This window comes from Eulemur rufifrons, chromosome 30 (genome assembly GCF_041146395.1).
Source record: "Eulemur rufifrons isolate Redbay chromosome 30, OSU_ERuf_1, whole genome shotgun sequence".
NCBI lineage: Eukaryota > Metazoa > Chordata > Mammalia > Primates > Lemuridae > Eulemur > Eulemur rufifrons.
In genome coordinates this window covers 118,738,953-118,811,041 of record NC_091012.1, presented here as the reverse complement: position 1 = coordinate 118,811,041, position 72,089 = coordinate 118,738,953, and the positions used below count along the sequence as shown (strand labels likewise).

The 72,089-nt window shown below is 37.7% G+C and overlaps 1 protein-coding gene across 2 annotated transcripts; it reads right to left on the bottom strand.

The window, feature by feature from the left end:
* Positions 1 to 31,275: 31,275 nt before the first annotated feature.
* Positions 31,276 to 65,317, bottom strand: TASL (TLR adaptor interacting with endolysosomal SLC15A4). 2 transcript variants are annotated; one of them, XM_069463847.1, is made up of 2 exons: positions 65,262 to 65,317; positions 31,276 to 32,382 (listed from the first exon to the last, which is right to left on the bottom strand). In XM_069463847.1, the coding sequence occupies exon 2, from the start codon at positions 32,379 to 32,381 to the stop codon at positions 31,485 to 31,487; it is 897 nt and encodes a 298-aa protein (XP_069319948.1). In that variant the 5' UTR covers position 32,382; positions 65,262 to 65,317; the 3' UTR covers positions 31,276 to 31,484. The 2 variants fall into 2 exon arrangements, with proteins under 2 accessions (XP_069319948.1, XP_069319947.1); XM_069463846.1 differs by lacking the exon at positions 65,262 to 65,317 and adding an exon at positions 46,839 to 46,893.
* Between the last annotated feature and the right edge of the window lie 6,772 nt (positions 65,318 to 72,089).

The window sequence follows — 72,089 nt, the reverse complement described above, 5'->3', positions numbered from 1 at the left end:
CCCTCCTCTCTCCCTCTCCTTGGGCATTCCTATTAGCTGAGAAACAACAGTATCAAAATAAGGCCAATTAATAACCCTACAATGGCCTCTAGTGTTCAAGTGAAAGGAAGAGTTGCACATCCCTCACTTTAAATCAAAAGCTAGAAATGATTAAGCTTAGTGAGGAAGGCATGTCAAAAGCCCAGACAGGCTGAAAGCTCGGCCTCTTATGCCTGTTAGCTAAATTGTGAATGCAAAGGAAAAGTTCTTGAAGGAAATTAAAAGTGATACTCCAGTGAACACATGAATGATAAGAAAGTGAAACAGCCTTATTACTGATATGGAGAAGGTTTTAGTGGTCTGTATAGAAAATCAAAACAGCCACAACATTCCCTTAATCCAAACCCTAATCCAGAGTAGGGCCCTAACTCTCTTCAATTCTGTGAAGGCTGAGAGAGGTGAGAAAGCTGTAGAAGAAAAGCTGGAAGCTAGCAGAGGTTGGTTCGTGAGGTTTAAGGAAAAGAGTCATCTCCATAACATAAAAGTGCAAGGTGAAGTATCAAGTGCTGACGAAGAAGCTTCAGCAAGTTATTCAGAAGATCTAACTAGGATCATTGATAAAGGTGGTTACACTAAACAACAGATTTTCAGTGCAGATAAAACAGCCTTCTATTGGAAGAAGATGCCATCTAGGACTTGTATAGCTAGAGAGGAGAAATCAGTGCCTGGCATCAAAGCATCAAAGGATAGGCTGACTCTTATTAAGGGCTAATGCAGCTGATGACTTCAAGTTGAAGGCAATGTGCATTTACCATTCTGAAAATCCTAGGGCCCTTAAGAACTATGCTAAATCTATCTGCCTGTGCTCTATAAATGGAACAACAAAGCCTGGATGACAGCACATCTGTTTACAAAGTGGTTTACTGAACTTTTAAGCTCACTGTTGGGACTAACTGCTCAGGAAAAAAAAAAAGATTCCTTTCGAAATGTTACTGCTTATTGACGGTGCACCTGGTCACCCAACAGCTCTGATGGAGATGTACAAAGAAATTAATGTTATTCTTATGTCTGCTAACACAACATCCATACATGCATTCTGCATCAAGGGGTAATTTTATAAGGCTATAGCTGCCATAGATAGTGATGCCTCTGATAGATCTGGGCAAAGTAAATTGAAAACCTTCTGGAAAAAATTCACCATTTTAGATGCCTTTAAGAACATTCATGATTCATGGGAGGAGGTCAAAATATCAATATTAAGATATTAATGTTGATATTATATAGATAGATATAGGTATAGATATAGATAGATCATAAGGGTTGCACAATTATAAAGGCTGAGAAGTCCCGTGATCTGCCATCTGCAACCTGGAGACCCAGAAAAGCCAGTGGTGTGGTTCCAGTCCACATTCAAAGGCCTGAGAATCAGGAGTGCCAAATATGTAAGACCCAGTTTGAGGATAGGCAAACACTAATGTTCCAGCTCAAGAAGTCAGGCACAGAGAGCAAATTTTCCCTTCATCTCCTTTTTGTTCTATTCAGGCCCTCAAAAGATTAGATGAGGCCCAGCCACATTAGGAAGAGCAATATGCTCTGTTCAGTCTACTGATTCAAACACTAATTTCAAAAATATGTACAACTATAATATACTGATAAAAAATATTTAAAAAAAAACCCGAAATGATCTATTTAGAACTCAGGAAAATCAGCAAGAAAAAATCAAGCAACCCTATCAAAAAGTGGGCAAAGGACATGAATAGAAATTTTTCAAAAGAAGATATAAAAATGGCTAACAAACATATGAAAAAGTGTTCAACATCTCTAATCATCAGGGAAATGCAAATCAAAACCACAATGAGATATCACTTAACCCCAGTGAGAGTGGCCTTTATCAAAAAAACCCAAAACAACACATGTTGGCGTGGGTGTGGAGAGACAGGAACACTAATACACTGCTGGTGGGACTGCAAACTAGTGCAACCCCTGTGGAAAGCATTATGGAGGTATCTTAAACAGATTCAAGTAGACCTGCCATTTGACCCAGCAATCCCATTACTGGGCTTATACCCAAAGGAAAAAAGGTCATTCTGTAACAAAGACACATGTACCCGAATGTTTATAGCAGCACAATTCACAATAGCAAAGATGTGGAAACAACCCAAATGCCCATCAATACATGATTGGATTAGTAAACTGTGGTATATGTATACCATGGAATATTACTCAGCTATAAGGAATGATGAAGATACGACATCTCTATGGTTCTCCTGGAGAGAGTTGGAACCCATTATATTAAGTGAAGTATCCCAAGAATGGAAAAACAAGCATCACATGTACTCACCAGAAAATTGGTTTCCCTGATCATCACCTAAATACAAATCTGGGAACGACACCAATTGGACATCAGACTGAGGTGGGGGGTGGGGGAGGGGATGGGGGTATGCCTACACAATGAGTGCATTGCGCACTGTTTGGGGAGTGGTAACACTTGAAGGTGCTGACTCGGGAAAGGGGGGGTGGGGAAAAAATATGAAACTATTGTTTTTAACTTGCACTGTTCACTTAATAATTTATCATGAATAAAAAAAAAAAAGAAAAAAAAAACCGAAATGCTAATTTCATCCAAAACATTCTCACAACCAGACTCAGAAATAATGTTTAACCAAATATTTGGGCACCCTATGGCCCTGTCAAGGTAACACACAAAATTACCCATCATGGAGTTGGACAAAACAATCTGTGTCTCTCTCAACTAGAAGATGCTCTCATTATTTGAAAATCAGTGCCTTCCTTATTTCCATCTTTTAAAGAATATATTATAATCTTATTTTTTATTTATGTCTTATAAACCTTATATCAAAACTTTTGAAAATAGAGAAGAGAAAACTACATAATCCTACTGCCACAACACAACCATTATTATCTTTTTGACACATTTCCTTCTAGCCTTTTTTCCAAATGCATGTTTTCATAGTGGATTGCACTTTTACAGCCCGTACCATTTTATACAACTACTTTCACTCGATAATATTTTCTCCATAGTCATCATAATTTTTTTGAAAATTTTAACTTGTTATTTTGTTTTTTTAACTTGTTATTTTGAAATAATTATAGATTCACAGGAAGTTACAAAAATGTACAAGGAGGTTCTGTGTACTCTTCATCCATTTTTCCCCCATAGTAACATATTGCATAACTATAGACCAGAAAATTGACAATCTATAGAGCTTACTCGGATTTCATCAGTTTACATACACTCATTTGTGTGTGTATGTAGCTCTATGTAATTTTTATCACATGTACAAAATTGTGTATCCACCACCACAGTCAAAATACAGATCTATTCCATCACCACAACTCTTCTTTTTTTACCTCTTTGTGGTCACATCTACCCTCTTCCCCTCCTCATTCCTAATCCCTGACAACCACTAATCTGTTATTAATCTCCATATATTTTGTTACTTCAAGGATGTTATATGATGTAATCACACAGTATTTGACATTTTAAGATTGGATTTTTTCATTCAGCATAATTCCCCTAAGATTCATACAAGTTATTGTGTGTATCATTAGTTCATTCATTTTTATTATTGAGTAGTATTCCATTGTCTGGATGAACCAGAGTTTGTTTACATTTACCCATTGAAGGACATTTGAATTGTCTTTAGTGTTGGCCTATTACAAATAAAGCTACTATGAACATTTGTGTACAGGTTTTTTTTTTCCAGCATATTATGAGGGTAAAAAAGTTTAGGTTACGTATATTGCCCTTGCCCCCCACCTCACCCCCGAGTCAGAGCTTCAAGCATGTCCATCCCCTAGATGGTGCGCATGGCACTCATTATGTAGGTATACACCCATCCCATCCCCTCCCCCACCACATCTGCCCGACACCCGATTAGTGTTATTCCCAAATGTGCTCTTAGGTGATGATCAGTGAAACCAATTTGATGGTGAGTACATGTGGTGCTTATTTTTCCGTTCTTGGGATACGTCACTTAGTAGAATGGGTTCCAGCTCTATCCAGGAAAATACAAGAGGTACTATATCACCATTGTTTCTTATAGCTGAGTAATACTCAGTATACATATACCACCTTTTATTAATCCACTTATGTATTGATGGGCACTTGGGTTGTTTCCACATCTTTGCAATTGTGAATTGTGCTGCTATAAACATTCGAGTGCACATGTCTTTTTTATAGAATGACTTTTGTTCTTTTGGGTAGATGCCCAATAATGGGATTGCTGGATCAAATGGTAGCTCTACTTGTATCTGTTTATGGTATCTCCATATTGCTTTCCACAGAGATTGCACTAGTTTGCAGTCCCACCAGCAGTGTATGAGGGTTCCTGTCTCTCCGCATCCATGCCAACATTTATTGTTATGGGACTTTTTGATAAAGGCCATTCTCACTGGAGTTAAGTGATATCTCATTGTGGTTTTGATTTGCATTTCCCTGATGATGAGAGATGCTGAGCATTTTTTCATATGTTTCTTGGCCATTTTTCTATCTCCTTTTGAAAAATTTCTATTCATGTCCTTTGCCCACTTTTTGATAGGGTTGTTTGATTTTTTTTCTTGCTGATTTTTCTGAGTTCTAAATAGATTCTAGTTATCAGTCCTTTATCAAATGTGTAGCATGCAAAAAATTTTCCCCATTCTGTAGGTTGTCTGTTTGCTCTCGTGACTGTACAGGTTTTTATGTGAACATAAGTTTTCATTTCTACAGGATAAATTACCAGCTCATATGGTGTTAGAAACTGAATGTTTGTGCACCCTCCCTCTAAAATCCATATGTTTGTGGTCTAAGCCCCAGTGTGGCTGTATTTGGAGTAAGGGAGTGATTAAGTTTAATGAGGTCATTAGGTGGGGCCCTGTTTCCATAGGATTAGTGTCCTTATAAGAAGAGATGCCTGAGAGCCCCCCCACCACCTCTTTCCTCACATACACGCACAAAGAAAATCCCTGTGAAGGCATAATGAGAAGGCAAGCCAGAAAGAGAGCCCTCACCAAAAACCAATCAGCAAGAACCTTGATCTTGGACTTCTAGCCTTTCCATCAGTGTGAAAAAATAAATTTTTGTTGTTTAAGCCATCCAGCCTGCAGTATTTTGTTATGGCAGACTAACACATATGTAAGTGCAGTTTTAGTTATATAAGAAACTCTCAAACTGTTGTCCAGAGTGGCTGTACCACTTTACATTTCTGTCAGCAAGGTGTGAGTGATCAGGTTCCTTCACATCTTTGTCAACATTTGGTATTGCCACTAATTTTTTATTTTAGCCATTCTGAAAGGTATATGGTGATATCTTATTGTGGCTTTATTTGCATTTACCAAATGGCTAATAATGCTGAGCATCTTTTCCTGAGCCATATTTCCTTTTATTTCCCCAACACTTTGAAATGTCAGGTATAAATCCCAGTCTGCAAAAAATCATATTTGCTAAAAATTTAACCTTATTTTTCTAAAACTGAACACGGTTTCTACTCTACACTCTGGTATCAGTCAGCTATTGCCAAAATAATTTAGCATATTAAACAAACTCAAAGTATCAGTTGAATATAATGATAAGCATTGTTTCATAGGCTGGTCTACGTAGGGCTTGGCTGAGTGTCTTTACTTGAAGCTGCAGGTCTGACTTGGCATTGCTGGGGTGGCTATATCCTATGGGTGTTCATTTTGGAGTCCAAGTAGAAGAGGTAGCAGCTTCCTTGATGAAGCTCTTTTCATAGGGATGGTAGAGGCTTAAGAGGGTACATGGAAGCATGAAGGTCTCTTAAGGCCTAGGCTGGAAACTGGCAAACTGTAATTTCTGCCCACATGCCATTGGTCAAAGCAAGTCACATTTCCAAGTCCAAAGTCAAAGAATGGAGAAATACACAGCTGCCAGCCTCCTGTATGAGCAATTTCAAATTATATGGCATAAGGCATGGATGATAGATGGAGGGTGAATAATTAGGGCCAATAATTTCAATCACAACCCAACAACCCACAGGATGGCTAAAGGTAGTTCTTAGATACATCAAAGTGTCCCTCTGGGATTATATCTACATATTAAAAAGTGGGTTTCATAGTTCTAAAGCGTGAGGGATAAGGAGCATCCTCTATGGGGAGTCATCACTTATCCATTATGACATCTTATAATTCCCCTCTTCATCCCCCTCTGCTCTTCAGTAATCAGTCTACACAAGTCACTACTACATCTTCTTGTGCCAATGTCAAGGCCTGCTCAAATGGATTGGTTCTATATCAAATCTTCTTGCCCTCTAGTGAGTCCTGTGGGGTCATACTTTAATGCTATAGAAATGTCTCGGGTACGTCTGCCTATATACTATTACAAGGTAGATTATAATAGTTCCCCATCTCAAGGGCACTTGAGGATTTGACCCTTGGTCTACATTCTTGAAACGCTAACTCATGAACTGTATAGAAGTATACCACAGCCAAGGTAAACAAAGGTCCTATTGAGTTTGCTCTGTGTAATATGGGCAAGCTACACATGGTGATTGAGTTTGTTTATTGTATGATTGTGTAATTTATGAGTAATCTGAGACTGATGAGATGTAGGTGCACTAAAGAATGGAATCTAGTCATGTACACCTGAAAAGTTCACAATACTACAAAAATATAAATGCTGATCATCCTTGAGTGCAGGTGGCCCGCATATACTCAGCCTCATTTCTTGTGACCTTGCAAGTCCCTGTATAGAGTAATTAGGGACACTGGAAGCCACACATAGGAGTTGTAAGGTCTCTGTTGTGCTGTCCCTGTGCATACTGTTTCTCTTTTCCTATGTTCTTCATTAAAGCTAAGTAAACTTGGTGCTATGTGTTGGTATCTTTTGAATGTAATGATCCATCTGAACCTAAGACCTTTTTAGTGGTTTTGCAGGTTTCATATCTCCGTCTCCCATGAGGACTTGATCCAGTTTTGGCAAGGATAGGCAGGGCAAAGGGCCTCTTTTCAAGAACCTCATTGATATTCAACCTCTTTCCTGTTTTCTGAACTTGTCTCTCTATTCGTTGATCTAGGAGTCTCTATCTAGGCTTAGGAATGAGAAAAAAAACTGTCTCTTACTAATGATATAACCTTCCAAATCTTTTGTCTTAAGCCATAAACTTAGTTTTGTTTTTCAACTCAAATGCCAAAACTATGATGCTACTGTCTGTGTGTTTTGGAATGTCAGCCCTTCTATGTGGAAGGAAAGGTAAAATGCCTTAGCTATATTAATGTTAATGTCTCTAAATATTATCCTGCCACACGTGTCAGATGAGGCAGAGTATTATATTGTAGGATGAAGACCAGCTTTGATACTCAACCTTCCTTGGTTCACATCTCAGCTTCAGCTCTTAGTAGCTGTATGACTTGCAGCAAATCAATTATACTCTCTGAGTCATTTAATAAAAGCTGTAAGTTTTAATTACTCTTTGGTCATGCCCATTCTTATTTCAGCTCCTCTCAATTCTTTTTCTCCAGTGCCACAAGGATTTTGCTTTCCTCATGCTTTGCATTAGAGTAAGGGGTCATATTTAAGTATCAGTTTTTTCCTTCACCAGTTTTAAAAGTGAAATATCATATTTATACCTCATCACCTCCACTCCTAGTGCCACATTTTTTTTAGAAAACTAAACATCCAAAGAGATGTAGCAAGGGAAGAAAATCCACATCTGTGTGACTGAAACAATTTCTGCCTCACCTTAGTAAACCTCTCCAATGTCTAACAATGTCAGAGCTCAGGTATTCTACCAGAATACCTTTCCCTTAATCCCATTCTTATTTCCTCAACTGTCACATTGTGCTTATCAGAATCAATATCTCTCTCCCACTGTGTGTATGTGTATGTGTGTGCGTCTCTTCCTCTCACCTTACACATCTTTTCTTTATACCAATGATCATCGCAATAGCCTTGAAAGAGTACACCAAAAATTCTCATAAAAGTGATGATAATACCTCCCTCACAGGTTTTAGAGAACATCAGGTGAGCTCATTGATTGGAAATTTCTTTGTAATTCATAAAACACTATACACATAGGTATATTAATTTACCAACAGTAGCCATGGCAGCAACAGTAGAAGCACTAGCTGTATTCCTGGCACCAGATAAAAACCAATCAGGGAAACATACCTGTATGGCTAATTGTTGGAACAGGTGGTCAGAAGTTTATTTGCATAAGAGACTAAGGAGCTCCTGGGAAATACCACATATTAAAGAGAAAAAGAAGCACAGTGAATCTGACACAGTAGCAAAACTACTGAAGATGACTAATTAATGTTGCAGCAGCTGGAGACTGTGGAAATCTAATATCAGTCATAAAGATCTGAAACTGATACAAAAAGCCTTGGTTGCTAAGAGACAGTAGTGATTCTGAGTACAGTGAGATGACAGTCATTTGAACTCACCACTCCATCTGAAGGATTCGTAGGTCTTCAGGAGAAAAAGTAGCTATAATGAAAATATAGATGACTAAAAAAAGAAAAAAGTCTAGAAAACATTGGGCACCCACACCTTGCTTTGGTATTCTTCTAACAAAAGGCAACAAAGTAAGTCACAAAGCACCAAGAAATATTGATACTTTAAAGGCTCCAGGAGCATTTGGGGAGTAGTTGGGGAGTATACAAATATACAAGAAGGCCCCTAAATTAACAAGTGGATATTTCAGCTTGGAAGATAATATAAGAACCAATGAGAACAAATAAACAAAACAAATTAAAGCAAATCTATTCCAAGTGCCTGTGTATGAACGATTTATATAATAACTATTTTGGACAAAAAATAATTCACAGATCAGCAAAGGTTTGTGGACCACAATTTGAGCAGCACTGAATTAGAGAATAAGTGATCCTGCTCTTTCAAAAACACACACAAAAGTACATTCCCATTCTATGAACTTTTCAGTGTTGCTACAATGAAGTTTCTAGGTATTTATATTTAAGAGATCTAGGTTTTCCAAACCTTCTATCCTTGGTGACATAAGGGAAGGAACTTGCTTCTTCCATTACTCCACTTCCTTTTAGAGTCTTCCTAAATTTCATAGCTAACAGGAAAGAGTCTATGATTCTAAAAAATAAAAGTAAGCAAGTCAATACTGATAGTATCACAGTGCTTTTCAGAATTCTCTTGCACAAAAACTTCCATAAAGTCTACATAAAATTAATTAAATGTATATCTTTGTTTCTTAGAAACCTGAAGTGTGTCTTCTATGGCTTGGATACCTAGAAGACACTTTTTCTTCCCCCTAGACATAAATATCCCCATTGTGGGTCTACATATGTTTAACAAGAGGGAGACATGAAAATTGCTATGCTTCCATTTTGTCTTGAGGTTTTTCAATTTTCACCTGTATCCCAGCATGCCAAACAGGAAATAATCATTATTATTTATTACTCACAAACGAAAGAGTAATGGTAATAATGTGTATTCTTCTAGCTAACAATTACTTTTTATTTGACTGCAAAAGAACCACTCATATTTATTAGACTGACTATAATAAACAAAATAATTAAAATTATTGCACAAGCATCATGTCGTTAAACCATCTTTCCATGAACAGCTTTGAGTTCTTAGAATCATTGAATCTTAGACTTAGAAGATAGTTTAAAAATCCTATACCCCAATGTAAATTTTTCAAAATCAACACTATTAACACAGTTCATCATTAAAGATAATTAGAAAATATAGAAAAATAAAAAAATACCTCTAATGCCATTACCTAAATACAATCACTTTGATTATTACATGTCTCTACTTCCAGCCTACTTTCTATGCAAAGGTGACTTGTTTTTAAAAAACATAACAGTAAGTCATACTGTATATACGACAATATTATGTCATGATTTTTCACATATTACAACATAAGTGTTTTCTACACTGTTACATAACCTTAACAAATGGCATTTACATAATTTTGCAAAATAATTTATCTAATGCTATACCATAGGTTACTTAAACATTCTTTTTTATTTAACATTTAGTGATACATTAATTTTCATGATTAAAATTACATTGAAATTAATAAATTATGCAAAACATGATCTTGCCTATGCAATGTCACTTACACTAACTTCTTCATTTTGTATAACTGGTATATTCTTCTTCACCTCACAAGTGGAATAAAAGTTAAATTTTAGTTCAACCTGGTAAGCTCAATTAAGTCTTAATTTAAACTGAATTGTATTTGAATGAGCCCAGATTTCAGATTTTCTTTGCATCTATTGTTGTTTCTAAGAAGTCCATAGGGTTTATGGCACTGGAAAAAGATGATGGTGTCCATAACATGGTACTGATCTGGTCCCATCCCTGGGTGTTCTGCTGACACCTGCTGCTGAAGATTGTGGCTGATGCAATTTGCAGACTGTTCTTCCTGACAACTTGGCCACATATTCATTCTCAGTGGCACCTAAGAAAACCCTCAAGAAGTCTCCATATATGTCAGATAGCTTTAGCAGCATAATAAACTATTCTATTATAAAATTGAGTGGTTTGAAACAACAATTTAGCTCATAATTCTGCTTGGCAGTTCACTGTCTGAACCAGGCAAGGAATTTCTTCAGCTGGACTTGTTCATGCACTTATGGTCAGTTGGCAGGGGACTGGTTGGCCACACCATTCAAATGTCTTGTGATTGACAGGTACAGTGGAGGTTACTAGCCCATATATCCTTTTCTATATGGCAGGCTAGGTGGACTTTTTCATGTAGCAGCCAAACAAATAAAACCAGCTATTCCAAAAGCAGATAGAGGGAAACCTCCACTGTACAATTGCTTCTTCAGCCACTTGTCAAGTTTGTATAATGTTTTCTAATGTCCCATTGGTCAAAGTAAATTTAGGAGTGCACTACCAAAGGGCGTGGATAAAGGCAAAGAAATCATTTGTGGCCATTTTCACAATCTACAACATGCTGTGATTGCCATTCAATTATAGACCCCAATGATACAGCAACTCACTCTGGTATACTACCCAATCAGACTCTAGGCAACCTGTTGGTGGCATATAGAAATTTCCTAGTGCTATTTAAGACCCAAGGGCAGCTTTGGAGTACTAGCTCTAGTTTTCTCTGTCTAACCACTTCATTGTCCCTTGGTTCTGGGACAAGTGAGAAAATGTCAGCTTTACCTTCAACCTTTCTTACATACTTCTTGTTTGTTTGCCAGGATTCTTAGTTGCAGACAAGAGGATCCATTGACTAATTTAAACATAAAATGTGTATTAAAATATGTTAGGTAGACATTCTGAGATAACCAAAGAATGGACCTAGATGCCATACTCCCAGGATCAAAGCATCAAAGGATAGATAATACAGCTTGGGAAAACACACAATTCTATCACAGACCTTCCATTAAGGACCTTTGACAATGGATGCCAGAAACTTCACCACAGCTGAAAATCAAATGTCTCAGCCCCTGTACTTTCCAGGTGATCCCCTCTCCCCACATGCAAGCATAAATTCATGTCGCTGCCTCCAAGTTGAACAGCAATGCTAAGAAACTGGGTCACATGCAGAACTCTATAGGCAAGGAAATCTGAGACGTGTCGTTTTTAAATTTTCAGCTTCTTTCGTACAGGGAAGTAAGCCAGAAGGTAGTTATAATGGGTGCTAAGTGATCTAATCTGCAGTATCTATTGTAGTTTTCCTATTCCAAACCCTAAGGCTAAAGAAAGGAGATCCGGATGCATGACTGACCATCTGCTACCCCATATCCATCTCTCCTACTCTTCCTGCAATCTCATGAGCTTTCCGCTCATGAAGTGAGTGGCTTTCTACTTTCACTCTTGTGTGTATTTGAGCTACATATATCCACATTTTCTAAAGGGCACTGAGTCTTAATGGTGGATGAGGCATTTTGGGGCTGGGTTCCCTAGAAGCATACCCTGAAGCAAAGACCCATGTACAAATTATTTATGAAGGAAGTGCTTCTGGGGTAAACTGGTAAAAAAAAAAAAAAAAAGTAGGAACAGAACGGAAGAATAAAGGAAGCAGAAAAAGGCAAGCAAGTTTGCAATTGCAGGCAAAGTCCCTAGGACAGCTGCAGTCTGATCCCACAGGGCAGCTCTGAAGTGTGACGCCTCAGAGTTTGTCCCAATCAGAGACAAAAGGGTTAGACTTTCATACCAGTGAATTCTTCAGCTGTTGTTAGCTAAAGGCCACCCCAGGAGTATATAAACTCCTAAGCAGTTCCAGCTCTCTGCACCTGTGGGTAAAGCTGCCTTCAGGATTTCAGTGACACTTGTCTGGTGGATGGGAAGGAAGTTGAAAGCAAAAGCTAGCATTGAAGCTGGCAGAGGGATGTACAGAAACAATAAAAGAGACCACAGGAGGTCCAGGAGAAGCACAGTGGACAGTGGTCCATTCTGGGTTTTGTTCTCATTACCATGAAGTCCTAGGACCTGGATTTTAATATGTGCAATGGTATAGTGACTTGGCTTTCAACATCCATTCCACCCTCTTTCTGGTGTGCCCTCTTGTTGTACAGTGGTTGTAAAACAAAAACTACATTTCCCAGGCTTCTTTGCAATTAGAATCCTGGGTGAGATTTAAATTCAGGGTATCAGATACATCCATGCAAAATTTCCAAGGTGGAAGTGAGGCAGAGGCTGACCTTCTGCTGTTTGTATTATTTTTGATGGCAAGCATCGTTTTGCAGGCATATGATTATCTGTGGCAGCATTAACAGAGGTCTCAGGACCCGGTCATAATATTGACAGACAGGATACAGGGCATTCATTTTGCTTGTGTGGATCATAACAGGAACAACATGGCTCTCTGGAGCTCACAGCAGCATTTTCCTGACCATAGTGGTTTCCTGATGGTGGCGATAACATCATAATTCTGGAGTCAGGAGCCTCCTGATCATGTGAAAGGCAACAGCTGTCTTGATGGGCAGGTTCTACGGTGAGTCTGTGGAAGAGAGTCTTTTCCTTCACCTCTTTCCACAATTCTATAAAGAATCCCTTCCTGCTTGAACTAAAGTGCAGTCTATTTGTACAACTGAACCCTGACCTAAACAATATGCTAAAGAATCTAAAAAAGTTGAATTCATAAAAGTAGAGAATAGAATGGTGGTTACTAGAGGCTGAGGAAGAGCGAGGGATGAGGATAGGATGTTAATCAAAGGGTACAAGATTTTAGTTAGGAGAAATAAGCTTTAGTGATCTATTGCATAGAATAGTGACTATAATAAATAATAATTCATCATATATTTCAAAATGACTAAAAGAGTAGATTTTACAAGTTTTCGCCACAAAAAAGTGTGTAAAATTATGGATTTGTTAATTAGCAAATGACTTAATAATTCCATATTGTAAACATATGCCAAACATCACATTATACCCCATAAATATATAACATAAACAATTATTATTTTTCAATTAAAAATTTAAAAACCACATGCTAACGGGAATTACAAGAACTTAAAAATCTTTTTCCTCCGAAAAATACACCAATGTGCTTTTCTGTTTTGTATTTATATTATGTAATTTTTGCTTTAGTTATCCTGATGATCACACCAACTGAAAAATTTTCTCCACTCAAAAATTGTTAATAAGGTGGTGCATGCCTGTGGTCCCAGCGACTCGGGAGGCTGAGGCAGGAGGATCGCTTGAGCTCAGGAGTTTGAGGTTGCTCTGAGCTAGGCTGATGCCACGGCACTGTAGCCTGGGCAACAGAGTGAGACTCTGTCTCAAAAAAAAAATTGTTAGTAATCAAAACTTGAAAATGGGCTGGTTTTAATCTTTGCATACCTGCAATAACAACCCCACCTCCCCATCCCAACGCTACACATATGGATTCATCAAGTCTACTAAAAAACATATATTAAGCCATATTGTAAAGTAACATCTCTGTTATAAATATTTATAACTATTCTTTTAGGATACATCCCCAGAAATTAAATTGCATCATGATAATTTTTCACTCTGGATACTTATTTCACATCATTTCCTAAAGTTTTTCACTAATATATTTTCTGTCTACAATGTAGGATTTCTTTCTAGCATTCATTCATTTCTTACTTCTCCAAAGTAGGAATCCTGACAAAGTATTTTTTGATAATTTGATAAATAAATAATGGTCTCTTATTGTTGCCTTAATGTGCATTTTTGGTTACTGAGATATGTGAACCTTTTACAATATTTATTTAACTAAATGTAATTCCATTTGTTGATGGACTCTTTGATGTCAGAGAGATTTTGTGCATAGAGTAAAAAATCACCTGGACTTTGCTTTAATTGTATAACTGGTGAACAAAACTGTGAAAATCATTTTTTCTTAAACACAAAAAGATTAAATGTTATCTTAATTTAATTTCCTTAAACAATTTAAGCTGAAATAACAAGTTCAATGTAATTTATTTTTTAACACTTCAGACACCTTATCAGTAGTTTGAACATTTTCAAACACCTTCAACAGTAAGAGAACATGAATAAATACAGTGAATATAAAACTTTTTCCTATAAACTAACTCCTCAAGTTCCAGTTTCAGTGTCAACAAAGATGTTGAACCAAGATAACTGGCTCCCTTAGCCAAGATTAGTCTCTGAAAGATACTGTCAAGGTATGGAGAAAACTGGGAGAAATCCTTCAAAGGTTCAGACCTCTGGTACAGATGTTGTCAGAAGTAAAATCAGGAAAGTACATAAACAGTGCTGAGGATTTGCAGAAAATGGGTGTAGTGAGAAATATCCAGTAGTCTCTTCCCAGCGTACCCCCAAACTCCAGGCCTGGCACCTTCTCCAAACATCCTGTAGGTAGGGGAAGGAACTGTCCAAGGGAAATCCTTGACATGAAGAAATAGCTTGGTGGAGTGAGGAGTGATTAAATGTGGGGCTCCCGACTGCAAGGGGACTGTCCCCACCCCAAAGTGACTCCTTGAACTCATTTGCGCTAACACAGATTGAGATCGGGCTTCTGACCCTTTCCCCAGAGCCATTGCTGGAAAAAAAAATAGCCTATATTCCAAGAAATATGAGACAACAGGCCAATACATCAAGATATCTGAAGAGCAGGATTATTTTAAAAGAAAACTATTTGAAAAGATTCCATCTAAAGCAGAAAGAAATATTACAACACAAAGACCAATCATTTTAAAAATAAGAATAATAAACATAATACAACATATCTTCTTTATGAGAGGTATGCCTAAATGTTCAAGGACATGCAAAGGTTGAAAGTAAAAGGTTAAAAGAAATCATACAGGGCAAATACTAACCCAAGAGAAACCCAGTATGTATGTTATTATCAGACAAAATAGATTTTTTTTTAAAAGGCATTATTAGGGTAAGAGAAGGTCAGTATACAATGGTAAAATTTCATTTTGCCAAAAAGCTATAGAAATCCTAACTAGGATGAACCTAACAAAATCGCCTCAAAATATGAAGTTAAAATTGACAGAACTACAAAAGCAAAAAGGAGAAATTGATACTATCACGTTGGGAGATTTCAATACACCTCTCTCAATTATTAATAGATTAAGGAGACAAAATTCAGCAAGGATATAGAAGATCTGCATAACACAATAAGAAATCTTTTTTTTTTTTTTTTTTTTTTTTTTTTTTTACAGCAGAGAAAGCTTAATTCCGCATAGTGCTAAGTGGAGAGATGGGAGAAATTTCTCAAATCCTCCTCCCCAAGAATTTGGAAGACAGGGTTTTTAAGGATAGTTTAGCGGGGCAAAGGATTAGGCAATTAGGTTTGCTAATTGGCTGGGTTCTGGGCAGAACCATCAGTTCCTTGCTATGGGCCTTGGTAGGTCAGCCAATCCACTGGAATGCAGGACCAGGTTCTTGGGTGGGGGTCACAAGACCAGTAGAGTCAGTTCCTTGGTAGAGGCTGCTGGTCAGGGTGGGTCAGCCATTCCACTGGAATGCCAGACCTAGAAGAAATCTCAGAAACTACCCCTAGGTTTCGAAACCGTAATGTTATCTATGGAGAAAGCTAACAATCTTTCTGACAATCAGGTATGTGACTCCAGAGTGCAGATACGGCGAAAGTGGCTAATTATTGTTATTATTATTTTTAGCTGGGCCTGTGCCTTATTGTTAGCTAGGTCCTTACCACAGTTCTCGCCTTGCACCCCTTTATTAATTTGTAAGGGCGGTTTCATGCAAGCTCTACTTCAGTTCGCATCTCTGACGCCATCTGTTAAAACAAAAACCTTATACAAATTAAATTTAGCAGAGTTTAATTGGGCAAGGAATGATTCACCAGAATAGATTCAGAGAGACTTCAGCACTGCTGCGTGGTTGAACATTTATGAATAGAAAAAAAGAAAGTAACATACAGAAAACGGAAGTGGGGTACAGAAACAGCCAATTGGTTGCAGCTCAGCGTTTGCCTATTTAAACACAGTTTGAGCAGTTGGCTGCCTTTAATTGGCCGAAACTAAGTGATTGGCACAAGAGTAGGTTATAGGCTGTTTTACACATCCAGTTAGATTACAGTTCACTATATGCAGAGAAACCTTTAGACTGAACTTAAAATATATAAGGAGGCAGCTTTAGGCTAAACTTAATTTAACAACATCAAGTCACTGGGGTACCTTGCATCATCAATGTACATTTGTCCTAATCTCATATGTGTGTACTCTGTCACCCAATGCTTCTCTAATGTCTTGGACCTCTTTAGGAAGAATTGACTAGTTGAGGCAAAATATAATTCCTTTATGCAAACAAAGATGGCATCAATTTTTTTCAATTGTTTTATTTTACTTTTTTACTCATATTTGTTCTCAAATGTTTATAAATATTTAATAAAATAAAACTGAATATTAACTTCTGGATGGGGGTTATATGTATTACAAGGAAATAATATTTTTCTCAACTTAGTTTGTATAGATATATTTACAATTTTTAATTATAAGAGGCAAAACAAGTAGCATATACCTTAATAATTCACCATCTCTCCCTACCACAAAAAAATAAGCAAATTAAGAAAAAATGCTAAATTTATAGATAAATGAAAATTTTTAAATAGAAGGGGAAGGGCAATCTATGGCATTGTTAGGTTTCAGTCTGAAATGTTGGTTCTTAGCGTGCTCGTGGCCAAAGAATGACCAGACACACCAAAGTAAGGCAAGCATAGGCCGGGCGCGGTGGCTCACGCCTGTAATCCTAGCTCTCTGGGAGGCCGAGGCGGGTGGATCGCTTGAGGTCAGGAGTTCGAGACCAGCCTGAGCAAGAGCGAGACCCCGTCTCTACTAAAAATAGAAAGACATTATATGGACAACTAAAAATCTATATAGAAAAAATTAGCCGGGCATAGTGGTGCATGCCTGTAGTCCCAGCTACTCGGGAGGCTGAGGCAGTAGGATCGCTTAAGCCGAGGAGTCTGAGGTTGCTGTGAGCTAAGCTGACGCCACGGCACTCACTCTAGCCTGGGCAACAAAGTGAGACTCTGTCTCAACAAAAAAAAAAAAACAAAGTAAGGCAAGCATGAAAATGAGGTTTATTGAGGAGAGAAAGATAGGATTATAGAGCAAGAGGAAGATACAGGTTTACAGAGTGTGATACATATGCCACAGATGACGAGTGGACCCATTGTCACAGCAAAGGGAGAGCAAAAGGAAGGGGCCAAAGGAAAAAAGAGAAATCTTGATATAATAGGCCTAAATAAAATTTTGCATCTAAAAATTTAAGAGTTTGCATTTTATTTATTTATTTTTTTTTTTGAGACAGAGTCTCGCTTTGTTGCCCAGGCTAGAGTGAGTGCCATGGCGTCAGCCTAGCTCACAGCAACCTCAAACTCCTGGGCTCAAGCGATCCTCCTGCCTCAGCCTCCCGAGTAACTGGGACTACAGGCATGCGCCACCATGCCTGGCTAATTTTTTCTATATATATTTTAGTTGTCCATATAATTTCTTTCTATTTTTAGTAGAGACGGGGTCTTGCTCTTGCTCAGGCTGGTCTCGAACTCCTGACCTCCAGCGATCCACCCGCCTCGGCCTCCCAGAGTGCTAGGATTACAGGCATGAGCCACCACGCCCGGCCAAGAGTTTGCATTCTTTTTAAAAATATATTTTGTAAATGAGACAGTCATAAGGCTGGATCATGTACTGGGCCACAAAATGAACCTTAACAAATTTCAGAGCCTAAGTATTGTGCAGATTATTTTCTCTGGAAACTCAATCAAGTTAGAAAGACAGCAAAAATGATTAACAAATATATTTAGTTGGGAGATAGTTTTCCATAGGTCTCATATTTCTGCAAATCTTGTGAACAGAGGCGCTGACTGGATTTTTCTCAGGCTATCTTTGCAAGGATATTTGTATAGCAGACAACCTTGGAAGATAGAGATAGTAGCTCCCTCTAGAGCAAAGGACAAGCATGCTTACTGTATGGTATAAAAGACTTGAGTTCCTTAAGCTCAGAATCCCTTTCCTATAACACAACTCACTGCAAAAGCAGGTGTCACCTGGCTCTCTTTGCATCACCCTGGTGGAATTGGGGCTTGGGGAGCTAGCACATGTAAATGCTGATACACTGAACATTGCTAATGCTATGTGTAATAAAGTCCTTTGTCTCTGACCTAGGAGTCCCAAATCTTCTGTCATCATCCATAAACAGTGATATGTTAACTTGTTAGCTTGTCAGTAGGGTAAAAGCTCAGATCCTTCATGATGTTTGACATCTATGTTTTCAGAAATCTTAAAAACATGCTGCTAAGTAACACATAATGAAAAATGTAATATGTTTAAAAGAAAAATATAAAATACTGCATATCAAAACTTAAAAGATATAGCAAAAGTGGTGCTTTGAAGGACATTTTATAGCCTTAAATATTTATATGAGAAAAGAAAGCTATGAATTAATTGGATGTTTGAAAAAGAACATTAGACTAAACCTAAAGAAAGCAGAATAATAATAGAAATGGAGTGTAAATTAATGACATAAGAAACGACGACACACAGAGAAGAGCAACAGAGACAAATATTGGTCCTTTGGGGGAGAAAAAACAAGGAAACCTTGCAAAATAGACACACTGCCAGCAAGATTCATTAAGAAGGAATGAGAGAGAGAGAGAGAGATGAGGCACTAAATAAATGAGAAATAGGAACCTAATTTAGATAAAGCAGAGATTATAAAGATAATGAGCACACATCAACTTTAACAACTTAGGCAAATTTCTAGAATTCCTAGAAATTAGGCAAATTCCTAGAAAAATATAACTTAGCAAAATTGATGTGAGAAAAATATTTTAAGCTTGAATGGTCCTGTTAATATTAAAGGAATTAAAGCAATAATTTAAAATCTTTCTTGAAAGCAATCACCAAGCCCAGAACAGATCATCTCAATCTCATTCAAACCCTTACAGAGAATATAAAAAGAAAAAGAGGAATTCGCTCCTCAACTCACTCTATTAATCCAGCATATGTCTGATATCAAAACTACATAAAAATAATACAAAAAAAGGAGTATTACAAACCTACTTTCCTCATTAATATAGACTTAAAAATTCTAAATGTTTATTAGAATATCAGGCTCAACAGTGAATAAATACATGAAAATACTATACCATGACAAAGTTGGTTTTATCCCAGGCTTGCAAGGATGGTTTAATATTAGAAAACATCTATAAATTTAATTTGCTACATTAACATGGTCAACTTTGAAAATGATCTTATGATCATTTCAAAGCAGAAAAACTAAGTAATACAATTCAACATAATTTCTCTATAATAATGCTTAATAACTTTGGAATTGAATTTATTTAACTTGATAAAAACATAATAAAGCAAAAATACAATATGTGTTAACCCAAGAGGGAAAGCAATGAAAGTATTTCCATTAAAAGCAAGAATAAGACCCAGATACCCACTATGACCACTTATATTCAATGGAAGCCCTAGCCAGCACAGTAAGACAAGAAAAGTAAATTAGAGACATTAAGATTGGAAAGAAAAGGCCAGGTGTGGTGGCTCATGCCTATAGTCCTAGCACTTTGGGAGGCCAAGGTGGGATGATCACTGAAGGTCGGGATTTTGAGACCAACCTGAACAAGAGTGAGACCCTGTTTCTACAAAAAAAGAAAACAGAAAAAAAATTGGAAAGACACTGTGGATAACAGACTCAAACCTTAGGTCGGAAACTATTAGAATTCTAGAAGAAAACGTAGAAAAGACTCTTACAGACATTGGCCTAGGCAAAGAAATTATGAAGAAGACCCCTAAGGCAATCACAGCAACAACAAAATAAATAAATGGGAATTGATCAAATTAAAAAGCTTCTGCACAGCCAAAGAAACAGTCACGAGAGTAAACAGACAACCTACAGAATGGGAAAAAATTTTCGCATACTACACATCAGATAAAGGACTGATAACAAGAATCTATTTAGAACTCAGGAAAATCAGTAAGAAAAAATTGAACAACCCTATCAAAAAGTGGGCAAAGGACATGAATAGAAATTTTTCAAAAGAAGATATAAAAATGGTTAACAAACATATGAAAAAGTGTTCAACATCTCTAATAATCAGGGAAATGCAAATCAAAACCACGATGAGATATCACCTAACTCCAGTGAGAATGGCCTTTATCAAAAAGTCCCAAAACTATACATGTTGGCGTGGGTGTGGAGAGATAGGTACACTCATACACTGCTGGTGGAACTGTAAACTAGTGCAACCCCTGTGGAAAACAATATGGAGATACCTTAAACAGATTCAAGTAGACCTACCATTCGATCCAGCAATCCCATTATTGGGCATCTACCCAGAAGAACAAAAGCCATTCTATAAAAAAGACACCTGCACCCGAATGTTTATAGCAGCACAATTCACAATCGCAAAGATGTGGAATCAACCCAAATGCCCATCAATTCATGAATGGATTAGCAAAATGTGGTATATGTATACCATGGAATATTACTCAGCTATTAGAAATAATGGCAATATGGCATCTCTTTGGTTCTCCTGGAGAGAGTTGGAACCTATTCTATTAAGTGAAGTATCCCAAGAATGGAAAAATAAGCACCACATGTACTCACCAGTGAACTGGTTTCCCTGAGTGCACATTTGGGAATAACACCAATTGGGTATCGGACAGAGGTGGGGGCTGGGGGGAAGGGATGGGTTTATACCTACTTGATGAGTGCGATGTGCACTGTCTAGGGAATGGACACACTTGAAGCTCAGACTCAGGGGGATGGGGGGGCATGGGCAATATATATAACCTGAATTTTTGTACCCCCATAAGAGCTGAAAAAAAAATAAAATTAAAAAAAATTGGAAAGAACAGAAAACTGTGTAGAATATTTAATTATTTACATAGAAAACTGAAAATAATCTACAAAAAAAGTATTAGATGTAATAAGAGAGTTTAGAAAGCTAACTAATATAAGCTCAATATACAAAAGGCAATCATACTTCTATGCACCAGTAACAAATGGCTAGAGAATCTAATTTAAAAGAAGACATCAGGCCCACAGTTAGTGAAGTCAGTGAAAAACCTAAAAAAAGTCATAAGCAAGGTGTATATGAAACATATATGGGGAAAAGATGCTGAGAGAAACTTTAACACTCTTGCTACACTCTTGTCATTTATTGAATACTGCAAACCTACTTCCATATATTTATTTTATTGTATGGTAAAGATTTTTATTTTGTACTAAACTTTTGCATGAAAAAAGAAGTGTGTTAAGCATAATTAAGAACTGTGTTTTCATTTCTGAAGAAAAGATAGTGAATGTATAATTTTTGAGAAAACATTTGTCAACATTTGTCATCAGCCGTAGGGATCACAATATTACTGACTACATGAAAACACAAATCTGCTGAAGAAGCATCAGTAACTACCTCAGAATTTTATACTTATTTCAGAAGACTGTACCTGAAGAAGATCAAACGTATATGACACATAACATTTCATTGAGATCAAATACCCATTCAAAATTAATTGTGCTAATTTTCAATTCTGAGCTTTCTCATGCATGTACAAAAAAGCTAATGCAATCCTTATAAATATGCTTTTGCCATGAACATAAGAGGAATTCCTCATGAAGTTAAATGACCCCAGATACTGCAAGTAGAAAATAGGTTAATTCCAATAAGAGTTCTTTTTTTTACCATTCAATTTATGTAATTAAAGTAAAGCTTTTGAATGCTCCTTCTATTAATATCAATACTATTGCAAATTCAATTAAAAAGTTAAACTTTGAAGACAAAGTTTTTACTTTTGAAAGGATGAAATGATTACTAATTTTGGTAGAGCACAGCATCATGGTAAAAACAATGTTCTCACTAAATTAAGAAACTTCCAACCGCCGGGCGCGGTGGCTCACGCCTGTAATCCTAGCACTCTGGGAGGCCGAGGTGGGCGGATCATTTGAGCTCAGGAGTTCGAGACCAGCCTGAGCAAGAGCGAGACCCCATCTCTACTAAAAATAGAAAGAAATTATATGGACAGCTAAAAATATATATAGAAAAAATTAGCCGGGCATAGTGGCGCATGCCTGTAGTCCCAGCTACTCGGGAGGCTGAGACAGGAGGATCGCTTGAGTTTAGGAGTTTGAGGTTGCTGTGAGCTAGGCTGACGCCACGGCACTCACTCTAGCCTGGGCAACAGAGTGAGACTCTGTCTCAAAAAAAAAAAAAAAAAAGAAACTTCCAAAGCAAAAAGATATTTGGAATAGGCCATAGTGAGCACAAAATTCATAATTGCATTCAAACAAGGAGTAATATTCTACCAATTGAAATGAAAGCTGTAAATAGTATAAATGTTTTTAAGTATTTTAATAAATACACAGAATAAGTAAACCATAAACTGTTTGTAATAAAGCTAATACTGAAAACTAAAAGTATTTTAACATGGCAGTATGAGTTTTTTCTGCTTCCTGTCATCAATTAGAAACAATTTTAGAAATGTTTGCACCTTTGAAAACAACTTTGTAAGTCAACTTAAGTGTCTTACAATAATATTAAACTTTTATGTAAATTAGCCCTCTCAAATTTGATCATTGTAAATCTTTGAAGCTTCTAGAAAATTGTGATTATTGAAAATAAAACTTTCAAAAAGGAAGATTGGAAATTTATCTTTGCAAGAAGAAAGGAGGAATTGAACAAGTGAAATGATGATAGCACAAATAATATGCAAGATTTAATTTTGAAATTCTATTATTGGGATTTGGAATAGCTCTACTTGTGGAAAGAATATTTTGGTGGAGCTCTGAATTTTGATTGGATAAATTTATTATTGCTACCAGAATAAAACCAAGAAAGTGCTAATTTTGCAACATTTAAATTTGGCAAAACATTTCAAATTATCATAAATAGAGACAATGTACTAGATTCATTTTCTCTTATAAAAATATGTATTGAAAAATGGTGTAAGAAGAAGCACTTGGAAAATCTTTATACATTTCAATATTTTACAAAAAGCTTAATACTTACCATTTAGCGGTTGGAAGAATATTTTCTCAAGTAACAATGTCATGCAACCAGCCATTATGTGCCTTCCCATGTTACCCATGAAACCTTCTTGAAGAAAAAAAATAACCTGTATCTAATCAAGCTTTTAATCTAACTACTAATTTATAAGAAATACAGGGGACAGGAAAACATGTTAAATAATGTCCTGGGAGTGCAATCAGCAAAATCTTGAAAACTACAGAATAGGTGAAGTAATCAAATTCCTTCTCAAATAAACTATAAGGAAAACAAACAAATAAGGATGAAGGTGGAACCTATAGGTTAAAAGATACTTAACAACCATATCAACCAATTGTGACATATCAGCTTTATTTGAATTCTGATTCAAAGAAATAGAAATTTGCCAGACACTGCAGAATCACTCCATGTGTCCCATCCTAATCACAGCCCCCTCGTCCCTTTCAAAAGTAAGCACTACCTTGACTTTCAAAGTAATTGCCTCCTTGCCTTTCTTGATGGTTTTATCACCCAAATGTGCATCCCTAGACATTCTAGTTTAGTCTTGTCCCTTTAGAAATAAGTTAAAATGTCTTTTAAGTCCTTTTAAGCTACAGCTTTCTTCTTCATCTCTTTCTTTTTCTTACGATTTATCTGTTGAAGAACGCAGCACATTTGACCCAAAAAGTTTCCTCTAGTCTGGGTTTTGTGAACTACATATTTATGGTGCACTTTAACATATTTGTCTCTCCCCTGTATTTTCTGTAAATTCACAGCTGGATCCAGAGGCTTGATCAGACTCCAGTTCCATCCCTTTGGCAAGGTTATAGGGTGGTATTGTGTTCTTTAATCAGGAAGCGTATAATACCCAGTTTCCTCTCTTTTTTTAATATTTGTGGACATTGATGCTCACGTATTTAATTCATGGGGGGATACAAAATAATTCTACTATTTTCCATTAATAAATGAAATAATTTTGATAATAAAATTATATAATAATATAATTTTACATAGTAAATAGAATAATTTTATAAAGAAGTGAATCTAATTTTAAATGAGTAGAAATCCTAAATTATATCTGAAATATCCAGAATTTCAATTTCTTTTGTATTAAACTGTGAGTGGCCCACATGGAGTGATAATAAGTATTCTCATCATGTTTGATGCAGGATTGCTGTGGTCTACAATCCAACACATTCTATCCTGATCCATAATTTAAAAGTAGTCTTCCAAATGGGATCAGGAGGCTACCAAAATTACCTGTATCCCTTGTGGAAAAACTTTAGAGATGGCTAAAAGTGCCAAATCTCTCTCCCCAAAGACACCCAAAACTTCTTATAAATTGTTGGGAAACTGTGGCCCAGGAGGACTGATGGCAGTGGGTCAAAACTTCTTAGCAACTGTGCCTTCGTGTTATTTAATAATTTTGGGGAGTTTATTTTAGTGGCAGCTCTAAGTATTTTCAGAATGACATATATTTATTTTTGTTTGATCTATGTCATTTATCATAAAAGTGATGTTTCTTCTTAACATAAGAAGATAGTTGCTATCCTATTTATTTTTACTTGCACCACATGATATTGGTTAAAATGAAAACATTGCATTCCTGCTTGTGTTTCCACAATGTGATTTCAACTTCATGTGCCAGTACATGAATAAAATGTCTCCCTCTCGCCTGATAAAATCATTATAAGCAAGTCTATATTAAAACAAACAGATGTAACTAAGTATCTTGAACATATAGTTTAACTATATTTAGAAGAATGATTTTCCAATCAGAGGAAATAGAAAGAAAAATGATTAAAAAGTATTTGTAACACTAAAAGTACTAAAATACATACATACAAAACTATGTATGCATGTGTATTTGAAGCCACTTTCAATGAATTAAAGTCTCCAAACTCAGGCACATTACCATCCAAGGTATTATCAGTTCTTAACCAATATGATGGCTCAACCACTTCAATCCTCCTCCGTGTATAAAGAAGAATGAGGGAAGTGTCAGAAGTTCAGAGAAATTAAATGTCCAAATTTGTTTAAGTGTAGGATACAGTTAAGATCTGAAACATATACAACCTGAATTTGGCATTCATCAGGAGAAAATCTAAACAGGTTGTTAAAAGGATATTGGGTGAATGCCTGCAAACAAGGACTAATCACTGAGTGACACAGTAAGAACCAGTTATGTCACACCAAGCTCATTGTGCTTTTTGATAGGGTCACTAAGCTGGTAGCTCAAGAAGAGGCCATAGACTTAAATGTATCCTGTTTTCAGGAAGGCATCTGGAAAGTGTCATAATATTAATATTTCTATTAGACTTTTCTAGAGAAAGAGAACCAATGGGATAGATAGATAATAGATAGATAGACTTATTATAAAGAATTGGCTCACACAATTTCAAAAGGTGACAAGTTCCAAGAGCTGCTGAATGTAGTTCCAGTCCGAAGGCTGGCAGGCTCAAGACCCAGGTGGAGCTGATGTTTCAGTTTGAGTACAAAGGCAGGAAAAAAACAATGTCCCAGGCTGAGCGTAGTGGCCCATGGCTATAATCCTAGCACTCTGGGAGGCCAAGGTGGGAGGATTGCTTGAGGTCAGGAGTTTGAGACCAGTCTGAGCAAGAGGGAGACCCCTGTCTCTACTAAAAATAGAAAAATTAGCCGGGTGTGGTGGCACGCGCCTGTAGTCCCACATACTCTGGAGATTGAGGTAGGAGGATTGCTTGAGCCCGGGAGTTTGAAGTTGCTGTGAGCTAGGCTGACGCCACGGCACTCTAGCCCGGGCAACAGAATGAAACTCTGTCTATAAATAAACAAATAAATAAGTAGATATATAGATAGATAGATAAATAAAATGCCCCAGTTTGAAGACAGTCAGGCAAGAGAAATTCTCTCTTGCTTGGGGGAGGATAATCCTTTTTTTTCTATTCAGGCCTTCAACTAATTGGGTGAGGCCCACCCACATTAGAAAAGGCAATCTGTTTTACTCAGTCTACCAATTTAAATATTAATCACATCCAGAAACACCCTCACAGTCACACCCAGAGTAATGTTTGAGAAAATATCTGGACACCCCCTGGCCTAGTCAAGTTGACATATAATAACACATCTTGTAGCCAAGATAGAGAAATAAGAGCTAGATGAGAATACAGTCTAGAATTTGTGGATCATAGATGAAGAGTTTGTTGATGAACCAGTGTCAATCTGTCAGCATTGTTGAATTGAAACCCATGTGTTTCAATTGAATTATACACCCTGCTAACACTAGGTGCCTAAAAAATAAAAAGGCTCATTTATTTGGTGTGAATATTTTATTCCTTGAGAGAGATATGGCTTACAAGGAGATGGTGTTAATCATTTCTCCTGTACTGATGTTTGCCTATGTAGGTCTCCATATTTCCCATCCCAGAGAAATCTAGAGTAGGGTGGGCTCTCAGGGCATCCTCCTCACAGAGTGTGTGTTATTCAAACCTTCTAAAGCACTCTTTCCTATGGAAATGTGTATAGTTAAGTAACAAAAGCAAGGACAGAATAGTACAATACCACTTGTTTAAAAATATGAGTCTATCCATTTGTATAAGTGTAGAGTATCATGAGTCTTGATAGCAGGGAAACTGGAAGGCAAGGGGATGCTAAAGAGAGAAGTCTTCACTATTTGAATTTCTTTTATGCAATATATATGAATTAACTTCTTATTAGTATTTCATCAAAGAAAATGGAAAAACATTTTTGAAATTTCAGAAATGATCATTTCACCAAGTAAATAGGGACAAAGAAAGAGAGGGGAAAAAAGAAAAGTAGGGAGGAAAAATAAAAGGAAAGGAAGGAGGGAAGGAAAGGAAAGAAAAGGAAAGGAGGGGAAGTGGAGGAGGGAGGGGGAAGGAAGAAAAAGGATGACAAGAGAGAGGTAGAGAGAGAAAGAGACTGAAGGGAAAAAACAACAGAAGAGAATGATGGAAGGGAGGGGGAGAGAGAGAGAGAAAGAGAGAGAGAGAGGAGAGAATATGAATGAAAAGAGGAAAGGAAAGTGCAGGGAAGGGGGGAAATGTTTCTATTTCTATTGCCTGCTCCCCTTAGCTCCTGTCCATTAGACTAGGTGTAAGCCTAGCTTCTCACTGGTACTCATAATGCTACTTCAGAAGTTACTTCACAATGTTACTTCAGAAGTTATCCTCTATTATCCGGGTGGGCCCACTGTAATCACAAGGGTCCTTAGAAAACAGAGGCAAGACCACTGTCAGAGAAAGAGATGTGATGATGGAAGCAGAGGTCAGAGTGATGCGTGGCCACGAGCCAAGGGATGCTGGCAGCTTCTAGAAGCTGGAAAGGGCAAGGAAATAGATTCTTCCCTAGAACTTCCAGAAGGAACACAGTCCTGCCCACACCTTGATTTTAGCCCAGTGAAAATTGTTTTGAACTTCTGATCTCCAAAACTGTAAGACAATAAATTTGTGTTGTTTTAAGCCACTAAGCTTGTCATAATTTGTTACAATAGCAATAACAAACTGATATCGGACCTATTCATGCATTCATTCAGCTTCAATTACAGCCATCGACTTGTGGTTCCTTGTTGCACCAAACACCCTCATACCTCTGCCTGGAACATCTGTCCCATCTGTCTGCCTAGATCCTATCTTCTTCTTCAAGAGTAATTTAAACCATCACTTCCCCTTGGAAGCTCTGCCAACACTGGGCTCCTCCACTGTTTAGCATCCCCTACCATGTTTCCTTTTCAGCACTCATAACAATTGAGTTGATATCATTGATAATCTTATTCCTGTTCGTACCACTCTGCCACATTCTTACTTAATAAGTGGCTTCATTACTTGTTCCCTAGTTATCTTTTGGGTCTCTCCAACAATATAATAAGCTTGCAGAGAATAGGGCCTACTCCTGTATGTTTACACACACACGTGTCTTTTCTCCATAGGCTTAATACACAGTGATCTAGCACAAAACACAAAACAAAACAAAACAAAACAAAGGCATGGCAGCATGCACCTGTAGTCTCAGCTTCTCAGGAGGCTGAGGCAGGAATATCACTTGAGGCCAGGAGTTAGAGGCTGCAGTACGCTATGATTGCACCTGCAAATAGCCACTGCACTCTAGTCTGGGCAACATAGCAAGACCCTGTCTCTAAATAAAAGAAAAAAAACAGCATCAAATAGATGGTCATTGAAAAATATGAACCAGTCTACTTTGTAACAAATTATTTCTCAGGAAGCAAAGGAAAATACCCATAACAATATTTTCTTATAAGGTATTTTATTATACAATTTACTCACCTGCTATAATAAATTAAGCTAATTTATTCATTTAGTTTACTCCTTGAGGAGAAAACCTCAATAGCTCTTTTTTTTCTAATAGAATTATCTGGTTTTCATATTGACGGTCTTTTACTTCCACCACCAGATGCAGTATACATTGTGACCAAAACTTATTTATCCATGTAATGAATAGTAATTGCCTGCCTACTACGTGCAAGTAATGTCTGGGATGTAGAAAAATGTGAATAAATCACAGCTTAGGTTCTGGGTGGCGGGGATATGCAAATAAATAGTATATCAAGCAAAACACTACAAAGGAAAAATAAAGAAACATGACATACTGATTAATGAGTTGACTTCCCTTGGAGTAGAAAAACAGTCTTTAATGAGACAAATACAGTGGTCAACTGGAGAAAGCAGGTGATAGCATTATAGTTATGACCCAGGGCTTTCAAGTTAAGTAGACCTGGATTCAAATCCAGTTCTACCATCTACTGTGTGCCCTTGGACAAATTAACTTCCCTGAACCCAGCTGGTTCATCTGTAAAAAGGGGATAATAACTGACGTTCTCTCTCATAAGGTTATTACGAGCATTATATAAGATAATTCATGCAAAATGCTTAAGGTATGATGCTAGACACATAATAAACAATTAATACATTGCAGCTATTATTGTGATATATTTAAAGCAATGAATAACATTTTTAATAATGATTGCAAAATCAGATTTTCTTGCACAATAGTATAGATTGTAAAAAAATATTCAAAAATTGCATATTAATTCACTCTACAAATACAAATACTGAGAAATGTAGAGGATTGCTCTACCCATATGGCTCCTTCGGGGTGAGGAGCTCATCCCCCCAGCACCTGCTTGGAATATGGTTGCTGAGGACTCACAATTGATTCCCACTTTGGGATTTGTTCTCCGCCTGAACTGCCTCAGCTAAACTTACACCCCCTCCTGGTAAATGCTGGAGTACAAAAGTCCACCTCTTATTTCAATTTGTAACCATTTTGGAGGATCACCTAGCTCCAGAGCTCCCTGTGAGATGGACTGAGGCCTCTGTGTAAACCTCTTCTGCTTCCTTCACTCCATCACAGACATTGACCCCAAGACCACTACTCAAGAAACTTACTCACCAATCTTTATCTCAGAGTCCACTTCCCGTGAACCTGAATTAAGGCAAGCAACCACCATACAGACAAGGCACTCCTATCAAGATGGGTAGGCAAAATTCTTCTGTGAAGGGCCAGATAGTAAGGGTTTTAGGCTTTGGTGGGCCATATGTTTTCTGTCACATCTACTCAAGTCTGCAGTTCTAGTGTGAAAGCAGCCGTACATAACAAATGGTCATGGCTGTGTTCCAATAAAACTTTATTTTATGGACACTGAATTTGAATTTTATATAATTTTCACATGTCACAAAATCCTGTTCTAATTTTATTTTTTGTTTGTTTTTTCAACTATTTAAAAATGGAAAAACCATTTCTAGCTCACGGGAGTTAAAAAACAGACAGCAGGCTACTTTTGGCCAGCAGGTGACGTTGGCCATAGTTTGCCAATGCCTGAGCTAGAGGAAAAGGGTAGAGCCGCGAAGGCTTCATGAAGCCACCACTCTAGTGAATGAGTTTACAGAATTTGATATAATGGGACCCTAGAGCTTGTAATCTTATTCTGAGAATATGAAAGACCACTTCCTGGCCCCAGGTCAAGAGGGCATGGAGAAAAGGAAGAGAAAAAAATGGGAAAAATAAGATTCATAATTTCTTTTGAAACTTAGGACCACCAAGAAAATCATACATAGCAAAATAAGACTAAATGGTTTAATGTTTACTATGTGGTATTTTCCATTTAGAAAACTACATCTCTGGCCAGGCGAGGTGGCTCACGCCTGTAATCCTAGCACTCTGGGAGGCCGAGGCGGGAGGATCACTCAAGGTCAGGAGTTCGAGACCAGCCTGAGCAAGAGCGAGACCCTGTCTCTACTAAAAATAGAAATAAATTATCTGGACAACTAAAAATATATATAGAAAAAATTAGCCGGGCATGGTGGTGCATGCCTGTAGTCCCAGCTACTCGGGAGGCTGAGGCAGTAGGATGGCTTGAGCCCAGGAGTTTGAGGTTGCTGTGAGCTAGGCTGACGCCATGGCACTCACTCTATCCTGGGCAACAGAGCCAGACTCTGTCTCACACACACAAAAAGAAAACTACATATCCACCAGTAAACAGAAGTAGAAGATTTGAGTGGCTGTTTTATGGCTATAGCTGTAGCTAGATAATCATACAAAAATAAAAACACAATTGCCATTTGCTACAGTTTTAATATTTACAAAGAATATATCTTTAAATGAACTACTGATACAGAATAGATAAGAGATATAAACATATATTTTTTAAAATGTTTTGAACCTGTCTTTCTACCCAAATATAGCAGCCTTCTACAGTCCATTTCCCTTGAGAAGAAACAACTTGGAGGAATTTATTTGGGTAACAAACATATTCTTAACTCTTTACCCTGAAACCTTTGGGTTTTTTAGTTTTGCCATAGTGTGTTTCTTTCTTACTTGGCTTATCTTCTTTTTCAGTTTCTATACTCCTTCGAATGAATCATAACCTTTTCTTTTTTGATCATTTTTATTTTTGCTTCACTTCTGTACAAACCTCTCTTTGAAATCATTCCTTGTGGCTCCTTTTCCCACATTCCTTCAACATGTGTAATATTATGAGATTTCCCCTTAATTCACACATGACTTCCAGCTGACCTTTACTTCTCGAACTCTTAATGCTCCTTCACCCACCCCCTCCTACACATTCTCAGAATCAATGAACAAAGTGTTGCTTTGGGTTTGAGTAAATGAGAGACAGGAATGAAAGCATACTCTCTATGGGTTTACATTGCTATACTGAGAAATATGGAGACTAGGAGTGCTGATTTCTGTTGATGCCAACTGTAATAGGCGGCTAATGACTATATCCTTGGCTTTTGAGGTCTCCAGGTTCTTCTCTCTAGACACTTGAAGACTGATTTGGTCCACACTGGTCATGATGAGTTCAGACGCCAGAATCTGGGTAGGAGAACTGTCATGATACATGGTGTCCATAAAGTACTGTTTATATAACTCCACGACCTTCTGCTCTAGGTACTCATTCAACACTGCATTAGAAATAGGCTTCTGCATTTGCAGGCTGCTTTTCTCTTTGATGCTGGTTATTCTCCAGTAGGATGAGTACCTCTGGATGGGTTTTTGGGGAAAGTGGCTGGGCTGAGTGGAAATGGAATCTTCCATAGGCAAAGGAATCTCAGACGACTTTAGCAAAGGGCCATATTCAAAACTGCTCTCAGGAGGAAAATCTGTAGTCACTGAATTAATGGCCATCACCTGGCCCCCAGCAATATGTAGGTCGTTGTAATTCTTGCAAATACTTTTGCAAGAAGGTGGAACCAGGTAGGTCTCCCTGCTGGGGTCTCTACATATTTCAACTGCAGCCAAGTTTGGGCTTTCAAACACAGGATTGGGGTTTGTCTGCAGCACTGTGACTCTCTGACTTGTGCTGCGTTGGCTCTCTCTTGAATGCACTGAAGAAATAAACTCATCAGAGGATTTGCAGCTCACGTAGAGACTTCTGACTTGTGTTTCATCCACAGAGGAATAGGAAAGAGCAGCAACAGAATTTGTCTCCTCTTCCCTGTTTCCAGCCACCTGCTCATTATATGATGCACAACTCCAGTGGATGTCATTCCAGTAGGCAAGTCCACTGAGATACCCTTCTGACAGCATTCTGGAAAGAGAGTTGATGAGTAACAATGGAGAAAAAGCAGAATGGAATTTTAAAAAGTGGCAGTTGCTATAGCAACAAAGTATAGGGCAATGAACAAATTCATTTCATTCATTCACCAAACCATTACTGATTGTATACCTGCTGTGTACCAGGACTGTGGCATGTGCTGGAGATATTAAGATGAAAATGACACAGTCCCATTCTTCAGGAAGTTTCCCACTATGGGAGGAAATAAACTGGATACAAACAATTCCAACATTATGTCACTGAGGATCGTAACAGTGATAGGCACAAAGGAAGTACAGAAGAGGGGCTCCTAACTTAGCCAGCAGCAAAGAGGAAGAAGTCACAGGATGTGTCATAGGGAAAGCAACATTTCAGCAGAATGGCAAAGAGTAAGCAGGAGTTCCAGCCACAGGCACAGAGTTGTAAGAGAACATGGTGGCATGAGCTATTCACCACATACCAAGAAGCTGAGCACCAGCAGAAGTGGCTGTGAAAATAGGCTGGAATTGGATTATGAAGAGCCTTAGGAGTCAGGCAAAGGCATTTACATTCTGCCCTATAGGAGATGAATAGTGACTGAGAAGTTGCAGATTAGAGAGCAACATGACTACTGAGTTACGAGAAAAATAATGAGGAAACTTGTGGCAAGTTCTACTGAAAATGAGAGCTGTATCTTACTTATCTTTGTATTTTACCTCTAGGAGCTAGCACAGTTATTTGCATTTTGGAGAGACTCAAAAGAAATTCGTTAATTTGTGGGCCAGGGGCTCACGCCTATAATCCTAGTATTCTGGGAGGCTGAGGCAGGAGGCTTGCTTGAGGTCAGGAGTTCAACACCAATCTGAGCAAGAGCGAGACTCCGTCTCTACTAAAAAAATAGAAAAAATTAGCCGAGCATGGTGATGCACCTGTAGTCCCAGCTACTCGGGTGGCTGAGGCAGGAAGATTGCTTGAGCCCAGGAGTTTGAGGTTGCTGTGAGCTAGGCTGATGCCAGGGCACTCTAGCCTGGGCAACAGAGCAAGACTCTGTCTCAAAAAAAATTGTTAATTTGAATTAAATAATTGACAACAATGGCATGGTGTGAAATTAATTCATAACATTCAACATATCATGAAGGACCACAAAGCCTCCCTGCCCTTTGTGGCCCAGAATGGATTTTTTTCTTTATCCTTCCCACTTCTCACAATATGACCTGGAAATGTCTCTGTGCCCAACTAATGTGTTTATCTCTACCCTAGTTACTAGGAGCTTTCCTGATTATGGGCTTTCCCTTCACCTGCCTCCCCTCTCCACCCTCAGCAGTTCTCACCGAAGTCTGGAATGGCTAGAATAGGCTAGAAACAGGCAGCTGCATTTTCTAAAAAAGGAACACACCGGCATTCCTGGCACTGGAGCAACAGGAAAGGAAAATTGGTTTTCTTGGGCCTCGAGGGCCAGGCTTCTAAAACCCAGGACCTGTCAACTTGAGCCTGAAATTGAAAAGTCAAATCAGAAAAGAAGGATTATTTTTTAACCATACATAAAGGTCCTTTTTAAATTTAATTTTAGCATCTTTACATTCATGCAGTTATTATTTCTCAGGTAAATTTGTTCCTCTTTTTTTTTTTAATGGTATAAGGGTAATATTGTAAATGTTTATTTTTTCTTTTTTGGAACTATTCCAGATTTATTTACAAACGTATCAATTATTTAAATGTTTACTATATTCTAGTCACAGTTGTGTGCCATAAAGATTACAAAGCTAAAGGTCGTCAACAAATCTGTGAAGTAATTATTCCATGCTGAACACACTTAAAAGGATAAAGAAAATGCTCTTTCCTTAAAAAAGGCTTCCTAAGTGCAGTTCTGCCTTCAACAAACCTAACATCCAGGTGAAAAGGCAAATCTTACATACATGATAATGTAATAAACAAAGCAAAAGGGTTTATCATAAAGACCTAATAGTGATGCAGTTACTTCCTGACTTCCCCTACCCTAGCCCTACCCAGGCTGTAGCTAGGGCATTCCACCTTGAAAGCTTCAGAATATCATCATGGAAAATTAGGGGAAAATGAACTATGGACTTTTGATTTTCTAAATAGGTTTTAGAAACTCTTGGCAGAAATGATAGTTTTGGAGAAATGGCTTTTGAGATACCATAACCTGAGCCTTTACACTTCCGAATCCAGAATTGGGAGGGACTTAAGACATAATATTGATGCATCGACAATAGACTTAAGTGTGCTGAATCCCCTGTGCAGGGAAACAGTATTGTTTCAGAAAGATTTGGGAGCCAAGATTTGGGATTTCATAGGCAAGGCCACAGAATTCTCTCATGCCCAGCATGGTACAGAGGCCGGAGGAGAGACAGCCACATGGGTGGACAGGCCTCATCAAGTCTGCTCACACTGGCCGGGTGCGGTGGCTCACGCCTGTAATCCTAGCACTCTGGGAGGCCAAGGTGGGAGGATCGCTCGAGGTCAGGAGTTCGAGACCAGCCTGAGCAAGAGTGAGACCCCTGTCTCTACTAAAAATAGAAAGAAATGATTTGGACAGCTAAAAAATATATATATATATATATATATAGAGAGAGAGAGAGAGAGAGAGAGAGAGAAAATTAGCCAGGCATAGTGGTGCATGCCTGTAGTCCCAGCTACTTGGGAGGCTGAGGCAGGAGGATCGCTTAAGCCCAGGAGTTTGAGGTTGCTGTGACCTAAGCTGACACCACGGAACTCACTCTAGCCTGGGCAACAAAGCAAGACTCTGTCTCAAAAAAAAAAAAAAAAAAAAAAAAAAAAAAGGCAATCAGAAACCCAGATCCTCTCCCTCATGCCATTCTCAACCTCAAAGAAAAACTTGAGATCAAGTCTCTGAAGAATAAACAACAGGGTCTATGGACTAGGGGATACCAGTTGAGGGCAGAACTACTAAACTGATAATAAATTAAACATGTGCACATAGGTGCTGAGGTCCATGACCTCTCCCCTTACTCAGCTCCCTGAATGCTGGCAAAAGGAGCATCTACCTTCCAGGCAGGATATTGGAAAGACTGTTCTGGGGAATCTGACTAGCCTGAAAAGCAGAGCAATTGACATCAGCAGTTTCCCAACTCAACTGGGCAACCAGATCACCCTCCATTCAAGCTCACAATCAATAAAGCCCATTGAGCTTTTTGGATCCCTATCCTTAAATATCAATAGAATTTTGAAGCATCTAAGGAAAGGTCTGATATGAGAGAGATCAAAATGGCCACTTGGAGGAAACAAACTCGGGGGAGGGAGGCAGTTCTACCATCAACATTCTCAAAGGGATGTTAAGGGATAATATCACAATCTTGAATTATGAATGGGGTGTTATAAAAAGAAGTATTATGAAGCTCTTGGAAATTAAAAATGATAATTTTAAAACTCAATAGAAGGATTAGAAGGTAAAGTTGAGGCAAATTCTCATTTTTGAAAGCAGAACAAAAATACAAGATGGGAAATAATAAAGAAAAAGTAAAATTAGAGAACCAGTCCAGGATATCCATTATCTGAGTAATAGAAGGTTCAGAAAGCGATAACAGAGAAAATAGGGGAGAAATTCAAAGATGTAATTCAAGAGTATTTCCCAGAATAAAAGGACATGAGTTCCCAAAATAGTGGGTAAAAACAGACTTACACCTCCTCTCATTATTGTGAAATGGTACAACACTTGGGACAAAGAGAAGATCTTGTAAGTTTCCAGAAGGAAAAAAAAAAGTCACAAAAAAGACTAAGAATCAGAATCCTCAGACTCTCAACAGCAACATGAGAAGCAATAAGACAACAAAACAATGTCTAAAAATTTTGAATGAAAGTTGTTTTCACCCTCAAATTTTATGACCAAATTATCCATTAAGTATGAGGGTAAAATAGAGAATTCTTTTTGGTCACAAATCTCAAAAAACCCATTTCCCAAGCACCTTTCTCAGGAAGTCAATGAATGCGTGCTCCACTGAAAAGAGTAAGTAAATCGATAAAGCACAGACAGCTGGCACTGTGGCTTAGCTGGTTAAAGCACCTATCTAGTAATAAAGTACAGACAAGGGATATAGGAAACAGGAAATCCAGCAGAGGAGAGACACAAACGAGACCATAGACTGGGTTAGTCTGAACCCCCACTCTGGCTCCTCTTCAGTTGTGCCTCTCCTGACAGGATGAGGAGTTCTAGAGGCCAACACGATGGAGCCCACCCAGCCTCTATAGTGCTGCCTTCTAAACCACATTCCTGATACTTGGGACCTCGGAATTCCCTGCTCAAATTGCCCAAACCCAATTGCAGAGTCTGCACAGGCTTTTTACCAAATCCATCATGACTAGGGCAGACTTAGAGATTGGACATGCACATACTCCTAGGCCCAAAAGGTGATGAAGAGGTGGCTTTTTACTGGGGCTGTGGACAGACCTTGAGTGTATGGGCTGAATGTAAAGGGTATCAAGGACCAGGAAGAGAAGATGAAGACCGAAGCTCCTCAGGCCCAGGAAGTGTCAGAGGGAGTCCTACCCATGATGAGAGTGAAAGTACATTCCAGGATGAAAGCTGTGTAACAAGCCCAAAAGGCAAGCAGGGTGATTGGAACAGATCAGAAGGCTTCTGAAGCTAAGGATAAAATTGAAGACAGCTTAGTAAGTCTGATCATCATGAAATAAAATTCATATAATTGACTACCAACTTTGGGGGTAAGTTAGAAAAAGCTAAGCAAATGAAAAATCTAGACCAGCACTGTCTAGATTGGAATGATGAAATGATCTATATCTATGCTGCCCAAAATGGTAGCCAATAGCCACATGAGGCTATTAAGGACTTGAAATATGGCTAAATGCAATTAAATTTTTAATTTAATTTAATCTAAATTAATTTGTCACATGATTACTCTATTGGACAGCACAGACTTTAAAAGATATCGGAAGGTGATAACATAAAATTTTTAAGTACTGAAGACTGCTAATTATAATTGCAATTTAAAGTTCACTGGTTGATCACTGTCATAGCAATAATTCTAGAGTAACATCTGAGTAATTAATTCATTTCTGTATCTCCTTCAAGAGTTGTTGGAAAGAAGGTATCAAAAGATGGTAAACCCAGAGCATAAACTGTTAGATCTTTCATAATGAAATGGAACTAGAACACTTACTTATTTGAGACTCTTTTTGGTTTCACTATTTTGAAACAGACATGATATAGAACTTCCTTTTTTTTCTGTTTCTATTTGGAGAAGTCTAGAATGCCTGTGTGAATGGTTCAAAGAAAAATTTTAAAGATATTTTTGTTTTAATAGTGTGGTTTCCTAGGTCATCTCTTGAGGTGACAAAAGTGCTATCCCATAGAACTTTCTGGGATGATGGAAATGTTCAATATCTGTGCTAATATGATAGCCAATAGCCGCTTAAAATATGACTAGTGTGACTGAATGTTTAATTTAATTTAATTTAAATAATCATACCACAGATCTAGACAATTATCAACTCCAATTCATGATTTTTAGAAAAGTTGTGCAGCAAACAAACAAAAAACTTATGGTTTACTACATGGCTGGGTTGTAAATAGCTTTTGCATAGTCATGATAATATATATAGCACTGAAAATTGATCTAACCAAATTTATCGATACAATATAACCACAGGGTAACCATAAAGTCAGTAAACAAAAATAAACTATTATTTATCATGTAAAATATCATGTATGTGTAAAATACTATTTTGTCATGTATGGTACTGTAATACCAATAAAAATTGTCCTAGACATTTGCCTGTGTGTCCAGACTAGGTGGCCATGCCATCTAGTGACAGAAAGGAGACAAAGTTGTATATACTACTTGTTGAAGCCAGGGAAAGAAAGAGAACTAAATCCTCCTCTTCGTGGTGACAAACTAATAAATAATGCCCCAAACTGAAAATTTCAGAAGTTGCAACACAAGCATGCTATTTAAAGAAATGGTGGTAAATATTAAGTAATTAAAGGAGATAAAATAGTTGCTTCTGGAGAATGGGTGCAGGGACACCTGTTTTTCATCACAAACCTCTCAGAATTATTTGACCCAAATTATGTACAAATATAACTGTGATTAAATTTTTATTTAAAATAAAAACTAAAGATAAATATTTTAAAGTAACTAAGTGGGGAAGGGGGAAGAAGGTGGTGTTTCCTGTACAGCTGTTTGTGGTTAAAGATCTTGCATATTCTAAGGGTAAAGGAAGAAGAGAGAGACAGAGATGACTGTGTCCAAGTCTTCTCTTTATTTGGCCCTACGGAACAGGAAGGATTTGAACAGGCAGTGAGAAGGGGGAAAGAATTGCAGACAGAGAAGAACAACAAAAGTGAAGAGGTCTGTGTCATCGTTCTCATCGGGTGAGTGACAGGCACCAGTCTAGGTGGGGTGCAAGCGTTGTCTCTCAGTCATGCTCACCTAAGAGCCTTTCCTGAAATGTTCCAATTTTCAGAATCACCCTTTATTACCCCTTGTCCCCATTCAGACATACCCCAAATCTCCGGATGTTTATACTATTTCTCTTCACATTAGACAATCAGCCCTAATGGAGTCTTCTTTCATTGTATGCAGATGTATGCCAGATAATCTCCACAACAATGAAGGAAGAGGGTCTAGGATTTTGTTTTGAGTACAGTAATGGTCCCTTTTCCCTATTTGTCGTCTACTGAGAGGTTTGTTGGTATCTTAATTCTAGTGGAGTGAGAACCCTACCATTCTGATGTGTGGGGCTCAAGGCAGGCCAGTAATGTGGTGGGTCCAATGATGGAAAAGGAGAAAGCGTGCCATAGTGTTTAGGGATAGATACACCCCTGGCAAAACGAAAAGATTCCTGTGAGGGAGGAGGGGGAGGTAAGGTCAGGTCAGAGAGGTGAGTTGGGACATGCAAGGCTGAGGACATTCGATTTACCCTGCAGGCAGTACAAAGCTCTGGCAGGTAATGAAGCTGATTCACAGCATGAGGTAATCTAGCAGTAAAGTGCAAGATGAATTTCAGCAGGGTGGGATTGGAGTTAAGGACTCAGATTAGGAGACTGCTGGATTTATCCCAGTTGGAGATGATTGGGACAGGAACCAGGAGGGAGGTAGCAGAAAAGAGAGAAAGGATGAGTCTGAGAGACCAAGACTCCCAGACATGGAAATGAAGGAGACAGGGGTGTCAAAAATAACTCTGGGCCGGGCGCGGTGGCTCACGCCTGTAATCCTAGCACTCTGGGAGGCCGAGGTGGGCGGATCGTTTGAGCTCAGGAGTTCGAGACCAGCCTGAGCAAGAGCGAGACCCCATCTCTACTAAAAATAGAAAGAAATTATATGGACAGCTAAAAATATATATATAGAAAAAATTAGCCGGGCATGGTGGCGCATGCCTGTAGTCCCAGCTACTCGGGAGGCTGAGACAGGAGGATCGCTTGCGCTCAGGAGTTTGAGGTTGCTGTGAGCTAGGCTGATGCCACGGCACTCACTCTAGCCTGGGCAACAGAGTGAGACTCTGTCTCAAAAAAAAAAAAAAAAAAAAAAAATAACTCTGGGCCGGGCGCGGTGGCTCACGCCTATAATCCTAGCACTCTGGGAGGCCGAGGTGGGCGGATCGTTTGAGCTCAGGAGTTCGAGACCAGCCTGAGCAAGAGCGAGACCCCACCTCTACTAAAAATAGAAAGAAATTATATGGACAGCTAAAAATATATATAGAAAAAATTAGCCGGGCATGGTGGCGCATGCCTGTAGTCCCAGCTACTCGGGAGGCTGAGACAGGAGGATCGCTTGCGCTCAGGAGTTTGAGGTTGCTGTGAGCTAGGCTGACGCCACGGCACTCACTCTAGCCTGGGCAACAGAGTGAGACTCTGTCTCAAAAAAAAAAAAAAAAAAAACTCTGAGTCTGTGTATGTGGGGAAACGGCACCAGCACTGACCAAAATGGGGCAATAAAGAGGAGGAGGAGCTGGGAAGGAAGCAATGAATGGGTTTCACTTGGCACCTCTTGAGCCTTACATGAGATAGACTGGGTGCAAACGCCTAACTGCCTATTGGAGATTCAGGCAGGGAGCTCATTAGAGAAGTTAATTAACATCAACAGTGAAATCATCTTCCACGTGTAGGCAGTAGGAATTTATTAATATATTGGGGGGCTTGAGGAGCTTGCAAGTGTTTGTGATAACTTCTGTGGGGAGCCTGCCTGGAACAGTACAAGGCAGACGGAGCTGCAGCAAGAGCTGCAGGATCACATAGCTTTGTAAAGACTACAAGAGCTTCAAATCTATTGAACAGATCACATTTTTAAAAATCTATATTTGAAGATAAAATTTAGTTATGTGTTCAGACTCCCTAAGGAGATATATATACATACATATATATATATAGAGAGAGAGAGTCCTAGTAGTTAACAGTCCAGAGTTCTAGTTCTGATCTTGTCACTAGCTGTGGTTTTAGTCTAGTTATTGCCAAGTCTATAAAATAGCTAACATAGTACCAGTTACAACCGAGATACTATTCTAAGCACTTTTTATGTACTAATTCAATTGATCTTCACAAAGAACTCTAAGATGTAGGTGCTATTATTCTCATTTTAAGATGACAAAATTGAGTAATGTGCCAAAGTCACCAGGCATTCAAACACCAGCAGTCAGAAAACAGAGCCCAAGTTCATGTCGCTTAGCCTCTCAGAGACTCAACTTCCCGTCTATAAATTGAGAATGTGGCATTAAATTAACTCTAGAGTACCGTCAAATTTTAACATTGTGTTTGATTATGGAGAGTTAAGTGAGCAGTACTCAGAATCAAAATTAGTTTCTGAAAATTAGCAGCAGAGGGCAGCAGAGAGCACGCTAAGGAGGCTTTTGAAAGATTTTTCTAAAGCTATGCAGAGTAGTAATGCATAAAACTTATAAACAAAAATTATACATATATTGATGCATTTAATCTTCATAATGCATTTACTCTCCTAACTGGGGTCCTTAACTTCAATCTCACCCTGCTGAAAGTCATCTTGCACTCTAATGCACTTTAAAGGGCCTATTACCGTAGCTTTTAATGCACCACAACAATAAAAACAGTATTGCACACCACGATATCCTAAAATTTTAAAACATAGTAATAAAGAAAATTTAATTGGGTTTATTTTGATTAATTGTTGGCATTGTTTCTTAATAATTTTCTATTATCTGTGAAATACTGATAAGCCCAATGGATCTCTTCAAGGGTATTATAAAAGGTATACTTCAGATGTTAACATATTTATTAGACTTAATTTCATCCGAGACATAAAAACTTAACCCAATGGATTACTTTAATTTTTCAAAGATATTTTATCACCTTGATTTTTTTGTTTTTCATCTTAGAGAAGATACACAGAGAGATTTTATACACACACACAACTGGTTAAGTGTTATGACCGGTTAAGTGTCTCCGTGACTGGTTAAGTGTGAAAGAAAAGACACTTGAGGACATTTGCAGATGAGATGTTCTGGGCAAATTTAGCCTACATTAATCATTACCAGACAGGGGAATACCAAAATCAACCTTATGTGCAAATTCACAACTTAGAAATACGTGCTAAAGTACAGCACATATTGTTAAATCATTTACTTGGTTTTCAGAAAAAACTGCAATATAAATTCTTTTTAGACTAGCATTTATATAGTTTCTCATAAAACAGTTGTTATACCTATACATAAACACTTTTCAAATTTACTTATTTATTTATTTATTTATTTATTTTTGAGATAGAGTCTCACTCTTGCCTGGGCTAGAGTGCCGTGGCGTCAGCCTAGCTCACAGCAACCTCAAACTCCTGGGCTCAAGCGATCCCTCTACCTCAGCTTCCCGAGTAGCTGGGACTACAGGCGTGAGCCACCGCACCCGGCCTCAAATTTATTTGTTAATTGACAGATAAAATTGTATCATTTATCATGTATAACATGATGTTTTTAGGTATATATGCATTGTGGAATGACTAAAACTAGCTAACTAACATGGGGATTACCTCACATAGTTATCATTTTTGTGGTGAGATCACTTAACCACTCTTTTAGCATTTTTTGAGAATACAATATATCATCATTATCAACTATAGTCACCATGCCATATGATAGATCTCTTGAACTTATTCCTCCTATCTAATTTTAATTTTGTATCATGGTCAAAGGACACACTTTCAGTTTACACCTAAACAAGACAAGCATAGAGTCAAAGAGAAACACTAAAGCATGAAGAACTTAATAACAGGGAACAACCACAAAAATCTAAGTTAGGGATTGGCAAACTTTTTCTATAAAGGGCCAGATAGTAAATATTTTAGGCTTTGCAAATCATACGGACTCTGTCGCAATCCTGCCATCATGGCAAAAAAAAAAAAAAAAAACCCAGCCATAGACAATATGTAAACAAACGGCTGTGGCTGTGTTCCAATAAAACTTTACAAAAACAGGCAGAGGACCAATCTGGTCCTGGGCCATGGTTTGCCTACCCTTGACCTACATCAAAAAGCAGATGCAATAAATTGGATGGGGCATCGCACTAACAGCAACTGTGTGTTGGATGCTTTCCGTATATTACTCCTAATCTTCCAACTACACTGCACATTAGGTATTATCATAATCTGGGTTTTCCAAATGAGAAAACTGAGTTTCAGATATAACAAATACCCTTTCAAGGTCACAGAGCTACTAAGTACTAGAGGCGCGATTCAAGCCCAAGTTTACAAACTCCAAAGTGTGTGTTCTGTTCTTAGAACATATAACACTACTGCACTTAGTATCAGTATGAATTGTTGTCATAACAATAAGAAATTAGTCCTTCCAGGAAAGGGGCATCAGCCCTGATGCCATGTAATAACAGGACTTGACAAATAAAAGAAGGAAGGCACAGTGAAGTACAGAAAGAAAGGCTCCAGGGGGACAGCCAGTGCCTACCCCAGAAGGGTGGCCCAGAGGACTACGCACATGTCCCAATTATGTATCAATACTTATATGTTTTTGAAGTATATAATTAATTTATCCTCCAGTTTTTTAATCTAACCATATGAACATTTTCCCTAACCATTCCACTGCTATAACCTGGTATCATTTCACCCTTAATTTTACAACCACAGGGTAATTTAATATTACAGATGCCCTGTTTAAACACTAACTGCTCCCCATCACCTCCAGGGTTAAGTCCATACACATTAGGCCCTCATGATGTGTGGTCCTTGTCTGCCTTCCCAACTTCATCTCTGCCTGTTCCCCCAAACCTCATGCCCATCCCAGGGATTTCTACATTTTTTTTCTTCTGTCCCAAGAGCCCTGGTTCCCTACCCATCCTCTGGCCCACCACCCATAACCTTCAAGTCTCATCTCATATATTAACATTTCAAAAACCTTGGCCATCCATTCAGAATCCTTGTCCCTAAATTAGAAAAGGATTCTAGAGTCTTCTCTCCCTTACCCCAAATTATTCATCAGGATTGCATGGAACATCAGAAAAAAAATAAATCATTAGGATAGTCTTTGGAAAGGAGTAAGTAGCAACCACAAAAGGAGAGTGAGAAGATTGGGGATTGGTGGGGAGGGGAGAAATTTGGCATGATAAAGCAGGAGAACAGATCCCGCCTCTTGAAGAATATTTTGGGTGCATGCAAACTAAGACACCTGAAGAGGGTGGATTGAGATGGATGCAAAGACCTCCAGTGGCTGCACACAAATGGAGGCAGTGGGTTGGGGCTGCCTCCCAGCATCATGGGCTGTGACCTCTTGGAATTAAAGATAGGAAAATGCTTGTTATCTGCTGTCTTATAGAAGTCTTGGGCTTGGCTAGATGGGGTGCAGTTTGGTTCCCACCTGACAGTATGTCTGCTTATATAGAGCTACCTTTTAAGAGTTTTGATATAGTACATCTATAGGCACGTCTTGTTTTAGTAAATCATTTCTCATAGTGGACAATGAGGTTTGTTTTATTTTTTCCACTATGTGCAATCATTGCATAAGCCTCTGTGAATGTTTCCATAGGCCGGATTTGGAGTAGCGGAATTACTAGATCAGAGCTATTGCCAAATTTCCTTTCAAGTAGCTGGGACCAATTTATTCTCTCACCGGCAATGTCTGAGATTAACTGTTTCCACTGACATTCTTCAGCACATTATTTGTTTTAATTTTCCAATCAAATGAGCAAATTCATGTTTGCCTCAAATTAGAGAGTGAAGCAAATGGTCTTGTTAAGATTATATGTAGGCCACAAGTTATTTTTTTAATACCCCTGCCCCTCAAAATCTGTTTCATCTCTTCATCTCTCTATTTCTCCAACAATATAAATTCTAGATTCCATAATTCCAATCTAAATTTTTAAGATCTTATTGATTTGGGGATTTGCAGATAAATTACTGAAAAGTTCTCATTGAAACATTTGAATATTGGTTTGTTTGTAAGCTAATTATGATAATATAACCAAATCTGCATGACACGATTTATTTTTTTTTCAGTGAATGATACAAGAACTTTACTCAAAACAAGAAGTTTCTTTAAGAAGGACCTCCCTGTACAAAATAGCATCTGTAGTTTTCTTACTCTTATCTTTAAACACACTTTTTCTTTAGAGCTGGAAATAATCACTTAATAGCATACCTTAGATTATATCCCTATTATTTCAGATCCTACTGCATTATTGACAGGTGCTCTAAAGTATCACTCATCCATATTTTAACTCCTGTTACAAAACATACATTTTGGGATTATCTACTCATCTATCAAATATAAAGTGATTCTTACTTAGATTAATTTCTGAAAGTCTAACTTGATGGCTAAAATAATACAATCATAAATCAAGAAAGCCCTCTGTTTTCCATAATGGTTCTGCTTAGATTCTTATTACTAAAGGTAATGGCTACTTCCAAGGGCTTTATCTGATGTGTGAATTTCTTTATTTCAGAAGATGGTAAAATTTGGTGCAGAAATATTGATAAATATATTTTTGTCATAACTTGTATTTTTCTTCATATTCTTTCTTGACATCTCACAAATTGAAGAATTAAACTCTATGTATCACTTTCTTTTTTTTTTTTTTTGAGACAGAGTCTCACTCTGTTGCCCAGGCTAGAGTGCCGTGGCCTCAGCCTAGCTCACAGCAACTTCAAACTCCCAGCCTCAAGCAATCCTCCTGCCTCAGCCTCCTGAGTAGCTGGGACTACAGGCATACGCCACCATGCCCAGCTTATTTTTTCTATATATATTTTTAGTTGTTCATATAATTTCTTTCTATTTTTAGTAGAGATGGGGTCTCGCTCTTGCTCAGGCTGGTCTTGAACTCCTGACCTCAAGCAATCCTTCTGCCTCAGCCTCCCAGAGTGCTAGGATTACAGGCGTGAGCCACCACGCCCAGCCTATGGATCACTTTTTTAAATTACTTTCAATGTATTTTGACATAAAATGAGAGAACTAAAATATATAAAAACTTATCATAATAGTATTATATTTATGTTAAATTTCCTTGGTGTTATAATTGTTATTCATTATTAAATATGTTAATTATGCTTACTACCATTAACATTAACATAATTGTAGGTATGACAACCAAATGCAATGCAAGATTCTTGATTGAATCCTGGATTTAAGAAATAAAAAAGTCTTATGAACATGTGGATAATTGTAGAAACTTGAATGTGTGTCATATATTAGATAATAGTATTGTATTGATGTTAAATTTCTATGATGTGGCCAGGCGCAGAGGCTCACACCTGTAATCCTAGCACTCTGGGAGGCCAAGGGGGGAGGATCGCTTGAGCCCAGGAGTTGGAGACCAGCCCAAGCAAGAGCGAGACCCCGTCTCTACTAAAAATACAAATATTAGCCGGGAGTCGTGGCGTGTGCCTGTAGTCCCAGCTACTCAGGAGGCTGAAGCAGGAGTATCACTTGAGTCCAGGAGTTTAAGGCTGCAGTGAGCTACGATGACGCCACTGCACTCTAACCAGGGCGACAGAGCAAGAGTCTGTCTAAAAAAAAAATTTCTTTGGGGTTATAATTGTATTATAATTATGTAAAAAAAATTGCCCTTATTCTAAGGAGATACGGGCTTAAGAATTTAGGGATGGCATGTGTCCTAAAGTCAACAATATACTCTCAAACCATTCAGGAAAAAAAAAACTGTGCATGTATATGCACAGAGAAAGAAGCAGAGATGGAGTAAGACAGAGAAAGAGAAAGTAAATATGACAGATGATATAATTGATTAATACACATGGAAATATAGGTGTTCAATGTACTATTCTTTCAATTTTTATATAGGATTGAAACTTTTCAAAATAAAAATTGGGAGGGAAATAACTGTACCTACTTAAAGAAGGCATATTTATGTTGTATAGTGTTTGTTAAGAGCCTAGAGGGACAATATATTATACATCTAAAATAATCATTATGTATGTGATTGGAAATATTTCCATGACTTGATATAAGTATTTCAAACATCACTTTGCTCTGAGATAAAAGAATTAGTGTACTACCTTTGTATATCTCCAAAATGACTGTTATGATATAGATGTTTCACACAGATGTCAAATACTCTTCACTCCTCTAGAAGATTCTCAAGCTCAGAAACAATCTTCTCACACTGACCTATACAATAAATTTTATTAAAATATCAATATTAATATTCTGACCAAACCAGGTCTATAGTCAAGCACAGATATAGATATGCACAAGAGAAAGAATGTCTGAGCAGGTCCAAAGATAATTCAAACAAAAGTCCACCCATGCATGTGCTGTCTTTAATATACCAAGGCAAGTTTTTCCCAAATCACAAGCTTTTCCCAGATGACAATTCAAAAATCATCCTCACTATAGATCACATTCACTTTGAATAGATCCTGCCACATAGAAAAACACTATCACAAGCTTGCTGAACTGAATAATTGACAGTCAAATCCAGTTGGAATATGATTGTGTTCGTCGCTAAAACTGTATCACTGTAACTGAATTCAAGAGCTGTGTTGTCCCTGCAAAATCTTGCTTAGCTTTTGAGGGCTTCTTTTAAAAATGCAGAAGCTAAAACAGTGTAATAATTAGTGAAAGAGGACTGAATAAATTATACAACAAATCAGACCAGTCAAAAACTTTAAAGGTAGGCCGGGCACGGTGGCTCACACCTGTAATCCTAGCACTCTGGGAGGCCAAGGCGGGCAGATTGTTTGAGCTCAGGAGTTTGAGACCAGCCTGAGCAAGAGCAAGACCCCTCATCTCTACTAAAAATAGAAAGAAATTATATGGACAACTAAAAATATATAGAGAGAAAAAATTAGCTGGGCATGGTGGCACATGCCTGTAGTCCCAGCTACTGGGGAGGCTGAGGCAGGAGGATTGCTCGAGCCCAGGAGTTTGAGGTTGCTGTGAGCTAGGGTGACACCACGGCACTCTAGCCCGGGCAACAGAGTGAGACTCTGTCTCAAAAAAAAAAAACAAAAAACAAAAACTTTAGGTTAAAAAATATATATATTTTAGAAATGTTCAAAATGTAACACGAGGAAGCAAGAGAAGAAAACCTTTGGCTTAATTTCTTTTTGTTGTTCAACTCACTGAATGCTTGCTTAAAATTCCCACTCACTTCCGATTTGATAAGCCGGAAAAGCATTTTAGGTGTCATAAGATCAGATCTGATTTCTAGCGCTAAAGGGCTAAGAAAGTGTAAAAGGTGAAATGACAGAAAATATTAGCAGAGTTGTGGGGCCTGTTGCCTCCTCTTTCTTACCTCCACTAACCAATCTGTTCCTTTGGTCCTGAAGAAACACAGAGATTGACGAAATAGAGAGATGAACAAGCCAGCCAGTGCTCTTTCCAGAAATGTTCACAAGCCTTTCACTGATAAGACCGGGAGACTAAGCTGCCGTTGCATTGCTATTCTTTCTATAACTGATCCCATGGAAAAAGAATTGTTTTCGGTCAAGTCTGATTTGTGCTAAAGAAGCAGTGGGAAGTCCCGGGAAGTGAGGAGGCAATAACTGACAAACCCACATCAAGCCACAGAATGGTGTTTCTTCCTCTTTTTTGAAAAATGAAACCTATCTATGGAACTGTCTCATGTTAGAATAGTTTAATGCTACACATTTTGTAAAAATCCTATTAATAGAATTAAATTTTCTTTCAAGAACAATAAATTCTCTGGGAACCCTCTCCCAAAAGAGAGCCAAAGTCAGATGTAACTAGAAAATTCTCAGTTTCATCACTAATCTGTAATTTTTAAGAAGTATTATTTCTCAAGCATACTTACAATTTTTAAAAATGGAAATGAAAAAAGTTTTCTCTCTCCTATTACCCTAGGTCAAAACTTCGAGAATACACTGTATGGGCAAGATTGTAGAGAAATAAGCACTTTCCTACACTATTGGTGAGATTGTAAACATATTTAGAGAGTATTCTCCAAGTATCTGTCAAAATTTTAAATGTTCATACCCTTTGACCTAACAATTCCATTTCTATAAATTTACCCAAGTGATATGTTTGCACTTGTGCACAGACTTATGTGAAAAGATATTTGTGGCAGCGTTGTTTGAGAAAGTAAGTGATTGAAAAAATAATATCCATAAATAGGATATTGGCTAAAAAAATGAGTGTATCCCTACTGTAGAATACTATGCAAATTGTTCAGATGAAGTGGTTTTATGTCTAATCATAAGAAAAGATCTCTAAGATACATTGTTTAGCAAGAACTTATGTTCCAGTTTGTATGTTTAAGAAAAAATATTTATATGCTTGCTTATGTAATAGAATTTTTTCTATATGATGCACAAGAAATCAGAAATAAGTAATTGCCTCTCAAGTATGAGACTTACTAGTTGAACTCTTCCCTCTGGTCTGGAGGGTACAGAGGACACGTGTGATTTAAAGGAGGTCATGGCCATTTCCAGGGAGAATAGGAGCCCACACTCCAATGGGGCTGTGAATGGCAATGTCTTTCCCTTGAAGGATGGTGTATTCATTCCTTTGAAATGTTTTACTAAATATTTAAGCACAAAAGAAAAGAATGAGACTTATTTTTCATTCTATACCTTTCTGAAAGTTCTATGGGTATTTATTACTGTTTCATTTTAAAAACTAGTATCCTTAAGTAATATTTAACTTTGTTTGATTTTACAACCCAAATGTATTTATAATCTATGTCTTTTCTGGAGGGCAGACAAGTCTATCTGCAAATAGATGAGTTCTTTTGACCAAAAGCAGAAAAATTAAGTTTTTCAAAATCATTTATTTAGCTGGTTTACCCAACTGCTTCAAGTTAACCAACAAAGAATAACCCTGCCCAAATGACAACTACTTCATTGTCCTTTTCTACCTAACTCTGATCAAAGCTAAGTTCCAAACTTAGCTTTTAAGAGGCGAACATTTCCTATTAATGAGTTTGATTTTGTTTACCTTCGTTCATTGACATCTTAAAAAGTCATACTTTTAAAAGTACACTGGCGTTTTTATTTTTGTGAGTCATTGCTGATTTTCTGCACTATTTTTTCAGGGAAATTTACTTAGATCCAGTTGAAAGAGCAGGTTCCCATGTATAAGCCATAATAAGGACAGTTTTTCAAGTAGTCTGGAATCTAACTTGAGCTGCCACAAGAAACTGCAGACTCATTGCCCCAGGAGCAGGTTCAGTTGCAGAGTAATCCTATAAAATCAAGTTCAAGGATATCTCCAGGTTTTTTTTATTTCAGCATATTATGGGGATATAAATGTTTAGGTTACATATATTGCCCTTGCCCCCCCCCACTTGGGTTTTTGTAGCCCATCAAGGACTTACTTAGCTGTGATCAAGAGGCCATAGCACCTTTAGGGCCAAACATTGTTTTGTTTCACTTTAGTGTAGGTTTAACCACAAGCATGAGGATACACTAGAGTGGGTCTTACCTACCTGCAGAAACGCTCTCTGGTGGGTTCGCCAAGAACTCACCTGGCAGTACCATGAAATAACCATTGTGGGGTTATTTCATCTGCTTCAGGTTGGCTTAAGTCACATGTATTGTTTTATTCAAATACAATATGCAGAATTTTGATTATACTCTTCATTTTATCTCTTAAGTTACTCCTTTTATGGAAAAAACCTCCTTTCCAGAAAAAAAATTTCTGTAATCAAAAAGTTGGCACTATGTCAAGTTAGCTTACTATTTATCTTTTGATAAAACCTGAGTGTATGAAATTGGCTTTAAACTGCTTTCTCTTTGCTGGCTATAATAAAATAGAATTATATCCTTTGTAGCTGAAATCTTATAATATGATTTTCTATCAATCTTCTAAATGGTAGGTAAACGTTATTGCCTTGATTTCTGTGCCTCTAAATGGATAGTATACCTATTATTCAATTACCTCTGCTGGTGCACAAAACGTCCTCCAAGTTATTTCCATTATGATATCATCCACACCTAGCTCACCCCCAATCTTCAGGTTTCCTCCACCCACTTGACCCTCTACTCACTTCCAAGTGCTCTTACCAGCACTCTAAATTTCTCAACAGTATGTCTTCCTGTCACATGCTACTTGCCAATTTCTAGTCCCAGATAAAATCCATTATTGCCTTTCCATAACTAGAGAAATATATACTAATACATATATACATAATAACATATATTAAATACATATGTATACATTATACATACACATACAACTGATCAGTTCATAAATTTATTCCATCACACCTCAGCTATCTCAAGATAAATTCTGTCTTCCTGAAGTATGCTCTCCGACCACTCTCAATACTTAAATGGCTTGACTGAACCTATTAAAGTTCCCAAGGCTTAGTCATCAAATCTAATGGCCTTTTTCTTAGTCTATATTCTCTTTGACATTTCTATAGTATTAGACACTGCTCACCATTCCCTTCTCTTTTTTAATAGTTCATTTTTTTTAGAAATTGCATACATAGTAAAAAAAAAAAAGCCATAAATGGTACAAAAAAATATACAGTCATGTGTTACTTAATGACAAGGATATATTCTGAGAAATGCATCATTAGGCAATTTTGTCATTGTGCAAACATCTTATAGTGTATTTACACAAACATATATGGTATAGCCTACTACACAGCGAGGCTATATGGTGGTAGCTATAGCCTATGGCTCCTAGGCTACAAAACTGTACAGCATGTTACTCTACTAAATACTCTAGGTAATTGTAATATAATGCTAAGTATTTGTATATCTAAACATAGAAAATGTATAGAGAAAATATGGTATAAAATATAAAAATGGTACATCTATATAGGGCACTTATCATGAGTGGAGCTTGCAGGACTGGAAGTTGCTCTGGGTGAGGCAGTGAGTGAGTTGTGAATGAATGTGAAGGTGTAGCCCTAGGACATTAATGTATACTACTGTAGACTTTATAGACACTGTACATTCAGGCTACACTAAATTTATTTAAAAACTAAGTAATTGCACTATGACATTACAACAGCTACACATCACAAGGCAATAGGAATTTTTCAGCTCCATTATAACCTTTTTTTTTTAATGTGGCCACTTTTTCAGCTTATTTGTTTATTTATTTATTTAGGGCATGACATTGAACCCTACTTTATCTGTACCTTTTTTTACTGTTTTTATTAGTTCAAAATATGACGGGGGTGCAAATGTTTTTGATTACATAAATTGCTTTTGTTATGCTTGAGTCAGGGTTATAAGTGTGCCTATCACCCAGATAGTGTTCATTGTACCCGTTAGGCAGATTTTCACCCATCCCCTCCTCCCCCTCCCCCTTCTTGATTTCCACTAAGTTTTACTTCCCTCTGTGCACATGTGTGCTCATCGGTTAGTTCCAATTTAATAGCGAGTACATGTGATGTTTGTTTTTCCATTCTTGAGATACTTCACTTATGAGAATGGTCTCCAGTTCCATCCACATTGTTACAAAAGGCCTTACTTCATCCTTCTTCATAGCTGAGTAGTATTCCATAGTATACATATGCCACATTTTGTTAATCCACTCATGAATTCATGGGTACTTGGGTTGATTCTGCATCTTTGTAATTGTGAATTGTGCTGAAATGAACATTTGAGTGCACATGTCTTTTTGATAAAATGACTTCTTTTCCATTGGATAAATACCCAGTAGTGGGATTGCTGGATCAAATGGTAGGTCTACTTACTGTTTGACTTCCTGAAGTATGCTCTCCGACCACTCTCAATGCTTAAATGGCTTGACTGAAACTATTAAAGTTACCAAGGCTTAGGAAGAATCTCCATGATGTTTTCCATAGAGGGTGTACTAATTTGCAGTCTGACCAACAGTGTATAAGTGTTTCTTCTCTCTGCATCCATGCCAGCATCTATTGTTTTTGGACTTTTTAATAAAAGCCATTCTAGGCTGGGCGCGGTGGCTCACCCCTGTAATCCTAGCACTCTGGGAGGCCGAGGTGGGTGGATCATTTGAGCTCAGGAGTTCAAGACCAGCCTGAGCAAGAACGAGGCCCCGTCTCTACTAAAAATAGAAAGAAATTAAATGGACAGCTAAAAATATATATAGAAAAAATTAGCCGGGCATGGTGGCACGTGCCTGTAGTCCCAGCTACTTGAGAAGCTGAGGCAGGAGGATTGCTTGAGCCCAGGAGTTTGAGGTTGCTGTGAGCGAGGCTGACACCACGGCACTCTAGCCCGGGCAACGGAGTGAGACTCTGTCTCAAAAAAAAAAAAAAAAAAAGCCATTCTAACTGGAATAAGGTGATATCTCATTGTGGTTTTAACTTGCATTTCCCTGATCATTAGTGACGAGCATTTTTTCATATGCTCATTGGCCATTTGTCTATCTTCTTTTGAAAAACTTCTGTTCATGTCTTTTACCCACTTTTTAATAGCATTGTTCGTTTTATTTCTTGCTGATTTGCTTGGGTTCTTTGTAGATTCTGGTTATTAGCCCTTTATCAGATGTATAGCTTGCAAATATTTTCTCCCATTCTGTAGGTTGTCTGTTTGCTCTGTTGATTATTTACTTAGCTGTGCAGAATCTTTTAGTTTAATCATGTCCCATTTATTTATTTTTGTTGTTGCTGTGATTGCCATTGGGGTCTTCTTGAAAATTCTTTGCCTAGGCCAATAACTAGGAGAGTTTTTCCAACATTTTCTTCTGAAATTCTTATGATTTCATGCCTTATATTTAAGTCTATTATCCGTCTTGAATTAATTTTTGTGAGTGATAAGAAATGTGGATCCTGTTTCATTCTTCTGCACGTGGCCATCCAATTCTCCCAGCACCATTTATTGGATAGGGCCTCTTTTCCCCAACGTATAGTGTTGTCTGCTTTGTCAAAGATCAGTTGGCTGTATGTGGATGGTTTTATATCTGACTTCTCTGTTCTATTTCACGGGTCTGTGTCTCTCTATTTTTGTACCAATACCATGCTATTTTGGTTACTACATGCTTGTATTATAGTTTGAAGTCTGGTAATGTTATGCCTTCAGATTTGTTCTTTTTACTTAATATTGCTTTGGCTATTCAGGCTCTTTTCTGCTTCCAAATGAAGAGTAGAATTATTTCTTCTAGATCTGTGAAATATGATATTGGCATTTTGATGGGGATTGCATTGAATCTGTAAATCATTTTGGGTAATATGGATATTTTAACAATGTTGATTCTGCCAATCCATGAGCATGATATGTTTTTCCATTTGTTTGTGTAATCTACAATTTCTTTGCTCAGTGTTTCATAGTTCTCTTTGTAGAGATATTTCACCTCTTTGGCTAACTATTGCTAGATAATTTATTTTCTTTGTGGCTATTTTGAATGGTATTGAGTCTTTGATTTGACTCTCAGCTTGACTGTTATTGGTGTATCCATTATAATCCCATAGGATCACTGTAATATACACGGTCTGTTGTTGACCAAAATGTTGTTATTCAGTGCATGGCAGTGCAGTGAAAATTAAACCTCTTTTGCTATCTGATCTCTAGCTCTCAGGTCTCCTCTCCAGGGGCAATCACTATTGTCAGCTTCCTGTGTATCAATCCAAAGATTATATATGTCCTCTTTTTTTTTTATTTCAGCATATTACAGGGGTAGAAATGTTTAGGTTACCTATATTGCCTTTGCCCCCACTCGAGTCAGAGCTTCAAGCATGTCCATCCCCCAGACGGTGCACACCCCACCCATTAAGTGTGAATATATCCATCCCCTCCCCACACATCTGCCTGATACCCAATGAATATGACTACTATATGTGCACATTAAGTGTTGATCAATTAATACCAATTTGATGGTGAGTACACATGGTGCTTGTTTTTCCATTGTTGTGATACTTCACTTAGTAGAATGGACTCAAGCTGTATCCAGGATAATACAAGAGGTGCTAGATCACCATTGTTTTTTGTGGCTGAGTAGTACTCCATTATATGTCTTCTTTTGTATACACATAGTAGGATACTATATGTATTATTCTGTCCCTTACCTTGTTATGTATAAATTTGTTGCTGTCAGTACTTGCAGACCAACCTCATCTTTCCTAATAACTACATAGATTTCCAGTGTGTGGATGTTTCATTAATAATGTATTGAAACAGTTCTTCATTGATGTAGCCTATCCTTTAGGAAGGTCTGCTTACCACCATTCATGTGATTTTGTGTCATTACACACTGCTAGTTATTCTCCTACCTTTCCGCTTTCTCCTTTCTAATCTCTTTCATTGGCTTCCTGTCAACCATCCATTTCTTAGAACTGAACTTCTCGGTCTTTTCTTTTTGTTTTGTTTTTTTCCAGTATCTTATCTTGGTGAACTCATCACTTGTCATACTTTCCAATATCTTCTTTGGATAATTTGTGTAACTATATCTACAGTCCTGATGCCTCTCTCTTATGATCACCAGATTTTCATTTATGAATGTTTGGCTACTTCACATAAATAAAGCCAAATCTTTAATCTTTTTGCCCCCAAATTCACATCCTTAGTTATCTTTATAGCATTACCGAAGCTCAGTACCTTCAAGTTCTCTCTAATTTCACCTTATCCCTGATCTCCACAAACAATTAGTCAACAATGCCTGCCAAGTCGATACAATAAACCAGAGTCATTTATAACTGAATTCGATTTGTGCCGCTAAGAGAAGTAAACAAAACAAAAAGCAGCAGTGCCCATATGGCAATACATAATGGTATAAAAACAAACTGTTTTCATAATAATGTGTAACTTATAACATCTTTCAAAACACAATCCTATTGTCCCATATTCACTTTTCACAGTTTGTCTTAGTAATTTTTATAATCATTATTTCCTGCAGACACAATTACAATATTATATATGAGGCTTTAATGCACTTCCTCTGCAGAAGATTAATTTTAATTGACATTCTATAAAAATTAACATGAACATATTAGAATTTAGGAACATGTTACACATCCCATAGAGTAAAATTAATATGACATTTAAAAATTCTTAGTTATACTTCAGTAGGTCTAATTTATACCAAAGAAATCCATAAGGTAAGCTCTGGGCCATACTCCTTATCTTGAGGACGGGATGACAGATTATAATTGCTTTATTAAGTACAACATTCTGAATTCCTGTGAAGCTGTAATGGCTTGTTGTGCACTAGAGATTTTGTTATTTAGGATATAATTGATTGTAATGTATACTGTTTGCTCTTGAATAACTCCCATTTTCCACCTCAGAGAGATTTTCATTTTGGCATCAAATTACCGCATTTGTAAAGTTTCTGAAGCACTTTGAAATTCTTTCAGTTGAAAAATGATTTAAAATGAAATATGATATAAATTAAAGGAACAAATTGAATTTAATCCCATATGTTTCATTTTAAGGCCATGTCCAATACATGAAAGAGGTCATTTTTGTTGTCTATTACCCTTTAGTTGGCATTAATGAGAGGTATCAAGGCAAGTACCTGAATGTTTAAGGAATTAGCAATCCCATGAAATATTTTGATTTCTGCTTTCTAATTGTCACCCTCTGCTCTTACGTGATACTATTTGCCTTAATGATCTAGCCAAAATCCCTAACACCAAAACTCAAATCTGTCATTAACTTGAAAGTAAAATACCCCTAGAAATACTTGACAGAGTTTTGCTACACGTGCTTGTTTCTTTTCAGCTCATTTTAACAAACTTCTGCCTCTCTTTCCTAGTTTTTATATTTTCCTCTGTTAACCTCTTATCTCTCCCCTGATTTGATTTTCAGGTTTGGGGACACAGAGATACTTCCTCCTCAAGCCAAGATAATGCTATATTCACTGTACAATAAATTGGCCTTGAAGCAAAAAAAAAAATTGTTCTATTCTCTAGTTGAACAACTGAGAATTTCCATTTTACAGATACTGTGTATTTACCTATTCTTTGAAACTCACACAAATAAATATTTGCATGAACTCAGCTTTGGCCTTGTAATAATTTATTTCTGTTAAGACCAGGAGGCCAAATCTGTGGAGAATCTCAATTTTCATGCTTTGATTTTTATCCTAAATCCAAGCCAATCATTAGGCTCTCTTTTGTCTGACTTTCAGACTTTTGAAAGGAAGGAAAAGGGAAATGAATATTTTGGTATTCCTTCTTGTTTGTGTCTCTGTAAAGGATTGAATTAGATGAAAAGGATACATTAAACCAATAGGTTAAAATTGTGTTTTGAGATAAAATATGGATTCCATTCTCCTTAGCATCCCTGTCTCTGCATTTTTAGATAATCTGAGCTATAACACAAAGAATGAGCAAAGTAAGACTTCAAATCCAAAGGTGGTAGTGAGCTCCCAAAATGCATCTCTCTCTTCCAACCTGTTTTAGGACAGTGGCTCTGGAGAGCAAAGGGTCCAAGCAGTTTAAATATTGTTTTGTATCCAGGATTCTAATGAAAATTTTAGTTTCTATCACCATGTAGTTGTCAGAAGTTCAGAGGTTCCTTCAAGCTGACTGAACAATTCTTAGACCCTGGCCCAGAGGTAAAAGGGCCTAGAAAAATTAAACCTGAATAATCTTTGTGTTCTTTAATCTCATCAGACTGTGCAATTTGGGAAGGTTTCTTAAGAAAGAGGGATTACACACTCCAAAGCCAAGCAGCGGTTTCTATGTCCCAGAGAAAGTTCCAGATTTATTAAAAATTGACATTCTCTTCAGAAAGCTTTTTCTTAGCTTTTCCCCCTTGATTCTATTTTTATCATGCCATAGCACTGGCTCATGTTAACAAAGGCAGCCAGGGACACGTGAGGCCTGTGGGGGAGAAATTGGAACTTTAGTCCAAATAGCATTATTTCACAAAACAATGGAGAAGTGAAAATAGTGCCGTTGAGTTCTTAAGTCTCCAGATTTCCAGCCGTTGTGGAGAAGCTTCTGGGGTAGAAATTTTCCATCTCTGTCTCTCACTGGCTACATCAAACCCATCTTCAAGTCCTGTACCTCTCCAAGTAAAATTCAAGCAGATGTACCTATTGTATTATAGATTCAAGAGCTAGCTTTGTTTAGCAACTTTTTTTTCTGTTGACAGGTACCACATTTACAACAACAAAGCAATTTCTATTTTTTGTAAACTTTCCACTGCTCTTTAACTCCTGCGGTTGAGAATAAAGATGTTTGAGGCTAATAAAAACCACCTTTGAAGATAAATTTTAAATCAACAAGTCCCTCTGCATTCACATTTAGTAGAACTCAATTAATTAGTTTTGAAGTTTAAAGAAAGAAAATCTTTCTATCATCTCTCTTGGAGGAATTACTATGATGTAAATCATGATGCAAGCTTTCTTTGAGGGGCTCATTATCAGAAATTCCAATCAAATAATGAGATTAGGCCAGGTGCGGTGGCTCATGCCTGTAATCCTAGCACTCTGGGAGGCAAAGGCGGGAGGATCGCTTGAGGTCAGGAGTTCGAGACCAGCCTGAGCAAGAGCGAGACCCCATCTCTACTAAAAATAGAAAGAAATTATATGGACAGCTAAAAATATATATAGAAAAAATTAGCCGGGCATGGTGGTGCATGCCTGTAGTCCCAGCTACTCGGGAGGCTGAGACAGGAGGATCGCTTGAGCTCAGGAGTTTGAGGTTGCTGTGAGCTAGACTGATACCATGGCACTCACTCTAGCCTGGGCAACAGAGTGAGACTCTGTCTCAAAAAAATAAAATAAATAAAAAATAAAATAAAAAAAACTTTGACTTGTAAAAAAATACATTAAATCAAATAATGAGAGATATAAGTACTTAATTGTGCAGATATCATGTCAAATTGATTTACAGATAGATCTCTTGGCTTTACTTTAAGGTCTTTTAGAATTTAAGTACTCTTTGTTACCCCCCAAAAAAGAAAAGAAAAGAAAGGTAACTATATAGGATGACTGGGATGTTAATTTGCTTGACTGTAGTAATCATTTTACTATGTATAGTATATCAAGATAAGTATATCAAAACATCATGTTGCACACCTTAAATATATGCAACTAAAAATGATCTTTTAAGGCAGTGCTTTTCAGACTTGGACATGCATATGAATCACCTGGGACTCTTGTTAAAATTCAGATTCAGTATATCTTGGGTGGGGCCTGACATTCTATATTTCTAGCAATCTCCCCAGGGATGACAATATTGCTCATCTGCAGAGGACCTCACTTTAAGCAGCGAGGTTTTAAGGCACCTGTGTTCTGCAACTTAACGTGAGGCTTTATTCATAGCTTTTAATTGAAGAATGCTTGCTATATATGCAGTATTAACTAAAAGCTTGATTTGTGTCACTTAATCCTCAAAATAATCCTATAAAGTGTGAATATTTTTAAAAATAAAGAAAGTTTGTCTTTCAGAGAGGTTAATTACTTTGCCCAAGGTCACACAGCAAGTAAGTGCCAGGGATTTGGACCCAGGTTTTTCTGACTCCAAAGCCAGAGCACTGTTCTCTATGTATTATATATAATGTCCTGTACAGAGCATTGAGATATGATGAAAACATTCTACCCTTCAGAATCAACTGTACAATGGCAAAAATCAGACATATATATAAAAATATAAATCACAGGTTTTAAAAGTCTTGTGCAAGTATCAAAGAAGTATGGATTATTGAGTTAGGAATAGTAACAAAATAGGAAAGGATAAAAATTAATCAACAATATATTTCTATAAGATTACTTTGGACTAACTCTCATTAATGTACGTCTTGATGGAAGAAGTAGATAATTATGGCCATTCTAACCACTGCCACATGTAGATTATAATGAAAGGGAAGTTGGAACTGTTCTGAGAGTTGGGGTTGGGGGAGAAAGGTCCCTTTAAAGTCTCCACTTGTATGATTATGTAATTTAAAATTTAAACTAGCCATTTAAAAATAATTTCTATAAATTACGTGCTCACGGTTTTAAAAAATATATACTGGTAAAGAGCTATTAAGAAAAAAGTCTCCTCCCCTAACACCCTCATTTCTATTCTCTAGAGGAAAGCATTGTTTTCAATTTTATGGTTATCTTTTTGGCAGAACTAAGTTTTTCTTATAGATTTTTACGTTTCAGTGTGAGCCTTGTTGAACCCGAGTTATATTAAAGTAATGTTCCATATAGAATTATTAATATTTTGTACCTTTTTAACATTGAGAGCTAGACTTGCTCACTACTATATTCAATTCAGAAAGTACTTATTGAGCATGTATTAAGAGCCAGGCATTAGGCATTTAGCACATAAAAACTACCAGGGCTTGATTCCTACCTTCAAAGAGCTTGTATAGAGTGATTTATATTTCTTTGACCAGGAAAAAATGACTGTGGCACTGTAGACAGGAAATTACTGTTTAATACTGACAGTGCCCTCTTCCTCTTTTACCAGAAGAGAAAAAGTCGGAATTTGAGAGTGTATTCCCTTCAGGCAAGTTTCACTTCTCCACCGTGATTCCCGTAAACCACTTTCTAGTCTGCACTCCAAGCCAATCCGTTCAAACTCCTTCCTGGATCTATTTTCATTCTTACAATTCATAAAAAAATGACACTGTTGTATTTACAAAGCTCTTATCCTAAGTACGAGATCAAATAAGAAGAACTGGTACTTGCTGGCCCTCTAACAGGTCCCACTGAACACTTAAGCTAAGAAGTTAGCTGCCTATGCAGAATTCATTCACCCAACCCAAATTTATAAAGTGTCCTCCACAAAACTGCATGAAATGTGAGTAGCCTGGGATAAGAGACCCTCCATACAAGAATAGTCCCTTGTCAGACAGGAAACTACTCTGTCTTGATTCCTTTAAAACTTTAAGTTTTAAAGTCATTTCTGCAGCAAAATCTTGCATTAAAAGGTAGCTGCCCAGGGGAAGTTTTAAGGTGTGTACCCCAAACTTCTGTGGGTTGAATTAAGTTGAATAATACCTTTGTTAGCAACCAATGCCTTCATGTGTTGTTGAGTTTTAGGTTTGCTAGTATTTTGTTGAGGACTTTTGCATCTATGTTCATCAGAGATGTTAGCCTATAGTTTTCTTTTGTTGTTGTGTCTGTGTCTGGTTTTGGTATCAGGGTGATGATACAGGCCTTGTGGAATAAATATGGGACTATTCCCTCCTCAATTTTTTGGAATAGTTTAAGTAGGATTGGTATTAGTTCTTTGAATGCTTGATAGAATTCAGCAGTGAAGTCATCAGGTCATGGGTTTTTCTTTGATAGGAGACTTTTTATTACTGCTTCCATAACATTATTTCTTATTGGTTTATTCAGGCCTTGGATTTCTTCCTGGTTCAATCTTGGTAGGTTGTATGTGCCTAAGAATTTATCCATTTCTTCTAGGTTTTCCAATTTATTGGCATATAGCTGCTCATAGTAGTGTCTAATGATCCTTTGGATTTCTTCAGGATCAGTTGTAATGTGACCTTTTTCATCTCTGATTTTATTTACCTGGATCTTCTCTCTCTCTCTTTTTTTTTAGGGTAGCTGAAGGTGTGTCTATTTTGTTTATCTTTTCAAAAAAACAAGCTTTTGTTTTGTTGATCTTTTGTATTGGTTTTTTTTGTTTGTTTGTTTCAATTTCATTTATTCCTGCTCTGATCTTTATTATTTCTTTACTTCTACTAATTTTATATTTGATTTCCTCTTGTTTTTCTAGTTCTTTGAGATGCATCATTAGGTTACTTTTCTACTTTTTTGATGTACGTACTTATTGCTATAAATTTTCATCTTATTTCTGCTTTTACTGTTTCCCATAGGTTTTAATATGTTGTGTTTTCATTTTTATTTGTTTCAAGAAATTGTTTAATTTCCTTCTTAATCTCTTCATTGACCCACTGGTCATCCAGGAGCATGTTGTTTAATTTCTATGTTTGTATATTTGCCAATGTTCTTCTTGTTATTGATTTCTAGTTTTATTCCACTGTGGTCAGAGAAAAAATACTTGGTATGATTTCAATTTTTTTGAACTTTTTGAGACTTGCTTTGTGGCCTAACGTACTGTCTTTTCTTGAGAATGAACCATGAGCTGAGGATAAGAACATGAATTCTGCAGCTGTTGGATGACATATTCTGTAAATATCTATTAGGTCCATTTGGTCTATAGAGCAGGTTAAGTCCAATGTTTCTTTGTTGATTTTCTGTCTGGGTGATCTGTCCAATGCTGAAGGTGGGGTGTTGAGGTGTCCAACAATTATTGTATTGGGGTCTATTTCTGCCTTTAGCTCTGATGATATTTGCTTTATATATCTGGGTGCTTCAGTGTTGGGTGCATACATATTTAAAATTGTTATATTCTCTTGCAGAATTGACACTTTATCATTATATAATGACCTTCTTTGTCTCTTTGTACAGTTTTTGTTTTGAAATCTATTTTATCTGATGGAGGTATAGTTATTCCTGCTCTGTTTTGGTTTCCATTTGCATAGAATATCTTTTTTTTTTTTTTTTTTGAGGCAGAGTCCCGCTCTGTCACCCTGGCTAGAGTGCCATGGTGTCAGCCTAGCTCACAGCAACCTCAAACTCCTGGGCTCAAGCAATCCTCCTGCCTCAGCCTCCCGAGTAGCTGGGACTACAGGCATGTGCCACCGTGCCCGGCTAATTTTTTTCTATATAGTTTTAGTTGGCCATCTAATTTCTTTCCATTTTTTTTTTAGTAGAGACGGGGTCTTGCTCTTGCTCAGGCTGGTCTCGAATTCTTGAGCTCCAACGATCCACCTGCCTCGGCCTCCCATTGTGCGAGGATTACAGGCGTGAGCCACCGCACCTGGCCTGGAATATATTTTTCTGTACCTTTATTTTCAGTCTCTGTGTGTCTTTACAGATGAAGTGTGTTTCTTGCAGACAATATATAGTTGGCTCTTAGTTTTTAACCATTCAGCCACTCTTTGTCTTTTGATTGGAGAGTTTAGTCTGTTCACATTCAATGTTGTTATTGACAGGTAAGGACTTACTACTGCCGAGTTATTATTTGATTTCTGGTTGCTTTGTGGTCCTCTCTTTCTTTCTTCCTTCCTCTCTTCCTTTGTTAAAAGTGGTTTTCTCTGTACTGTGTTTTAATTTCTTGCCTTTTATTTTTAGTTTATCTATTGTAGTTTTTTTTTATTTCAGGTTACCATGAAGCTTGCAAAAAACATTTTATAACCAATTATTTTAAACACACTCTGCTTACAAACAAACAAATAAACAAGCAAAGAGAAATCTAACAGAAATTCTACCCTTTAACTCCATCCCCCCTTTTTAATTTTTGTTGTTTCCATCCATATCTTTTTATACTATCTAGCTCACAAAAAGTTATTATTATTTTTGAAAGATTGGTCATTTAATCTTTCTACTCGAGATATAAGTGGTTTATTCACCACAATTACAGCAATAGAGTATTCTGTATTTGTGTCCTTACTGTTATCAGTGAGTTTTATATCTTCAGAAAATTTCTTATCGTTCATTAACATCCTTTTCTTTCCAATTGAAGAACATCTTTTAGCATTTCTTATAGGATGGGTCTGGTGTTGGTGAAATCCCTCAGCTGTTGTTTGTCTTGGAAAGTCTTTATTTCTTCTTCATGTTTGAAGTATATTTTTGCAGGATATAATATTCCAGGGTTAAGGGTTTTTTTTCCTTCAGCACTTTGAATATGTCATGTCATTCTTTCCTGGACTGTAAGGTTTCCACTGAGAAGTCTGCTGCCAGATGTTTTAGAGCTCCTTTAGGTGGTTTTCTGTTTGTTTGTTTGTTTGTTTGTTTGTTTCTTGCTTCCCTTAGAACTTTTTCTTTATCGGTGACATTTGACATTTGGAAGCTTGATTATTAAATGCCTTGAGGTAGTCTTGTTTGGGTTAAATCTTCTTGGTGTTCTATGACCCTCTTGTACCTGAATATTGGTATTTTTCTCTAGGTTTGGGAAGTTCACTGTCATTGTTTCTTTGAATAAATCTTGTACCCCAATCTCTCTCTCCACCTCCTCTTTAAGGCCAAAAACTCAGATTTACTCTTTTCAGGCTATTTTCTAGATCTTGTAGCTATGCTTCATTCTTATTTATTCTTTTTTCTTCTTTCTCTTCTAACTGTGTATTTTCAAATAGCCTGTCTTCCAGCTCACTAATTCTTTATTCTATGATGCAGTTGTATCAATTGAATTCTTAAGTTCCAGAATTTCTGCTTTTTTATTATTATTTCAGTCTCTTTGTTAAATTTCTCTGATAGGATTCTGAATTCCTTCTCTGTGTTGTCTTGAAGTTCATTGAGCTTCTTTAGAACAGTTACTTTGAATATTTTGCCTGAAAGGCTGCCTGTCTCCATCACTCTGGGATTGGTCACTGGCACCTTATTTAGTTCATTTTGTGAGGGTATGTTTTCCTGGATATTGTTGATGCTTGTGGATGTTCATCAATGTCTGGGCATTGAAGAGTTAGGTATTTGTTTTAGTCTTCACAGTCTGGGCTTGTTTGAATCTGTCCTTCTTGAGAAGGCTTTCCAGATATTCAAAGGGAATTGAGTGTTGCGATCTAAGTCCTTGATCACTTAAGTTGTATCAGCACTGGGAGTGCCCCAAGCCCAGTAATGCTGTGACTCTTGCAGACTCCTGGTGGTACTGCCTTGGTGGGCTTGGGTAAGATATAAGACAACTCCCTGGATTACCAGGCAAAGTCTCTCATTTGCTGCCTTCACTCTCTGTGCTGGGTTGCTGGAGTTGGGAGAGTGACGTGGGCACTCCCTTGTGGCCACCAGCACCAGGTCACACCTGAAGCCAGCCCATTGTCATATAAAGCCTGTGGTGACTGGCTACTTTTGATGTTTATCCAAAGTCCAAGGGCTCTTTAGTCAGCAGGTGGTGAATCCTGCCAGGACTGGGTCCTTCCCTTCAGGGCAGCATGTTTCCTTCTGGCCCGGGGTGGGTCCAGGAACCAAGGCCTGGACTCAGTGGCTTCAGGAGTCTGCTTGGTACTTTATTTTACTGTTGCTGAGCTGGTACACAAGTTGCAAAACAAAGCCCTCTGAGCTCTTCCCTTTCTTTCCTTGAGTGGAAGAAGATTCTCCCTGAGTCATGCTGCCTATAGTTGGGGGAGGCATGACACAGACACTGGCTTGGCCACAGCTGATAGAATCTTACTGGGTCATGTGCTCCACAAGTCCACTGGCTCTGAGCCAGCACAGTCACAGGAATTGCCCAAGAACTGCAGTTCTTGTGGCCAGACTGTCTTACGAATTTAGTCCAGGCCCCAGGCTGCTCTTTTTTGCTGGTGACGGGGCTAGCAGGAACTCAGGTTTCAGGATGGAGAATTTCCCACTGGCCAGACTTGTCAAAATGCTCCCCCATGGGCACTGGCAAACTTCTGCCCTGTGCTGTGTTCCCCTGTGCCAGGGTGGCCCTCAGTTTCAATTCAAAGCCCCATAATCACTTCACTGTCTCTCTCCCCGGGCACATAGATTCTGCACTGGGTGCACTGGCATGGCCCTGCTGGGGGATAGAGGAGGGGTGGCATAGACAATGCAAGATTGTCTTTCCTGCCTTCTTCAATGCCTCTTTCCTTGATCTAATGTTAAAACCAGGTAGTGTGTTTGCTCACCTGATTTCTGTTTCTTCTGAAGATGCTTGCTTGCATGGATGGTTGCTGAATTGGGTGTTCTTGCAGAGGGACCATCGCTGGAGGTTTCAATGCAGCCATATTGCTCCACCACCTTCTCTCACCTGGTGAGTTTTTAAAAGTACATGTATATTAATGCCCAGGCTCCAAACTCAGAGATTCTAATTTATCTGGGGTGGGACCAGGCATTGGTATTTTTTAAAAGCTCCCCAGGTGATTACAGTGTTGAGCCATTCTAGTGTTCAGAAATAATAGTCTAAAGCAACAGTTCTAAAGCTTTTTGGTGTTGGGATCCCTTAACACACTTAAAAATTATGGAGAATGGTGCTCACCTGTAGTCCCAGTTATTTGGGAGGCTGAGGCAGGAGGATCACTTTAGCCCAGGAATTTAAGGCTATGGTGTGCTATGATCATGCCTGTGAATAACCACTGCTATCAACACAGTGAAACCCTGTCTCTAAAAAAAAAATTATAAGGCCGGGCGCGGTGGCTCACGCCTGTAATCCTAGCACTCTGGGAGGCCGAGGTGGGCGGATCCTTTGAGCTCAGGAGTTTGAGACCAGCCTGAGCAAGAGCGAGACCCCATCTCTACTAAAAATAGAAAGAAATTATATGGACAGCTAAAAATATATATAGAAAAAATTAGCCAGGCATGGTGGTGCATGCCTGTAGTCCCAGCTACTCGGGAGGCTGAGACAGGAGGATCGCTTGAGCTCAGGAGTTTGAGGTTGCTGTGAGCTAGGCTGACGCCACGGCACTCACTCTAGCCTGGGCAACAGAGTGAGACTCTGTCTCAAAAAAAAAAAAAAAAATTATGGAGAATGTCAAAGAGCTCTTGTTTAAGTAGGTTATATTGATATTATCCGTAAACAAAATTAAAACTTAGCAATTTTGAAACATTTATTGACCCATTTAAAAATCACAATAATAAACTAATTACATGGTAATATATTTAATAAATAACATAGTTTTGATAAGAAATTTATTTTTCAAAAAATATGTAGTGATAACAGTATCATCTTTTTTTAGTTTTACAAATCTCCTTAATGTCTGCCTTATAGAAGACAACTAGATACAGCATTTAATCTATTGAGATATGTTGTTTTAATTGAAGACTTCAACTTGAAGTATATAAAGAAAATCCAGGCTCCCAGAAATATGCACTTGGAAAAGGAAAGAGTATTTTAATAGGCTTTTCAGATAATTGTGGATATTCTTCTTTGACACAATACCAAAACTTGACACGTCGTAATTTCTTAAAGGTTGTTTGTAATGTGGAATCAGAAACTGTATAAATGAACTTTTCATACTCCATTATACTAAAATCCATTGACCTGTCTTAAGCTTTGAATGTATCTTTTACTCATGCAAGATTTTATACTATGCACTGATCATTTAAAAAATATTATTGATTTCCTGAGTTATGCAGCTCTTCTAAAAGCTGACACATTTCATATTGTATAATATCAAAAACTCACATTTGTTAACCTCACACCTAATCTCATCAGAAAAGTCTGTAAGTATTGAGATGCTGTCAAGATCATGATAGTAGAATAAGTTTTCCAAAATTTTGATTTTTATTTGAAAACTTAAATTTTATCTTTGGCAACATATACTGTCAGTTGTTTTCCTGGAAGTGATGGATTCTCTTCATTCATTTCCAAGAAAATGTTTGCCAGATCTCCAAGTCTGAACAGCCATAGTTTGTCTGTCAGTTGTTCTTTCAAGTAAAAATGGTGTTTCTTGAGAAAAGTTGATAGTTCAGCTCTCAACCCAATCACTCAAATGCTTTTCTTGGAGGCATCTATTCTACTTCAATATGCAGCAGAAGTACTTTATGCATGTTTTACATCTCATAACAGAAAATATTTTTGTAAGTGTACTCAAAGGTCAAGATTTATTAATTTTTGCTGTTTCGTCAAGGACATTTTTAAATGAGATAGGCTTTTGTAAAACTGTGAATGTGTGGTGATGAAGAATGCAATGAGTACTAGTACAATTTGGTGCCATTGCCTTGATTCATGCTAAGGAGCTAGACTGTTTTTAAAATTGCTTTTGCACAATCAGTACAATTGTCAATACAGTGAAAAAGGCAAATAGTATCTTGGTATTATTATTATGAAATGGTTTTGACATTGACCCCCTGAAAGGGCTTTGGGGAGCACACTTTGAGAACTGCTGACCTACAAGAACATAAAACAGCATTATTAATAGTAGGGAAAGTGGGTAGGACAAGTTTAACATGCAGTTACCTACTTGTTGCTGAGATTGGAATATCTATCATACTTGAGTTATTTATTTATTTATTGTCTTATTTAAGTTTCATGGTAACATTCATGAAGTAGATATTATTAATATTTTATAAATAAATAAATTGAAGCTCAGAAAGGTTAAATAATTTTCTAAGATCAAGCAAGGATCAGTATTATTTTTTATTTCTAGTTCCAAATGAAGCATAGACTATATTCTAGATCTGTGAAGTATGACTTTGGTAATTTGATGGGGATTGCATTGAGTTTGTAAGTCACTTTGGGTAGTATGGACATTTGAACAATGTTGATTCTGCCTATTCATGAGCATGATATGTTTTTCCATTTGTTTGTATCCTCTGAGATTTCTTTCCTCAAAGTTTCATGGTTCTCCTTGTAGAGGCCTGGATCAGGATTTAAATCCATATCTCCCTGATTCTAAGCTTATGCTGTTGCAACGGTATCAAGTTGTTTTCCTTCTATTAAACCATTTTGTATTTAAATAACAACTATTAAGATATATTGAGCACTTATACACTAAAAACTGTTCTCAGGACTTTAAATATATGAACTCATTTTATTCTTCCAACAGATGGGTTCCTGTATTAGCCTATTTTAGACATAAGGAAATGAAGACCCAGAGAAGTTGTGTAGCTTTCTCAAGGACACAGAGCTAATAACTATTGTGCTAAGATTTTAGCCCAAGAGGAATGGCTTCAAAACCATTTTACTAAAACATCTCCTAAATAAAAACAGTAGTGGAAAACCTCAAATAAAAATTATAACTGACATACTTGTAATTATTACTTGAATAAAAGAACTACATAAATGCTTGAAACAAATACTTTTGCCTATTGCATTGAAAATGTCATGTGATCAAAAGGTCTTGGTTTATTTGTTCCATTTCCTCAAGGAGAGGCAAAAGCATGTGAGGAAAACCTTAAGTGTGTGGAAATTTAAGTAAGAAGTTAATTCACATAAATCACTGAGAATAGAGTCCTAAAAGGGGCATAGTTCAGTTTACATTTTCAGATTTTTGAGATCAGGATGTGGTGGCCAAGTCTGCAGATGGGAAAATGATGTGGTCTATGTCACACTGAGCATATATGACAGACACCTGTCAAAGAGCACACCTGTTCCTAGAGAAGACTAGGGTACTGGAAAAATCACGGGTGTGACAATAGGACCATTTCCTTTGTCATATACCATCACAAGAATTAGTCATCTTTGGGTATATTTCCTTTTTCTAAAAATAATAGCAGTTGTATTGTTACTCAATCTACCAATATGGGTTTATATGTTAACTTCCAAGACAAGAACTCTTTTTCCTAAGTGGAACTTCATTTCCCCAGCCAATGCAAGACTCCTCATCTAGAAAAAATGGTTGTTAATTTTTACCTATGAAAAAGCATAAAAATGCAAACAGCCCCCAACTTGGTCCTTCATATGTGCTCATGAAACTGCCTTCCTCTGGACCATGCCTGTGGTTGCAAAGCAGGAGTTCCTCCCCGTCCCCTCCCCATCCCCTGCCATATGCTGAGTCCTCTGCTGTGGACTCTGTATTTCTCTGCCACACCTGCATCTTTTCTCAGTCTCACCACCTGAGTTCTGGTTGCTCCTTCTTGCCTTTTCCAGGTAAAAGCAGGGTGGAGGGTTTCTGCAAGAAGGGAAGGGGCTTTGGGGGCAAGAAAACCCTTTCTCAGTGGGTGATAAAATCTACCAGCAAGAAAAAAGGAAAAAGAAAATCCTGTTCTGTAACTAAGGACGCCAAGCTTTCTAGCTGCCAATCCTCCCCTCTCTCTCTCCTTGCACTTGCCCTTTCCCCCTAAGGTTTCAGTCTCTGCTTATCTCAACCAAGAGCTCCCCAGTGATATGAATGAAAAAGGAAGGGACAACCAACCTGTCCTCTCCACAGAAACCCTCCTTTCCCCAGGCTCATCAACTCCTTCATCAACCCCAGCCCCTCAGCTCCAAACCCAATATGACCTTCTCCCTCCTCAAGCCTTTCCATTCTCCGTTAGCATCTCTACTTACTGACTCTAAAACTCCAGTCCCTGCCCAAATGGATGCCACTGGGAGCTTGGACCTGAAAACATCTACTCTCCCAGTTAGAGCTGCCTCAAGGGGTCAGGAACCTCTGAAGACATTTCCCCTAAAAGTATTGCTACACCTAGTGGCTCTCATCTACAGTTCTCGTAGCATAGTCTCCACCTCCACTCTGTTTAGATTGGTTTTTCTGCACTATCTTGGGAACCTAACTGCATTTTTCTCCACTCATTCATTCGACAGATATTTTCTGAAGACAGAGCTTATCCTAAGAACTATTTTAGGCATTGTACAAAACAAAGTCCCGACTTTCATACAAAGGACCAATCCATAGATCCAAGTTGAGGGCTGTCCCTGGGGGTAAGCAGAAATCCCTACCTCAACCCAATAATTATTACACAAAGATAGCCTGAGCCCCTCAGAAGGTTGGCAGAAGATGGTTCCCTTAGAAAGCAGGGAGCAGCCGTTAATTCTCCAAGATTTTTCACCTCTAGGCAAAGAACAGAGGAGGATCTGTGAAACACCAGAGCTCCAGTACAGCACTGCTAGAAAAGGTACTGAGAAAGGGTTCTGGGCCCCCTGAGACAGCAAGAAAAGAGTCTCAGGGGAGGGGAGGTTAAGTCCCTCCTGGTATCTGTCTCAGCAATGGGAAAGAAGTCACCTCAAGCAGGGCCAGAGAAATAGGCCTGTAATGGCCTTGGGAGTGCCCCTCACATCAGGACAGCCCTGATGAGGAGAGGAGGACCACAAGAGGCAGAAGGACCAACTAAGACAGTTACTGGGATATATAGGCCACAAGGATGTGTTATGAAGCATAAATTGGGGATCGAAGTGAGGTAGAAATTTCCCCTTTCGACACATACAAAGTCAAATAAAACCAGGGATTCTTTAAGATTTCAATAGTTCTTGTTCATTCTCCTATGCAAATTTTTCTTTCCCTTCCTAGCTCCAGTGTGGCTGATCTCAGCTACTCCCATTCTTCCCAGTTTCTTCTCCTTCCAACTAGAGCTGAGCAACTTCATTGCCACCATGCCCCAGGCTCTAGCCAGTTCCCTAGCACCCACTCCATACCTCATGTTCTTTGCCTAACTTCTGTTCTCTGTGTCTCCTGATAGTAGGAGTTCTGAGAATCATTCAAAAGCATTTGAGTGTGTAGAGAATGTAGTCGTCTGTTTTAATTATTCTCACTCAAAAGGTGTTTTCCACTTTAATAGTTCTTGCGACCTAGTGAAAACATTGGAAATTTCAGTGAACTCAAATGTAATAGATCTCCAGGACCTAGTGTAAGTAAAACAACAAACCATCAGGGTGTTAAGTAGTGTTTGGAGTGTGCTATCCATTTATGTGGGAAATATACATATATATATATATATATGTATATATGTCTGTATATACAGTTTTAAGTACATATACTATTTCTGAGAGGGTATGCAAGAAGATAGTATTAATAAATACTTAAAGACAATATTATAGTGTGAGAGAAAGATTATTTTCCAATTATGTTACAAACAAGATTATTAAGAAAAAGTTTATCTACATAAGAATAGCCACCAAAATTTAACAGTGGTTAATTTTGCAATTGGGGAAAATTTTTTCTCCCCCTTCCGTTTTGCTTATTTGAGGTTTCTATTTTTTTTGATAGCTATGTTTTACTTGTATATTAAGAATAAAATGGAAAATAAAATGATTGGAAAATTGCTATATCTAAAAGACAAAATTATAGAAATACAAGGAACAAGAAAAATGCAAGGGAAAGTGGGAAACAGAGTACTCATAGAAACATACCATACATGTTCCCGTACATATCTTTCAAATAGCTGCCCAGTTTAAAGCTAAAACTATTTTCTATTATTTATTCACTAAATATACTGAGTGCCTCATTTTTTTGCTATAAATACACACCCACGATGCACAGTCTTGTGTCTATTCAGAAATCCTCAAACTCCCGAGAGACCTGAGACCTGAGAGCCCCCTCCTCAAGATATTCCCAGTCCAGGATCATCTAGGACATACTCATTTCCCAAGAGTAGCTGGTGTATAAATAAATACCTTTGACCCACTGCCCACACTGGGTTAAGTTCTGATTTCAGGAATGCCACCGCCTCCCCTTGAATGCACCATCAAAGCGCCTTGACCAGTAAGTCGAGTATTTCAGCAGACCCCTTTCTTAGTTTCCTGAAGCAATTTGTCACTTGCAGAAGTAGGGCAACACTTTGTCATTTTTACATTCCCTCGGCTATGGCACTACCATTTACCTCCTGCATGCTGTCTTGTCTTCTACATCATTCTTTCTTTATCTATCCAATCACTTAATCATCCACATCATAAGTACTTTTTGACCACACCCTCTGTGTTAGTGGCTAGGAAATAGCTCCTACCATGAAACAACTATCTGTTTTTGACTTCCCAGTTAGAGACTGCCAAGATTGACTAATAAATAGTTCCAAGTCAGAATATCATAAATACGTTAGTAGGGGAATTATTTAAAAAGTGCTATTAGAGTAATTAGTTATGA

Coding starts and splice junctions, on each gene's coding strand:
- TASL (XM_069463847.1), bottom strand. CDS start 32,381: ATGCTGTCAGAAGGGTATCTCAGTGGACTTGCCTACTGGAATGACATC.